Raw genomic sequence first — 72,089 nt, forward strand, 5'->3', positions numbered from 1 at the left:
CTTTTTCGGCTACCAAATATAAATAGTTTCTCGTACGGTCTAAAAGTAAAAAAAGCCATATTTCCTTCCTTCCTTAAATAGTATCTAAAAAATCTCCTAAATTTTTCAAAATAATTTTTCTAATTTTTTTTATATGTATATCCCAATATATAAAACACAGTAATAATTATATTAGTTGTATATCGCATTATATAACATAATAATAATGTCTTCAAATTTTTATTTTCATTCTTTGTGTAACACATTTCAGATTGTAAACCCAAGTTTCAAGACAAACCCACCTGTATATCCCCCCACTGTATCTCATGGATATCTACATGTACATTAGTGATATCTCATGTGTATCATGTGTTTATGTATATTCACAAAAATTTGTGTTGTATACACATTATATAATGTAATAGACACAGAGTGTATCTGTGTATATCCATGATAATTTGTGTTATATACACGACATACAAAGTGATATACACAGACGTCCACAAAAACCTGTGTGTGATATACACTGATGTACACGATATACAACGTGATACACACATGTTGCAGTTGAATTTTTAGGTCTGATTTTTTACATGTAACTAGTCTAAATCACTTCTAATCTCGCTCAAATTTTGTATATAGCCTCGTCTAAGTATTTTCAGCCAATTTCAACCACACCCACTCGTTCAATCCAACAAAAAGAAAAAGAGAAGAAAAACAAAGTTGAAATCTAGTTTTTCCTATTTTCTTTCTTAGTTTTTGCTTCTGATTTTCTCTTATGTGATAGCAACCTTACCTATTCATCCCACTGATATTTTTGCATAATTTACAATAATTTCCGCTAAACCATGAGAGAGAAAGAGGAGAGATAGAAGAAATATAAAGAAAGAACGGGATAGGGAAAAGAAAAAAATACGTAGGTTATAGAGAGTGAAATGGGGGGGGGGGTATAGAGAGAATAAATAGGAAGTATTTTTTTTTAAATTTGGCTGTGCAATGCCAATTTTTTTGGACTGCTTTTGCCAAAATAATTTATGGGCAATAATTTGTCAATTCCTCTTGTATGTTGTTACCTAGTGTCAATTTTCCAAAGGTAAGAGTCCAAGATAAAATAAATAAAGTAGCCTGGTCATATATATATATATATATATATATGTGTGTGTGTGTGTGTGTGTGTGTGTGTGTGTGTGTGTGTGACCAGGATGCGAAGGTAGCTAGGGGTCTCGATCATATGACCAGGCTGCGAAAGAGGTGTTAGGGGTCTCAATAGGGGCCTCTGGCTGCCACAAAGGAGACTGGTGGTGGAATGAAGTGGTCTAAGGTAAGGTGGAAGAGAAGAAGGCGACGTACCTAAAGTTAGTGGGGAGCAAAGGTGAGGAGGAGAGGCGAGTTAGCATGGAGAGGTATAAGGTAGATAGAAAGGAAGCTAAGCTGGCGGTCATGGAAGCTAAAACTGCGGCTTATGGTCGTATGTATGAGGAACTAGGGGAGAAAGGCGGGGAGAAGAAGTTGTTCCGGCTGGCCAAGTTGAGAGAGAGGAAGGCTCATGATTTATACCAAGTGAGATGCATCAAGGACGACGATGGTACAATATTGATGGAAGATTCCCAGATTAAGAGGAGATGACAAACTTATTTTCATAAACTTCTGAATGAAGAAGGAGATCGGGATATTATTCTAGGTGAATTGGAGCATTCCGAGAGTCATCGTGATTTTGGGTACTGCAGGTGCATCAGGTTGAGGAGGTGGTGAGAGCTATGGGTAAGATGAGTAGGGGTAGAGCGACCGGGCCTGACGAGATATCAGTGGAATTTTGAAACTGTGTGGGGAGAGCAAGTTTGGAGTGGTTGACTGGGTTGTTCAACGTTATTTTTAAGGCAAAAAGGATGCCAGATGAGTGGAGGTGGAGTATGATGGTTCCACTGTATAAGAACAAAGGTGATATCCAGAGTTGTAACAATTATAGGGGTATCAAATTACTTGGTCACACCATGAAAGTGTGGGAGATGGTGGTTTTGTGAGTATGTCAGTGTTTGTATCCGACAACCAGTTCGGGTTCAAGCCGGGTCGTTCTACTACATAAGTTATACACCTTGTTAGGCGGTTGGTGGAACAGTACAAAGATAGGAAGAAGTACTTGCACATGGTGTTTATTGACTTAGAGAAAGCATATGACAAGGTTCCCACGGAAGTTTTTTGAAGATGCTTGGAGGTAAAAGGTGTGTCGGTTCCCTACATTATGGCGATTAAAGACATGTATGATGGGGCTAAGACTCGGGTAAGGATAGTAAGAGGCGACTCTGAGCATTTTTCGGTTGTTATGGGATTACACCAAAACTCTGCGCTCAGTCCGTTCTTATTCTCCCTGGTGATGGACGCGCTAACACACCATATTCAAGGGGAGGTGCCATGGTGCATGTTATTCGCCGATGACATAGTTCTGATTGATGAGTCGCGTACCAGTGTTAACGAGAGGCTGGAGGTTTGGAGACATGCTCTTGAGTCTAAGGCTTTCAAGCTGAGCAGTACGAACACAAAATACCTGGAGTGTAAGTTCAGCGCTGAGCCGGGGGAAGTGGGCGTGGATGTGAGGCTTGACTCACAGGTCATCCCAAGTAGATGCAACTTCAAGTACCTTGGGTAGGTTATCCAGGGGGGAGGGGAAGATCGACGAGGATGTCATACACCGTATTGGGGTAGGATGGATGAAGTTGAGATTAGCATCTGGAGTCCTGTGTGACAAGCGAGTGCCACCGATACTCAAAGGTAAGCTTTATAAAGCGGTAGTTAGACCGACCATGATGTACGAGGTTGAGTGTTGGCCTGTTAAGAACTCACATATCCAGAAGATGAAAGTAACTGAAATGAGGATGTTGACGTGGATGTGCGGGAACACTAAGATGGACAAGATTAGGAATGATGATATTCGGGAGAAGGTGCGCGTGGCTCCCATTGATGACAAGATGCGGGAAGCGAGGCTCAGATGGTTCGGTCATATACAGAGGAGAAGCCCATATGCTCCGGTAATGAGGTGTGAGCGGCTAGTTGTGGAGGGCATGAGAAGAGGTAGAGGGCAACCTAAGAAGTATTGGGGAGATGTGATCAGGCAGGACACGGTGAGGCTTCAGATTTTCGAGGACATGACACTTGATAGGAAGATGTGGAGGTCGAGTATTAGGATTGTAGGTTAGGAAGTAGTTGAGTCTTGCATTAGTTCGTTCCGTTGCTAGAGTAATCTTGTAGGGTTTTGTCTAGGTAACGGGTGGCAATGCCATGTCTTTCTATTTCTTTTTTCGTGCCGGACCTATTTACTAGTTATCGCTTTTGTTTTGCAGCTTTCTTCTGGATATTTATGTTGTTCCTTTTATTTTTTATGTTTTCTTATGATTTCTGTGATAATACTTATATTGTCTCCTTTTGTCTATTTGTCTTCTTGAGCTGAGGATTTTTCGGAAACAGCCTCTCTACCCCTTCGGGTAGGGGTAAGGTCTGCGTACATACTATCCTCCCTAGACCCCACTAGCGGAATTTCACTGGGTTGTTGTTGTTGTATATATTAAAAAATATTTTTCGGCTATTATTTTGAGAGCGACTATGTAATATTATTTACCCATCAATGTTTTCAATTTGTTCAGGCCCAGAAAATTGTAAGCTCTTGGGCTCAGTTGACTTTTTTGTTGTTTGATGAAATTATATGAGAAAAGTATATTTTTAGCCGTTTTAAAAAATAATAGCTGACAAAATGTATATTTTTGCATATATATGTAGTATATACAAAAAATATATACATTTTGTATAAGTTTTTGCTAGTGAATGCAATTAATTTCGACCGACCGACCAATTTTATATTTTGCCCAATTTAATGAGTAGCACACGTGAATTTGAATATTCAATAGACCCTCTCACAGAATGCAAAGATCTTGTCTTGGTCATATACGCTTATAAGTAGCTTGATGAGTTACTGAGTGAAAATAAAATGTCATTTTGCCTCTAAACTACCGGAATTTGTTGTAAGTTGTAACCATGTTAAGAATATTGATATTTCTATATTATACTTTGAAAATGAGATTCTTGTAATTGTAAATTTGGAGAATAAATGGATAAAACTATATCATAAGTTAATTAGATCGGACAAAAATGGAGATACATTCAAGAGAGAAATTGATTAGTTTGTGTATGACAAAAAAAAAAGATTAGTTTGTGTATAAGTCAATGGAATATGTAACCTTTTATTTTTCCGCTCAGCGTTTAGTGGCCACTTTTAAATTCGTTCGCGCCGGGAAATCTAGTGACTTTAACCATCACCTAGCATATTTTCTTTTGCTATAACTTAGTTATCTTACTAGCTTTCCTCCAATCCCCGCTTCTTCCTTTTTTTTTAAAGAACTTTTGTTCTGAATAAATAGCTTGGAATAAGTTACATCGTGCTGGATTCTCAACATGCCGCTTCATATGGTGTACCAAATTTTCGTGCCTCACGCAAGGCAGAGTAAGGATGTCAACTTATGGATTCAGGATTTTGAAACTATGACTTCAAGCAGGGGTGTACATGGACCGGATTGGTTCGGTTTTTATCAAAATCAAATCAAACCAATTATATCAGTTTGGATTGATTTGGTTTTGTCGGATTTTTGGGCTTTTTTGTTACATAAATATTATTCCAATCTTACTTTGTTAAAATTATAGATAAAACTTTGATAAGTGAATATATGTTTAGTAAATATGGAAAAAAAATGACAAACATATGATCTATTAAATATTCTAATGGGAGAATTTTTTTAGTAACACATGATAGTTATTTTCTTACTTGTCTAACAATAATTTTTCGTTAATTTACGCTTTCAAGGTTAATACATGAGAGGATTCCAAATATTTCTACATTTTCTAAAAAAAATTCACTATAAAGTCTTAAAAATATAAATAAATTTTATATATTTATATGTCGGTTTGGTTCGGATTCTTTTACTCAATACCAAACCAAGTCAAACCAAACCTAGTTGGGTTTTTAAATCGGTTTGGTGCGGTTTTCCGATTCAGTTTGAACACCCATAACTTTAAGTGTTAGTGATTGGTTCTAGATTAAATTTTTATATATATTTCATAAATTCAAAATACCAAATAGGCAAATACACTATTTGAGCAAAAATTACTGGATAATTATTTATACAATCATGTGACTCTTGAATAATTATTTAAATGCCTAAACTTGTCACCCCATAAATATATTATTTGTACAATAATACAGTTGCAATATATCTTGTACAGTTGTTATGACTAATAGCCTGTTTGGCCAAGTCGGAAAAATCAGCTTATTTTGAGAAGTGCTTTTGAAAAAGTATTTTTGGAGATAATTAGTTTGTGTTTGGCTAATCAGTCTGAAAAACACTTTTGAGAAATAATTTGTGTTTGGCCAAGCTTTTTAGAAAGTGCTTTTAAGTGTCAAATTACGAATAAGGACATGGATAGATTTACTTAATAATTAATATTATAAGTAAATAAATAATATCAAAATTTTGTTATTACATGCAATAATTAAAAAAAATTCATTTTATTTAAGTAAAATATGAAAATAAAATTAAAAAGTACTTAATTCTTTTAATATAAGTTAAATATATTAAAATTCCTTCAACAAATATAAAAGCATTCACCCCTAAAGACACTATATATTAGAAAGTTTCCTAAAAATAAGAAGAAATATTTATAAATTAATATCCTAAGTATTAGGTTTAAGGGTTATTTTGGTATATACTATATTTTGTTAAGGGTATTTTAGGTAAGAAGAAAAGTCAAAACTGCTTCTGCTTCTTCTTTTGGAAAGAAACTACTTTTTTCTGCTTCTCTAAAACTGTTTCTGCTTCTTCCCAAAATCATTTTTTTCCCAAATAAGCTTGGTCAAACACCTCAAATTAGAAAAAAAAAGTGCTTTTGGGAAAAAAAAAATACTTTTTTTGTCTTGAGAAGCTTGGCCAAACAGGCTCTAATTTAAAGTAGTACCAAAATAATACAGACAAGACACATTTGGTGAACCTTTAGCAACTACAGTTCCTCAACATCCTAGTACCATACCTAGGCAGATCCTTGATCAAACCACGTAGTTGAACAACTTTGGAACAAATAAGCCATTACTTTGTACTTTGTGTGTAGTCCCTAATTAATGAGCTCATTGAATAAAAAAACTAATACGTCCTTAGAAGCAGCTAATTTTTTTTTACACATACAAAACACAAATTAAGCTAATCTTAATCCTTTCTAATCAACTAGGCGACCCAATCAACAACATGACAAACGAAGGCCAAATATTAAGTGTTGATAATTAGCAAAGTATTTGCACCTAATAATGTATCATTTTATTAAACCATCAGTTTAAATTAATCTACAAAATGAGGTAACTGCTTAAGTAAACTTTATGCAATAACTTAAAATTAGAGTAAATAACATGTTTACACTGACAATACATAAAACTAAATATATATATATATATATATATATTCGGACAAAAGAAGCATCCCATTTGTTCTTTTGTTTTTGAAGTTAATTAATGATGTTGTATAAACCATCTCGTTTTAATAAATCAGAGGCATAATAGGAGTCAAAAAATCAAGATTCTTGGTCAACCAATTTGCGTCTAAATTTATGATAGTGTGGTCCAAATTAATGCTACAATATGTTGACCCCGAAAAAACAAAAAAACAACCGTTTTATGGCCCCCATATGCGCAAGAACTCTGGATTTTAATTCCTTGCTTGAAAATATGTTCTTGTTTTATTGGGCCACTTTATTCCAGCTAATACGACATGATTTGCTAGTAATTCCAAAATTTCTGACCTCTAAATTAAGGTGCTTTTGTAATAAGGAATATTAAAATGGGGTTACGAATTATATCAAACGTGTGTTACGTTCTTCATTTTTCGTTTGCTTTCACGTTTAATATCTTTCTCTGACCAGGACCATTATCAATATGTGAATATTCAATGGAAGATGAGAGTTTTAATCCGAAATGTCAACTTAATTACTTAGGAAAACATTATGATTCTTGTAATTTCTAATTGTGTTTTGATGTGTAATTGATGGTTATTTTCTTTAAAAAATAAATTAATTTTCCATTAAAAATGAGTGATACTTCTTAAATTAGAAAATCAAGATAAATAATTGTAATGAACATTTTGAAGCTTCCACAAATGTGTTGCCAAACACAAATATTTTAGTTAATTTGCAATTGTTGAAGCTTCCACAATTGAGTAACAAAAATCAAAGGTGGATCTAAATTTTAAATTAGTAAAATTTAAATATTATTGTATGAATATATTTGCGTGAGAACTTAATATAAAATTTAAATTTTTTTGATACTATATATGTGAGTATAATTAAAAAAATATTGGATACAATGCAGTAAGGTGCATCGGTCCTTGACAAAGAGAGATTAATAACAAGTATATCTATCCAAAAAGCTCGATTTAATTTGTATAATGTTTCTTATTTAAAAAGAAAAAAAATGAAGGTTCATGTCGCATATAAGATTAATCAATGGCGGACCAACCAATCAGAGAAATTAATAATGGATTGCTTCATTCTTTGGAGTACCAATTAATAATTTAACTTGTGCAACATAAAAAATTACATAATTTGGCAAAATTATCATCACCTTACCCTACCCCACCGCTTTAACCCCCAAAAGGGAGGGACGGGGGTGGGGTGGGGTGATTGCGATTCTTTCCGGCTCGTCTACTCTTTCTCATACGGTGCTTTGCTTGCGATTTGCTTATCTCATTCTCTTCTATTCGCAAGCCATCCCCTAATATACAAAACAAATCCCTCTATTTATATAACAACAAAAAAAATCAGACATTTCTTAGAGAAAGTACTACTTTATTTTTTATAAAAAAACTGTAAAAATACGTGTAAATCACATATCGAAACACACACTACAAATTTTGTATCAGAGAAGAAACTTCTGATCTTGTTCCCCCTCTCTTTCTCTCTCTCCTATTGCCTTCATTTTCAGGTGTGTGGTACCTCTTGTTTGCTTGTTTTTTTTTTTTTTTTTGTGAAAAATTGGATTAGGTATTTGAGTCTTAATGTTTTGTTTTTTTTTGCTGGTAATTTGCAGGATGGGTGAATATCTTTTGTTCATATTTCGGTATTTATGTATTGGAAGTTTTGTATTTTGAGATGTGAAAATTAGGGCTAGAAATTATTGGTTTGTGTTGTTTTTGTGGGTTATTATTGTGAATATTTTGGAATGGGTAATAAGTTGGGAAGGAGGAGGCAAGTGGTGGATGAGAAGTACACTAGGCCTCAGGGGTTGTACCAACTTAAGGATGTGGATATTAAGAAGCTTCGTAAACTCATTCTTGATTCCAAGCTCGCACCTTGCTATCCTGGTGATGATGATTGTCCCAACTCTGACCTCGAGGAATGCCCCATTTGCTTCTTGGTTTGTTTTTCTTTTCTTTCCATTATTCACCTTGAAAATTTGTTGGCATATGTTTGTCTAGAACGCGATTTATGTAGTGGTTCTCAACTTGTTTAGGATTGGGATGCAGTTTTAGTTCTTGTAGTTGCACGGCCTAGTGGTAAATGAAGAGCCATGAGGTCTCAGGTTCAAAATACTAGGCATAAATACTAGGCATTTTCTTCCTATCTGCCTAAGCCTTGATGGGCAGAGTTACCCGGTACCTGTGCTAGTAGGAGTAGGTACTTGGTAGAATAGTCGAGGTGCTCAAGCTGGCCCCAACATCACCAATAACAACAACTACGCCTCAGTCCCAAACAAGTTGGGGTCGGCGATATAAATCCTCATTCCTTTCATTTAGCTCAACTCATATCATCATAATTACCAAAATAAAATGAAGTTCAAGTAAAAAAGATAAATAAAAAGTGTAGTAGTTTTTGTTGTTTTTTATTGTGACTCCTCAGTTATGTTGGACTAGCATGGAATTTATGTCTAGCGATATTTGCTATGATTAATACCTTTGTTCATTTTGAACTTTGCAGTATTATCCTAGTTTAAACCGTTCAAGATGTTGCATGAAAGGCATTTGTACAGGTATTTATTGTCCTTGTGTTTGTAATTGCCTGTGCTTATTATGGCTCTACTTTTGATGTAATAATATGTACCATTTTTGGAAGTGGATTTGTGACTTGTTTCCTTGCAACAGAGTGTTTTTTGCAGATGAAGACCCCCAATTCAACCCGTCCAACACAGTATCCTTGATTTCTAAGATTACCGGTTGCTTATTGCTAAATGCATTTTGCATATCTCCTCTCCCTCCTTCCAGATTCTCATTCTACACTGACCTCCTTAACGTTATAAGATGCCCATTTTGTAAAACATCAAATTACGCGGTGGAATATCGTGGGGTTAAGACGAAGGAAGAAAAGGGGATAGAGCAGATTGTAAGATCCTATCTACTGTTGTATTTCTTTGGGTGATTGCATGGATATTATTACATATTGATAAAGGAGTCTCTTACTGAACTTAGGCTATTTTTATCCTTTTCTATCCCTCTCATGTCATTATTTTAGGAGGAACAACGGGTTATAGAAGCCAAAATAAGGATGAGACAGCAGGAGATGCAGGATGAAGAAGAGAAAACACAGAAACGAAGAGAGCTTAGTTCTTCCAGTAGTATTGCTGGACCAAGTGAGATAGAGTATTGCTCTACAGCAGGTATTTATTTTAAGCTCTGATGTTAGTCTTTTTGGCTTCACTATTTTCTGATTATAATCCAGGCTTATATTTCCTTCTTGTCTGCAGCACCATCTTTTGCTTCTGCTGTGGAAGGTGGAGAAGTCATTACTTCTCAAGAGACATGTGCAGCTTCAACAATTAGACAGCCTCAACGCATGAGGCAGAATAGGTACGAACTGTTTTTTGGTGCTAATTGGTTCAAATCATCTTTCCTAATTTACGATAAATTTACTGAAGAATTTACTCATTTAGGTCATGTTGATGGACTAGATAGTTTGATACTAGCCACTAAATCATCTTAAAAGTATTGAAAAAGGTAACCCGAATGGTGGAAGTAGAGTGAATAAATTAGTTAGGGATCTGGATCTGCATGCTGTTTTGAACGAAATATTACTGCTTACTTCTTTAGATTGATCAAGTTATGTTGAATGTTACTTAATCCAATATATTTTTCAAGCAGGTCCTTAGATTTACCTGATAGTGCCTAAGATTTAAGCTTATTAGTTATGACTTTGTGGAATAATTTTAAGGTTTTTGTGTAACGGGATCCATATTTATGCTTGTGGATGCAACTTCTGCGGGGGACCAGGGAGAAAGCAGTGTTTAGATCCTTTTCCAGGGCATTTTGTTATTCCACATGATAATAGTTTATTATGCAATATTGTTGATTGTAATATTAGATGTGATTGTGATGCCTAACCGCAGACAGTTCAGATATCTAGGCTCATTGTTCTTGGAGAATGGTACAATGGTTTAACATGTGCATATAAATTAAAATAGGATGGATGAAATGGAGGACTGCGACAGTAGTGTTTGTGCGATAGGAAAGTAAATATCCAAGTGAAAGGAAAGTCTTATACAATGTTCATGATATCAACAATATTATATGGGAATGAATGTTGGGTTGCTAAGGACCAGCTTATTGGAAAGATAAGTGCAATTGTTGGGACTAGCTTACATACACCTCCGCCAATTTGACCAATTTACCAAGCAGTCTGTCCAGCCTCCAAGGACATGTTACCAAGTTAATCTTTTCCATTATGGATGGAGTAAGCGGGCGCAAACCAAGTGTTGTAGTTGGACTTCGAATCTATGTTCTTTAGGTTGTAACTTCGATGCCTCACCCACGAGGCCATTCCCTTGGGGACTTATAGAAATATTGATATTAGGATGGATGTGGAATATACACACACAAGATTAGAAATTTTTATATCTAACAGAATGTGCAAGTATGGGAGACAACTGTTTTGTATATTTTTATATCAAGCTTTAAAGCTCACTGTGATAACTTCTAAACAACCCCTAAAATTCCAGAACCTGAACAGCTGTTTTGTACAATATGGGAGACAACAGGATATATTTCAACGCAGGATTCAAATCTTTTGACATCACCAGATGGAACTCCAACAAAGACATTTGGTTTGAATGGGTGGAGAGAAGCCGCAACATGATGAGAAGATCATCCATGGGTAGAAAGGCAATGGAATGGATATGCTTTACACTTAAATTGGTCCAGCCTCCAAGGACATGTTACCAAGTTAATCTTTTCCATTATGGATGGAGTAAGCGGGCGCAAACCAAGTGTTGTAGTTGGACTTCGAATCTATGTTCTTTAGGTTGTAACTTCGATGCCTCACCCACGAGGCCATTCCCTGGGGGACTTATAGAAATATTGATATTAGGATGGATGTGGAATATACACACACAAGATTAGAAATTTTTATATCTAACAGAATGTGCAAGTAGTACAAAAGGAATGAAATGAGAGAAGATCGTCTAAAATTGTTTGGTCATGTCCTATGAAGTGAAAAAATGCAATCTTTAACATATAAAAACATACACTAATACATTAATGGGATTAGTCAAGATCAGATCTGTTTATCAAAGTGCTTCTCTGATTGTTCAGACATCTTTTTTCGACCAAGGAACAAAACTAGATCATTTTGTTCCATTTTTAGTAAAATAGTGAAGGGTGGAAGTCGTATATATTGTTCAGGTCGATTAGAAGGTGTAGAAGTAGCGGCCTTACACCAAAGATTTGTTTAAGCAATCTATTTGGAAGCCCGTTCGGATTTTTAACCATCTTTGAGAATAAAATGACTCACTAGGATTCTATTTCCTTGCTTACTTGTAAATGAACAGGCCCCGAGGTGCGATAAAGATGTTAGAGAGGGAGGTAGACCTAAATCATACAACTAAAAAATCTTCCTAAAATATCTAATATCTCCTCGAATTTTTGCAGACTTAGCTAAGAATATAACTTGATGGAAATCAAGGATCCATATAAGTAATAGTCATTCTGTTATTCTACTTGTCAAGCTTTCTGAGAGCTCCTTGTACTGTTAGCTCCCATTCTGTTGACAAGCTTTAAAGCTCACTGTGATAACTTCTAAACAACCCCTAAAATTCCAGAACCTGAACAGTTGTTTTGTACAATATGGGAGACAACAAGATATATTTCAACGCAGGATTCAAATCTTTTGACATCACCAGATGGAACTCCAACAAAGACATTTGGTTTGAATGGGTGGAGAGAAGCCGCAACATGATGAGAAGATCATCCATGGGTAGAAAGGCAATGGAATGGATATGCTTTACACTTAAAGAAGCGTCGACAGATCAAAATAATCTAGTGAAGAGATGGAAGTACAAGGAGCAATTGACAGAACATTTCTGCACTAGGAAATTTAACACCCATGGAAGATATATGAGTATTCTGTCACTGAAGGGAGAAGGGAGGTCAGTGATTATAATCCCAGAGTTAACTTTGAATTCTGGTTGGAAAGACATAGCAGCTAAGATAGAGAGATTCATATATCAGACCATCAAGTTGAATCCCATAGTACCACCTAGAAACACTGTGGACAATTTCCCTTATGCCCAAGCAGTTAAGGAGAGTAAATGGCAATCCAATACGCTTCGAGAGGCAAGGGTCAGCACGAGCAATGGCGGTATCTCTGTTCTGGACCCTATTGGAGGAGAGGACACAGGCTTACTAAAAAGATGCATTATCGGGTCTTTTGGGGAAGAAATCAATGAGAGACCCACTTTAGCAGACATAAGGCGATGGGCTAGTGCGTCATGGAACAAAGCATACGGAGTAAACATTTATGAAATGACAGGAAACATGTTTCTTTTTGAATTTCCAAACAGATTCATGGCAGAGCAGGTTGTGCAAGGAGAATGGAGATGGAAAAAATTCAAGCTTCATCTGGATTGGTGGAATCATACTGCCGGTTGCATTCCAAACTCACAAATTGAGGAAACATGCTGGATTAGAGCCATGGGGATTCCTGTACATCTATGGTCACAAAAGATCTTCAAAGAAATAGGAGATCTCTGTGGGGGTTGGCTAGCTACAGAAGAAGAAACTGATCTCAAAAACCATCTCAAGTGGGCAAGAATCAAAATTGCTGGTGATGGCAGGAAGACTCCCAATGAGGTGGGGATTGTAAGAGACGGTACCAAATTTTTCATCCCAATCTGGGCTGAAAGAAAGACACGGTATGAGTTAAACAATGGTAAAGGAAAGGCAAGTGGTCAATTTACACAAGGTTCAACTTCGATGAATCAAAACAGTAGAGTGTCAAAAGTCAAGCTGAAATCCGATGACCCCGATATGGCTGCACAAGTCATTTTTAATGACCTCTCGTGTAAGTTCTCTGATACTGGGCTGAAGCCTTATATCGAGGAAATGAGAGGACCTTCTCACTCGGGAGCAAAAGAGTCATCTCCAGGGGAGCAAAACTTTAATGTGAATCGTGAAAGTATGCAAAAGGAAACAATTTCCAGTTGCAGTCAGCCAGAAGGTGGAGTAGATTTAGCAAAGACTGAAACAGAAGGAAGGGGAGCAAAGCATAAACTTAAAGATGGGGAATGATCACGTGGGATGTACTTTGGAACATCTAAAGCAATGTAGCCCTATTCAAGAGTGGGAAATTGAGGAGGTGAATCCTTTAGCAGTTCAGCAACACAATCCTTTATTGGATAAAGACATGGATACAACAATATGGGTCCATCAAAATATGATCAAATTGGGGAAAATGTTTGGAGTAGATTTCCAAGGACATGAAGAAGAAGCACTGGAATTGTTAATGCAAATTGACAGCTGCAGACAGGTTAGAAGGGTGGAGTCAGAGTTGGAGGTGAAGAAACAAAGATTCAAAGGATCACTGGAATTAAAGGGTTTGACTTCTTTCGATGTCAAATTCAAGAGTGACGGGAAAAGGAGTAGGGGAAGAGATCTATCAATTATTTCTATATGAGGATCAAAGTAATTTCCTGGAATGTAAGGGGTCTAAATGATAAGAAGAAAAGGAGATAATAAAAAGTCAAGTGCAGAATTGGAGGGCAGACATTATTTGCATGCAAGAAACAAAAGTCGAGGGGGATATCGAGGAAATAGTCAGGCAAATATGGGGTGGTAGATGGGTTAGGTATGCAAGTTTAGAAGCTAGCGGCACGAGAGGGGGGATTTTGATGTTATGGGATTGCAGAGTATGGAAAGGGGAGGTGTTACAGATTGGTGCATACACTTTGACATGCAAGTTTGACGCTCTTCTACAGAATTTTCAATGTCACATAACAGGAGTGTATGCTCCAAATTGTAGAATAGAAAGGAAAAAAGTATGGAGTGAAATTGGTGCAGTGAGGGGATTGATGGAAGGTCCTTGGGCGGTTTGTGGCGATTTTAACGTTACAAGGTACTCTTCTGAAAAACGGGAATGCTCAAGGAGGTCCAGAGCGATGGTAGAGTTTTCGGATTTTATAGAAGATATGGAGCTGATAGATCTTCGACTTGAAGGAGGAAACTATACTTGGTTCAAAGGGGACAATCATACAGCGGCTTCAAGAATTGATAGATTTCTCATTTCAGAAGAATGGGATGTAAGACTCAGAAACATCAAGCAAACTATCCTACAAAGGCTGATTTCGGACCATTCACCTGTGGCTCTAGACTGCTGTGTGTGGGAACAAGCTAAATCATACTTCAAGTTTGAAAATTGGTGGCTGAATGTGGAAGGTTTTGAGGACAGAATTAGAGAGTGGTGGGGATCTTTTGAATTCTCAGGAAGACCTGATTACATTTTAGCTTGCAAGTTAAAAGCTCTCAAGGGCAAGCTAAAAGGATGGAGCAGAAGTTACGAAGGCAATCTGGGACTGCAGAAATCAAAATTACTAAGTCAACTAGCAGATTTTGAGACAACGCAACAACTAAGAGCGTTGACAGAGGAGGAATCAGTCAGGAAAGCAGCTACTCTAATGGAGATTGAGGTGCAACTCAAGAATGAAGAAATTGCATGGAGACAAAAATCAAGAGCTTTGTGGCTCAAAGAAGGGGATATGAATACAAAATTTTTCCATCGGACTGCAAATGCACGCAAGAGAAACAACAACATTGACCAAATAATGATTCGACATGAAGTAATCGAGGATCCAGAAAGAATAAAGAACGAGATTATTGAATTCTACAAGGAGCTATAACAGTGGAGACCAACAGTCAATTTCGAAAATACTACAAGCATTTCTGAATCGGAAAGGGAGTCTTTACAGAGTAACTTTGAGGAACAAGAAGTGCTGAGCAGCCTGAAGATGTGTGCAAGTGACAAGGCTCCAGGTCCAGATGGATACACAATGAGTTTTTTCAGAAAGTGTTGGGACATTTTGAAGGAAGATATCATGGCGGCTTTTAACAACTTCCATTCACAGGAGATGTTTGAGAAAAGCTTCAATGCAACATATATAGCATTGATTCCAAAGAAGACAGGTGCGAAAGAATTGAGAGATTTCAGACCGATCAGTCTGATAGGGAGCTTCTACAAACTGCTCTCAAAAGTCTTAACTGAAAGACTTAAGAGGGTGGTTGGGAAACTTGTTGATGCTCAACAAATGGCGTTCATCAAAGGAAGACAAATAATTGATGCAGTGATGATTGCCAATGAAGCTGTGGATTCAAGAATAAAAAAGAAAGAACCTGGAATCTTATGCAAATTGGATATCGAGAAGGCCTATGATCATGTGAACTGGAGCTTCCTACTAAGAATGTTAGAACAAATGGGTTTTGGGCAAAAATGGATTAGATGGATGAAATTTTGCATATCTACTGTGAAATTCTCCATTCTTATAAATGGAAGTCCTAAAGGTTATTTTCACTCACACAGAGGTCTCAGACAAGGTGATCCTCTATCTCCCTTTTTATTCATCATAGCCATGGAAGGATTGAACAACATGATCAAAACGGCTAAAGTCAGTGGTTGGGTTAAAGGTTTTGAGGTAAACAGGAGTGGGGCTAACAATCTAGAGATCACACATCTCCAATATGCTGATGATACTCTCGTCTTCTGTGATGCTGAAAAAGACCAACTTAGATTCTTAAGGATCATTTTGGTTTTATTTAAAGGTGTATCAGGATTACACATTAACTGGAGAAAGAGCAACATTTTCCCCATTAATGAAGTTAACAACATGGGGCAACTGACTCAGATATTGGGAGGAGAAGTTGGGTCCCTACCAACTGTTTACCTTGGGATGCCTCTTGGTGCAAGATCCAAATCAAAAGAAATCTGGAATTCAGTCATAGAAAAGTGTGAGAAGAAGTTGTCAAGATGGAAATCGCAGTATCTATCATTGGGGGGTAGGCTAGTTCTAATCAACTCAGTATTAGACTCTCTACCTACTTACATGATGTCTTTGTTCCCAATTCCATCAGGCATTTTACAGAGATTGGACAAACTCCGAAGAACATTCCTCTGGCAAGGCAATAAGGAGAAAAAGGTCTTCCATTTGGTCAATTGGAAGACAACAACAATGGATAAAAAACAAGGTGGATTAGGGATAAGGAATTTGAAGAATCAAAGCAAGGCTCTTAGAATTAAATGGTTATGGAAGTACTCTAAAGAACCCCAATCTTTATGGGTCAAAGTGATCAAAGCCAAGTATGGTGAAGAAAACAACTGGGTGTCAAAAAAAGTCAGTACATCATATGGAGTAAGTGTGTGGAAATCAATCAGAGAACTTTGGCCAATAATGAAGAATCACTCCTCCATAAGAGTGAACAACGGAAGGAACACATCATTTTGGAATGATAACTGGCTAGGAATGGGAAGCTTAAAGGAAAGATACCCAGATATGTTCGGTTTAGCACAAAACCAGCATAAGACAGTCGCTGATATGAGGAGTTGTCAAGGATGGGAAATAGCTCTAAGAAGACAGCTGAATGACTGGGAGATAACAAGATTAACTGACCTCTACAAAGAGCTGGAAGCATTTACAGGACTACAGGAAGGTTTGGATTCAATATGGTGGAAGAGGTACAACAAAGGGATTTACCGAGTGAAGGATGCATATAAGATTTTGAATCATGATAATCAACAGGTAGACACATGGCCTTGGAAACATATATGGAAAACAAAGATTCCATACAAGGTAGCCTGCTTTACTTGGCTACTAGCAAAGGAGGCGGTTTTAACCCAGGATAATCTCATAAAAAGGGGAATTTCTCTGTGTTCAAGATGTTTTTTGTGTGGGGAAAATGCAGAAACTGTCAACCATCTGTTTCTACACTGCAAGATTACAGACCAACTATGGAAAATCTTTATTAGTCTTAGGGGTATCTCATGGTCAATGCCATTCAGGATTAAAGATGTCATCTATAGCTGGGAAGAAGCTGGAGCTGAAGCAACTAGTAGAGATAGATGGAGGACTGTTCCGGCATGTATTTGGTGGACAGTCTGGAGGGAAAGGAATACTAGATGTTTTGAAGATAGAAGCAACTCAATGCAGAAGATCAAACTCAATTGTATTCTTCTATTTTGTTTTTGGTGCAAACAGATGTACACAGAAGATACATTGACAATCAAAGACATTCTAGGATCATGCTAGGTCTCAAATTAGAATATCTATAAATTCTCTCTATGTAAATTTGGTTTTCAGTGCAACCTATGTACTGATTGTTATAATATATACAATAGTTACCAATTCAAAAAAAAATAGTCATCACGCCAATATTTGGTTTGATACATCGACTTGCAGGTTTTCCTTTAACTCACTAGGAGTTTGGAGTTTGTGGTGGTTTTAAGGGGTTATCATGAAAAGGGTTGATGAAGGAACATATCTTTTACTGTCAAAAAAGTATCGTTGAACTTATATTATTTATTTGTGTAATATCTTTCTCAAATTATATGAGGGTTGAAGTTAGCCAATTTTCAGAGAGACTAGAAATTAATTAATATTCCTTACAATAAAGTAGATGGATTCAACAACAACAACAACCCAGTGTAATCCCACAAGTGGGGTCTGAGGAGGGTAATATGTACGCAGACCTTACCTCTACCCGAGGGGCCTCTACCCGAGGGGCAGAGAGGCTGTTTCCAGGAGACCCTCGGCTCAAAGAGGCAATAAAGTAGATGGATTCAGAAGTTGAAAATGCTATGTCATGCAAATTTGTTGTATCGCAGTGATGCAAGACAAATGACAGCACAAACTAGGTATCTTAATAATATTTTTTCTGAAAATGAAATTTAAAGTATAAATGAGTGAAAGATTCTGGAAATGCAAGACGTTGGAGGAAAATGATTGAAAAATTAGTGATAGGTAAAGTACAAAGGTATTCTTCTTTAATGAAATACTTTTAGAAATATAACATATGTAGCCTTACTAAAAGAATTATGACATGTAGTACTATAAAAAAAAAATTTATGGCAAAGAGAACTATATAATACAGGTCAAATTGAAACAAAAAGCTCCTCCAAGATACTTAATCTAGTATGTAGTAGCTTTTTGAGGACTCTAGGCTTTTGAAGTGATCTATTTGTTAGTTCCAGCTTGTTTATTTTTTTGTTTTTAAATCAGTTTTCCTACAACCTTCAAGCACGAAGTGGAATTTTAGTACAAGGCAAAGAGAGGGTTAAAGATTATCAACAACAACAACAACAACGACCCAATAAAATCCGACAAAGTGAGGTCTGGGGATTAAAGATTATCATCCAACTTATTTGTTCGATACTGCTAATAGTTAAAAGGTTAAGTGATTGTAAGAAATGTGAATGAATGGCAGCCTTGTGGAGCAGTTGATAGTACATTGAGAATAGTCAACATGTAACAAACACAAGTGTCAAAATATTTGGATGGGGTTGGGTTGGGTAGGTGGCGTGGGGAGTGATTGTTATTTTGAAATCAAATGCGTTGTGTTTCTGAGGATGAAGTTGATGGAAAAGTTGCTTGGGCTTGTTGAACCTAATTCAACGGTATGAGATTAGTAGAAAGTTAATGGGCCAGTCAGAATTAGTAGGTTGCTCCAAAGAAGCAAATATCAGAGTTGGAGTCTCGGAGACGGCGGGAAAGTGGCTCTCACACTCGCTACGTTTGACCACGTGTTGGGAATTAGGAATCTCGCCAGAGCATGCAACCTCAATTTTTGATGACGCTTGTTGGGTTCAGCTTGCGGAAGGTGATGCGTCTTATGGTGGTGGTGTTGGTTTCTTCACAACATTGACGAAAACTTGAAAATTGAAGATAGCACGGACAACCTTTATGGTTCCCCCAAAATGCGCGATGACTATTTTCTCTTCCTTCTAAAACTGAAGATTGAGCGGATAAACCTTATGCTTCCCCGAGAATGCGCGATGACTACCATCTCTTTTGAATGTTGCCTGTAATTGTACCGCGAGAACTTTCACTTTCACACGCTAGCTCTGATACCATGTTAAGAAAATGCACATGGAATTTGGGCCTAGCTCAGCGGTCTCAACCCCAAAAGCTAGCTTATGTGATGAGATTGCCACGACCACATAAGGAGACAATCGCCCATTTCCTCAACCAAATGCAAATGTGGATTGTATTAAACAATTTTTAAGTAGTTAGTGGAGATGAAAGATGAGATTTTGTCCCATTAGTTGAAGCTTCCAGCTATAGTGTCCCATATTTTTTAAACTTGTCGTTGGTAAACCGGTCCATGATTGTCTCGTCGATGTCAGGGAACTAAAGTTATAGCTTAGTTTTGTTGCTTTTATGTCGAACTTTTTGTGAGTAATGTTATCCACGTTTGTCAAAGAAAAATGAAAAACAATAAAAAGGACAGCCCATTAGTTGAAGCTCCCAGCTATAGCATACCACATTTTTTAAACTTCAAGAGAGCTAAAGGTATAGCTTGGTTTTGTTGCTTTTATGTCAAACTTTTTGTGAGTAAGGTTATCCACGTTTGTCAAAGAAAAATAAAAAACAATAAAAAGAGCAGCCCGGTGCACTAAGCTGGAAGGGCCGAGCCACATTGGATCTATTGAAGCAATAGATAGAAGAAAGAAATTCATATTCTGTTTGCAATAATTTCTGATTGAATTTTAGTGCTTGATGTTGCCACAAACACTTAGCTTATCTACATATATGGTCTTACCTGGTTTCCTGTATATGTGACACAGGGAGGATGACTTTGACTTGGATCTTGAGGATATAATGGTTATGGAAGCCATATGGTTATCCATACAGGTAAATTATCCATTCACTATCCTTTTTCTTCTTTCTTGGTCATTTTCTTTTCTTGTTGCGGGGAGGCAGCATTAGGTGAAAAGTTAAGAGTTTCCTATCCTTTGTCCGACGTACCCCTTTTCTTTAATTGAAGTGTCTGATTTCTGTTTTCTGAGCAAAGTGTCATCTTTCTCTCAGCTCGAGTTTGATGGAAACAGGCATTTTCTTGTTTTCTATTGGGGTAAATCTTGCTAATTTTGAATTCTGGTATTCATCTTTTCACATTTTGAAAATCTTATGGCAGAAAATATTTAACTTTGTGGCATGGGATATCATTTATTTTCTTTCGCTGTGTCACCTATTGCCACTTTTAACATCTGATCATCTTTGGGATGATAATTTTGGTCGTGCTTTTTGCGCTATTCAACTATATTTAATGGCATAGCACTTAATTTTCCACACGAAACTGATGACATGATAGGAGAATGGCAGAAATCGAACTATGGACTACAGTGATGTTGGTCCATCAGAACAATATACAGCGGATCATCGAGGTGTCCCAGCAGTCAACACCCCTGCCGCTTCAGGATCATCTTCCTCTCCTTCTGGTGGTCTTGCTTGTGCAATTGCAGCCCTTGCTGAGCGCCAGCAAATGGGTGGAGAGTCCAGTAACTATGATCGGAGCATGTCATCGTATAGTGAGCATCTTGCTTGTGATAGGTTTTCCAATAGGGAGGAGATAGAGAATGATGATTACTCTCATGCTGAGAGCACCATGCATGCGTCACCTGAAAGGCAGCTGGAAATAACGAGGGACGATGGTGAATGGGCTGATCACGGGTCCATGGTTGCCGAAGTTGGAACTAGTTATGCAGTCTCTGACGAAATGGAAGATGATGCTTCATTCCCTGTGCAACCCACCACCGGTTCAATAGTTCCTGAGAATTTTGAAGAGCAGATGATGTTAGCCATGGCTGTTTCACTGGCTGAGGCAAGCTCGCGGTCTAGTCCACCTGGAGTGTCATGGCACTAGTAGTGCTTGTGATGTGGGGTTGAGTGGATTCCCCTCATATTGCCTCGCCACTCATCAGAAAGAAAATGAAACAAAAAAAGACAAGAAAAAGAAAATGCAACCAGTATTTTAATCTTCTTGTCCTCTACCTGTCCACCTCTCTGTTTTCCTACTTTTCCTCCCTTTTGTAGTCTGGTATACTGCTGTACGAAAACAGAGAAATTGATTCTAGTGAATGAATGTTGTTTGAGCCTGCACATAACAGGTTTATAAGTTCAGCTCATTTTCAAATTGTAAATAGTTGTCGAGTTACTTCAAGATGTATTTCAAGAAGTGGTTCTATTGTGAAAAAAGGTGGAAGCAGATCGCTCCTTGTGGCACTAGAATTGTAAGGCACTGGTTTTGGGTTCATGAAATTGGATGTCCCAAGCGAAGCAGTTTTTCGTGTAGATAACCTTTTTGTATCTCAAGGAATTGTAAGAAGTACCGAGTACGCGTCAAAAGGAAAAGAAAATGTGTGGGGGAGGGAGAGGAGGAGGGCCCGGGGCGGCTCAATAGGTTTGGTGGTCTAAAGCCACACTTTAACGGGAGGCATTATTTAAAAGAATAATAATTCCTATATATTTTTATTTGAAATAGATTTTTCTAGCTTTTTGAGAATATATTTTTTAATAATTTTTGCATAAACCACTTATTCTTTCATGTGACACTATTGATCTTATTAGGTAATAGAACTTGATTCAAGAAATTAATAACTTTATATTAATTTTTTTTTATGTTTCAATATACTAATTGCAATGATGAGAACCTGAGAAAAAACAAAAAACAAATAAAAAATGGAGTTTAAAAGTGTATTACTCATTTTCTAATGATAAACATAATTTTTTTTTAATATATAAAACATTTAACTTTTCGACTTTGAAATACTCAATATTTTCTTACAAGATTTGGGGCCTCACCAGAATAGTTGTGGTGGGACGGATGAGATCTTTCTTTTTTAATTAGAGGTATTCAGTTCGAGTATTTGGAATGAAAAAAATTTCCTTCTAAAAAGCGATTTCCACTTTAATGAATTTTACATGATACAACTTCGAATTAATCAATGCCCCAAATTAAATAGAGAATTTTTCATAAAGCACCATCTTTTAGGTCTAATTAGCTTTTATAGATACCTTTTGCTATTTTACGTGTTATAGATACATTTTATGTTTTTATACAATGTATTTTATGTATTTAAACTATTGTATTCATTAATACAATAGAAAAAATAGGCGTTAAAAAAGGAATTCCAGCTAAGGTTGATATGTGTTTAACTGTATTCACGCGGTATTATCGTGAATACAGTAACGTATCTGCGTAAAATCTGGAAAGTTAAACTAGTTAAAAACGGAAAGGAAATCAAATCACATGATATTCTCCTAATTTAACTCAACGAACAAAAAATAGTACCCATTAATCTGTATTCTGCCATACACAATTCAAAAAAAGTAGCGAAAAGCAGAGCAACATCTGTTTGAAGTTCTTCCATTCACTTCCCCTCTTCTCTGTTCGCAGATATTATTTCAACCACGGAAAATTAGATGGATACAAATTATATACAAAATACGGTATAGTTCCTTTATACATATGGCAAGTTTAACAGTGTTGTTGCGTCATTCTAGCAAGTGGAACGATGAGGGCAATTACATCAATTTTTCAATTGAGGGAATACTGATAAAGGAGTCTGCGTCCTTTAATGATTTGGTTGCTTCAATTTCTAATCAACTGGGCAAAGATTTGAGCTCAAAGTCCATTAAAATTCAATACAAAGTAGAAGAAAATTGCACGCCAATGGAAATACACAATGATATGGGTTACAGAGTGTATGTAGAATTGAAAAAAGAGAACAGAGAATTTGGGATGTATCCTTTGTGCATAACAACTATTGAAAAAGAACTTGTCTCCGGAGGTAGTTTAAATCAAGGCGACATTGTGCAAATAGACGAAGCAGTTCAAAGGTACGATTCCGATACAGATGATACACTGGCTCTAGATTTTGTCAATTCAGGAGAAGCAATTGGAGTGTTCGAACTCCACAAGGATTTGATAATTTCAAAAACTAATCAAAGGGAGGTTATGGTTGGACAAGTGTATAAGAATAAGGCTACATTGAAAGAGGTGATGGAGAATTATGCTATATCTCAAAGGTTTCAATTCCGGGTTGATAGGTCTAATGCTGTCAGGTTTGCATGTATTTAATTTTTTTTTTGTATTTTCTATTATTGGTTCGAGCTGTAAGTTTAACGTTGTTGTATTTATGCGTATTTGTGGATTTCATCTTGATTAGCACTGATATAGTTAACATATGTTTGTTTATGGTCCTTAAATACATGTATTCATATGTATTTTACTGGAATAATTACATTACAGTATCTCTAATTATTTTCTTATTTTGTGTACTGTGGTTTTAAGTGTATGCATATACCCACAATTATATTCAGTTGTATTCATTGTATTTAAATGCATATAACTATAATTGAATTCAGTAGTATAAAAATTTATATATATAGATGTCAGAATGTATTCATGTCAGATTGTATTCGTGTGTATATGAGTGCATTTTTTTGTAAACACTTATGCTAATCATATGTACAATGATTAATTCTTTGCAGCTATGCATTATTATGTATTTCAGAAGATTGTGAATGGAGGTTTAAGGCTTCAAGCATTAACAAATCAGAACTATTCAAAGTGAGAGAATACATGTATTCATATGAATACATGTATTCATATGTACTTTACTGGTATAATTACATTACAGTATCTCTAATTATTTTCTTATTTTGTGTACTGTGGTTTTAAGTGTATGCATATACCCACAATTATATTCAGTTGTATTCATTGTATTTAAATGCATATAACTATAATTGAATTCAGTAGTATAAAAATTTATATATATAGATGTCAGAATGTATTCATGTCAGATTGTATTCGTGTGTATATGAGTGCATTTTTTTGTAAACACTTATGCTAATCATATGTACAATGATTAATTCTTTGCAGCTATGCATTATTATGTATTTCAGAAGATTGTGAATGGAGTTTTAAGGCTTCAAGCATTAACAAATCAGAACTATTCAAAGTGAGAGAATTCATTGATAACCATACATGTCCGCTGAGGGACAAGGTGTATGAGCAACGGCAGGCAAGTAGCAACCTTATAGGTGGTATGATAAGGCCTAAGCTTACTAATCATAAGAGGAAATACACCCCAAAGGATATTATTGATGATGTGAAATCAGATTTAAGTGTAGATGTTAGCTACATGTTGGCGTGTAGGGCTAAAGAAAAGGCAATGAATTTTTTGAGAGGTGAACCGACTGATTCATACAAAAAATTACCAGGATACTTATATACAATGGATATGACATATCCAGGTTCCCACATCAGAGTGGTAAAATCGCCAAAAAATGAATTCATGTACGTGTATATATCTTTGTATGCCTTTATAAAGGGGTTTGACCATTGTAGACCCATTGTTATTGTGGATGGAAGTCACCTAAAATCTTATTACAACGGGACTTTCGTTTCGGCAAGCACTTTGGATGGTGCAGGTGAGTATTTGAATTATAATACAATCTGTTAATATTTTAAAGAATGAAATACATGTTTTAAAAATATATATTCAATTATATTTACAGGTCATATAAGCCACTAACATATGGTGTTATTAATTCAGAGAACGATGCTGCTAGGACGTGGTTCTTTGAGCAATTCAAGATAGCATACAGTGACAGGGAAAACATGTGCATCGTTTCAGATAGAAATGGGAGTATCATTAAATCTGTATCAAGAGTGTATCCAGATGTACCACATTTTGCTTGTATATGGCATCTATGGAACAACGTATATAAGAAATTCAAAAAGAGCCATGCCAAGTTGAGCGAGATATACTTCTCGATGGCAAAAGCAGACACGCAAGCTGAATTTGACAATCTGATGGAGAAGGTAGATATTAGGGTGAAAGAATACTTAGAGTTAGCTGGATACAAAAAGTGGGCTAGGTTGTATGCACCTGTTAATAGGGGATGGACAATGACGTCAAATATTGCTAAGTCAATCAATGCCGCACTAGTTTCAGCAAGGGAATTGCCAATATACGAATCCCTCGAAGAAATTAGGAAGATGTTTGGACGTTGGAATTGTAGTAACTGCAAAGAAGCTACACAGACATATACGACGCTTGCTAAAAAATACCAGGAGATGCTGACTTTGAATGAAGCAATGTCTACATGTATGACTGTAAGTTTTATTTTAATGTCATTGTATTATATAGCTTAATTGTTTTCTGAAATAACTGACATGAACACAACTGAATACAAACATTTTTTATAATACAACTGTCATGAATATATATGAATACAACTAAATTCAAACACATACAAGACATATTTTATCGAAGATCTGATATGAATACAACTGAATCTAACTAAAAACATGCTGCAAAAACTATTCGAATACATCAGAATACAACTAACAAATCTGTATTATATATAATTTTAATATGTATTGTCATGCCGTATCCTTCTAATGTTTTTGTTACACTTCAGTTGCCTAAAGTACAACAGATTTTTTATAAGATAAGACGTAATTACACTTGATAGTCTGCCGGTCTAAATATATGATGTATTCATCTGTATGCAAATATTTCAGTTGTATGTAACTGAGTAATTCAGCATTATACATATGGTAATTCAGTTATATGTGCTCAAAACTTATATTTCTATTTTTAAATATAGGTGGTACCATCAACTGAATACTTACATACGGTTAACGATGGAGGGAGGAATTACACAATCTGCTTGTTAGAGAGAAAATGTGTTTGTAGGAGGTTCCAAGTTGATGAATTACTATGCCCACATGCTTTGGCTGTATTGAAGAGCAAGTTTCTAATGCTAGAAGAATATTGCTCTAATTATTACAAACCAAATATTGTTATAATGACATACGATGTGCCTCTGTACCCGCTACCGGACAGAAATGACTGGAATATACCAGCACATGTTGCAGAGGAGGTTGTATTACCACCCAAATGGAAAAGACCTCCTAGAAGGCCAAAGAAGAAGCGCGATAAACCTTTAAGTGAATTGCTGCAGCCGAAAAATCAACATTCATGTAGCATATATGGGCAGGGAGGACATAACAAGCGAACGTGTAGAAATTCTCCACGTAACAAATAGTTAACACTCTGACATGTATTGGTGCTTCAACGATTTGTCAATACTTATGATGACATTGTCAAGTAATAAATTCTCATTGTCAAGTAATAATTTTTTAAATGACTTTCGTGAATAGATTCTGTATACATTTAGTTGCCTTAATGTGTTGGATACAATCGAATATAACCTTGTCCACATATACTTTGACAATTTGTTATAGATAGTGCCTGAGTTATATACATAACTAGTCAGAATTCATCGGAATACATCTATATACTCAGTTGTAATATAACAATTTCAATAAGTCTGAATTTGTATTCTCTAACTAGATAATAACCTGTTTAATACATCTGAATTTATATTCTTTAACATGTATTAACTGAATTTTAAAGATACATATTAAAGAATATAGCCGAATACAGAGAAATACATATGAATAATACAATTGAGTACAACTGAATACAGAAAATACAACTGAATACAGCTGAATAATATAGCTGAATAGAACTGACTACAGCTGAATAATACAATTGAATACAACTGACTAGAGCGGAATACAGCTGAATATGTATAACATGTTTAATACAACTAAATTTGTATTCTTTAATATGTATTAACTGAACTTGAAAGATACATATAATTGAATGCTGCTGAATACAGTTGTATTCATCTGAATACATCTGAATTTGTATTCTTTAATATGTATTAGCTGAACTTGAAAGATACATATAAATGAATCCTGCTGAATCCAGCTGAATACAGCTGCATAATACAGTTGAATACAACTGAATACACCTGAATTCAGAAAAATATATCTGAATTCTTTAATATAACCTACTATCAGTATACATAAAGTTTCTGACTTTGATATTAACCTGTTAAATACCTAAAACCTGTTCAAGCAAAGTTACTGAATATTAATACACACTTGAATCCTGTAAGATACATATGAATATAAACTGAAGAATAAGCATGAATACTTATGAATAAACCAGTGAAACAACGATTGAAAAGTTGCAATTGTCATACACGAACACTGTTGATAAAGTGATTAGTTTTTCTAACTAAATACCATCTTCACCAAAAAAAATACTCAAAACAGTATTCACCTAAAAACTACATTCCAAAACTACATTAACCTAAAGCTACTCTATCACTATCTGCATCTTTGAATCTGACTCCGTGATTTGCCTAGAAATCTTTGAGGGTGCTTCATTCTCGCTTATGACATCAGCGTCTATCTTCCGCATAGCATAATCCCAGAGGAGAGCACCATATCTTTGATGGAGTAGATTGGAATCAAATGTTGTTTGTGAAATCTCACCAAGAGTGCTCAGAAACTCTGTGTATGCCGCAACATGCACCCCACAATCCCTAAAAAATAATTGATTGAAACAATTAAAAATAATTCATAAAATTAGATTTGTATATAACATACAAGAATAATGATTGAATACTTACATGCTCTCAGCTTTCTGTTGAGACAGATCTGATATGAAAAAAACTTCAAAGGGATCATTATGTGACTTGTCAGTGTATGCTGAGTAAGTAGACAAATCTATGCCTTGACTATCTCTGTAAAAGCCACTGATTGATAGATACAGAGGTACAAGCTTAGCTAGCTTATCAATCTCAGAAGCTACATAGGCATCATGACCTGCAGATCTGTACAAGTCATACACTTTGATACTTCTCTCCTTGAATGAGACAACAACCAATACCCAGTGTAGTTTGTCCTTTAAGTTGATTGGTATCAAGACATTATCCACAGTATGCCAAGGTACATTAGCTAGCAATCTGTAGCCCCTTATGCACTCACATAACACATCCTCTTTTTATTTGGCTACATTAGCATTACTATCTGTATCAGCATACCTGTCGAAGATTTCAGTGATTCTTGTCTTGAATATACAATCAACAGTTGTATACTTGAAGTTGCTTGTTTGATTGTACTTTCCCTTCTTTCTCAGATAGTAGAATATGACGTCAATATGCTATACACAAATTTAATTACATGGTGTCAGTCCAATTAATAAACTAAGAAAAAAAATATGACAAGTGAAATCTCAGCTAAATACATCACACGGATTAAAGAATAATACATCTAAATAGAGAAAAATACATCTGAATACGTTGTATTACAGCAGATATTTAAGAAAAAATACCAATTGATGTTATCATATAGAGTGTTTGAAAACAGTAAAAATTCAGCAGCTATTATAGCATGTATTACAACAGAAACTGTTAAAATACAGCATTTGCATACTGTTAAAATACTACAGCAGATATTACAAATATTACAACTACCCATTGATGTTAAAATACATCTGAATACAATCAAATGCATGTTGTTATTCAAAGAAAATGATTCAGTTAAATACAACATATAATAAATTTAAAAATACATCAGAATATATTAAAATAAAGCAGTTCTTCAGGAGTAATGATGCCATTGCATTCATCATACAAATTTAGTTTAAAACATGATACATTTTCAGCTAATAAAACTTGTTACAATACACTTGAATATAATTAAATACAACAGATTTAATTGTTGTATAATTGAGAACTATAGAACTAGACAAACCAATAATAAATAAATAAATTATAGCGGAGTTGCAAGGGGAAAAACTTGTCATCCCATAGCTTCCCTCAAATGATATAAGGTAAAAACCAATTTTTTGAATTAACTTGATCAACTCCAAAATCCAATGGTATATGAAGTGTTGACTTGTTCTTCTTGTAATGGTTTTCCAAATTACTTCTATTAGTATGATATAAAAAAACATTATATACATTTTTTAAAATATATAAACATAATACACATATCGGGGGAAAACTCACCTCTGATCATGTCTTGCGAGAAGACCATCACGAACCCATTTGTCATATTCCTGAATGATTAATGTAGGATGTGGCCCCGTTATTGAATCATCCTCAAAGGGGTGTCTTTTTCAAAAATGGGGGTCAACTTTACTGAGGTACCTGTTGTTCATTGAATTCGTGAATAGAGAATTTTAATTTTAAAGACCATGAGGAAATAGATCTTTAGTTTATAAAAACACTAACCTGCGGAGTCGAAGTTAGACTCATAAGGCGAAGAATACCATCTACTTGGTCGCCGATTCCTATGAGATGGTACTGGGGTTGATTCAGCTTTTTTTGCACTATTGTATATCACAATTCTAGTTTCTGGAATTTGACTGGGAAGAAACTTGTCGTCCAGCTCAAATTGAGATACATAGAATTCTGTAGATACACCCTCTTGACTTGTAGGTGGTATGTTGCACGACACCTCTGATGTAGTATTCCCCTCACCTCTTGACTCCACACATTGAGCATTAAGTACTGGTTTCTGTTAGTCGTATGTATCATTGTTAGTGTAGTAACTTAGTGTAAGAATACAGTTAAATAAATATAAATACAATTGAATACAACTGAATAATATAGTTGAATACAACTGACTACAGCTGAATAATACAGTTGAATACAAATGACTACAGCTCAATACAGCTGATGTTGAGAACAGATCGATGAATTCTGACTAGTTATGTATATAACCTATTTAATTCATCTGAATTTGTATTCTTTAATATGTATTAATTGAACTTGAAAGATACATATAAATGAATGCTGCTGAATACAGCTGAATACAACTGAATAATATAGTTGAATACAACTGAATACACCTGAATCCAGAAAAATACATATAAATACATATAAATACGACTGATTTGTTAGACTCATAACAAATCAGAATACATTAAAATATGGCTGAATATATTTAAATACAACAGTTAATTCCAATTACATATTAAGGTTAACATACATCTGAATACATTTAAATACATGTGTTGGTCGAATACATTTATCATTTTAGTGAGGCAGTTAAATGCTTGCCGAATACATATAACTTTTAAAATACAATATTTAAGTATAACAACAAACAGGAGATATAAACATATGATAAAGATGTTAAAAATGTTAAACCTCAACATTATCTCCGACAGTTGTGTCAATACCATCATCACGTCTCCCTATGGGTTCCTTTCTCTGGTGTGAACTTTCATTTTGCTGATTTTGTTGAAGATGGTCAGAAAGCATCTTGAAGTTATCATTGATCAATGTTCTCAGAGACTTGAAATCTCCCATGACCTTAATAAGACAGAAATAATTAGAAGATTGCGCCAAACATATATGAATGTTAAGCACTAAATTGTAATGTTTAATATATGGTTAAATACTCACGTATTCTTTGAATGAATTTAGGTCTTTCCTCAAAGAAGATACTTCGTCATTTTTGGAATATGGCAGCTGATTGTGATGCAAAACATTCTATCCAAATTCAGATTCACAAACAGGAGGAATCTTGGATTGATACTCTGTTTTATTCGGATGCCTTTCGTATTCCTTGCGTTTTTTATGGGGCGGTGATGAAGATGGACCAACACTTGCAACATGTTTCTTCTTACATTGAAGATCAGGTGTAGGAGAAAAGTCATCCGAATCCTCTCCCGACTTGTTTGAATGAGCAGGAGTAGGTCTGTTCTCAACATCAGCGCCTACAGGAGGAATCTAAATAACAACAAACTCTATATAGGTTGGATGGATGTCCTTGTAAACAATCTAAAAAACAAAATACAATCAAAGTCTTACTACAAACATACACATGTAGATTGGAATCAAACTGAAATTTGTATTGAAATTAAGGCAGCACTAATGATTGGGAAATTATATGCAATTGTATGAAGAATTAATAATGAAGGCTACAACAACTGTATATTGTTGTATGCATATGAATGCAAATGTATGCAGTAGCTGTATTTAAATGTATGCAGTATCTGTATGCATTTGTATACAAGTGTATGCAGCATATTTATGCCTCTAAATGCAATTGTACACTGCTGTATGTATCTGAATGCAAATGTATGTAGTATCCTGTATGCAAATGTATGTTGCATCTGTATGCATTTGTATGCAATTGTATGCAGCATACATGTGAGAATATGACAGTAGGTATTACAGCAAAAACTACAGTAGGTATTGCAGCAGGTATTACAACATCAAAAATGTATCTGTATGCAACTGTATACTTCTGTATGCAAATGTATGCAAAATTAATTATTAATAAAATCTAAACTAGCCATGATATTACAACATCAAAAATGTATCTGTATGCAACTGTATACTTCTCTATGCAAATGTATGCAGAACTAATTATTAATAAAATCTAAACTAGCCATGATACAAATTGTATATTACCATGTTTCCGTTGTCATTGAACATGCCGTTCATCAGATAAGCAAAGTTTGGCTGATTTCTGGTGGTTCTTCAATTGAGTATTCTGGGGACCACGTCATCAACTCGGAGTGCAATTTTGGGATCAACATCTGAACAACACTCATAAAACCATACTTGTATAGCTAGGGGCATCCCAGTTATCCTGTAATACTTCTTCTGAGCATCCATCTTCTTGCTAATCAATTTTGTCAGCGTTTTAAATGCTTTTAAACCCCAATGATATTCAGAATAGCGCCCACTCTCTACCAAGTCAAAATGTAGCCTTGGTATAGTTGTACTGTTCTTCTCGGATGAAAAATGAAGGTGTGTATGAAATACAACAAAGATATCTTCAACGCATCACCATCATTGTCGGGACCCCAGTTCTTGTCAGCAAAGCATTTCATCAAATGTTTCTTCTTGACAAGATTAGTACCTCCAAAGTAAGTCTCAATAAGACGGTTAGGAACCTTTTCACTAAACTCAAAATCAGCATCATTACCAACACATTTGAGGCCAGTCACAAGCGCAAACTCCCTTAATGTGAAATGTAATGAAGTACCATTGACGTGTATTGCAAATACATTGTTAGGAGTTCCTTCTAACTGGATAGCCATGAAGCATCTGAAGAGTTGATGTTGGACTTCACAACACTTCATTTTTGTACTGTTCTGGAGTAAGATTCTCTTTTAGCTCAAAGTCTATGTTAGTGTTAGTATATACACTGATATACGGTGCAAATATTGGCTGGTGTTTCACAAAAAACTTAATTCCCTACATTTAACATGAATAAATACATATAAATACAACTGAATACAACACATATTTCATAGTAAATCTGACATGAATACATATGAATACAACTTCAAACACTTAAAAGTATAAAAATAACTGAATATGGCGCATATTTCATAGTAAATCTGACATTAATACATACGAATACAACTAAATACACTGACAAGGCTAAATACATATAACAATAACTGCATACAACACACATGACATAAATATATCTAACATGAATACATATGAATATAACTAAATACAGACTGGAAAATTAAACATTTGAAAAAACAAATAAATACATTGAAATTAGAATAAAAAACAGTGATGGGAACCTTGAAAATCCTTAAAAATACAACTATAAAAATACATCAGAACACATATACATACGTATAAATACAACTGAATACATCAATAATACAGATGAATACATCAGAAAATTACCTTTTCTTCGACTTTATCATAGCTTTTACTTGCTTCAACCTCCTTCCCCTTGACAGATGAAGCTTCAGAGATATGGATTTTCCTCTTTTTCAGAATGGGAAGTCTTGTCTCCTTCATTGATTTCTCGACTTGGGTTTCTTTGAGATTTTCATGTCGAGCTTTTGTTCTCTTCTCCAAAGCCATATTTTTGGCTAAACCTGCTGTAAGCACGTGATTTTTGACCCTCCCCGAGAATTTTCACATTTTTAGCGTGAATATGTGAAATTGGGTCTAGTATAGCTATTTTAACTATTTTTACTTTATTTCGTTGCAAAAAGAAAAATTACAAAAAAAAGTATATATATAAATTTTAGTTTATGTATCCCTCATAAACTTGAAAAATCAAAAATTGCACTTTATTTTGGTACTTTATATAAATTCGAAAATTAACAAAAAAAAATATATAATTCTATTAATGTTTTGAAGTCATTTTAATACAAAAAATATTATTTTATATTTTTGTCTTTATTAAAAACGAAAATTACAAAAAAATATAGTTTTATTAATATTTTATAGTTATTTTAACTTTGAAAAATACAAAAAAATATTACTTCATATTTTATCTTAATATTTACGAAAAATACAAAAAAATGGTTTTATTAATATTTTGTAGCTATTTTAAAACCTTAAAAATATTTAAAAAAAAGATATAGTTTTGTTAAATACTAGTCTTATTTTCGGTAGTTATTTTGCTTACATAGGACTAGTTAAGCAACGTGTTCCTATTTCTCGGGTCCGGGCAAAAGAATAATATTCGGGTTCAAACTACCCGATTTTAGGCCTAATTTTCGGACCTAGCCCATAATAACCGTGTCCAGGACACGTGGGGAACCCCACCACGCGTGGGGGACATATGCCTTGAACCCCACCACGCGTGGGCTCATTTTTCTGGGCAAAACCTAGTGCAAAACACGGACAAAAGCATAAAAGGACAGGGGGGAATTAAAAAAGGGAGGACTTTTGGAAAAGTTGAAAAAACGGGACTTTTGAGATTTGGAAAACATATACTACTGTTCCTCTTTCTTCTTAAGAGAAAAAAGGGGAACGAACAGAAGGACGGGGGGAATATTTTTGAAAGAGGGTACTGTTTCATCTTCTTCTTCACATGAAGAAGAAACAGGAACCCTACTGAACTAAGCTCCCTCATCCCTTCCGGTCACCTCCACGCCCAAAACCTCCATCGTCGACCCTACGTCCACCAAGCCTCCGACCGCCCGTCACCTTCCCCGGCACCCCCACAGCCCACAACCACCAGTTCCCCTCCCTCGTCACCTACTGTTCCTCCGTCTTCCTCCTGGAGAAAAACCCGGAAAAACCCTACTGCCCCCCTCCCCAGCGTCGAGAACCCACGAGGACACTCCTCCACCTCCGTCAACAACCAAACAGACCTCCATAGCTGCTCCTCTCATCACCTCCAACGACCCCTTTGTTGCAGCTTCTCGCAGTAGTTGCTGCGTCGAAAAATACAGCAGCTGTTGCTGCGTCGCTGCGTTGCTGAGTAGCTCAGCCGTTGCTTCAGTCCGGTGAGGTTGTTTTGTTCGTCGAGGTCCGGTACGTCGAGGCGCTGTCCGAGGTTCCGTCGTTGTTCTTCGTTCAGAAAGGTCCGGCTTAAATTCTGTCGGAATCGTGTTTGTCGCTCTGAGTTGGTCGAGGTGCTAAGGTTAGTAAACCTCGATGTATTAGATAAATAAACTTACGTTGAATGATTGAGATGCAATATAAAAATTGGTATGGAAACTTTCTGCCTATGTTTCATTGTCCGCATTTTGGTTCATTCTCATGTTATGTTATTCTTATTTATTTGATGTCGTTTAATTAAGTTTGACTAGTTGTTCTATGACACAAGTTTGACGTTAATTTGTTCGTCCTTTACTTCGCTTAGTTCATTCAAAAAATTTTATTATTAGTACATGTTATTACTAATCCCGAAATACTCATTCGCTAAAACTCTTTTATTAAACTTCTAACAAGTTATGAGATTTTAGTTGTAAAGAAGCTATAAGGTTTAGTATGGTTAAAAGCGTAAAAATGGCATCCCTTTAAAAAAAAAAAAAATAAATAAAAAATAGAAAATAATAATAATAAAAAAAATGAGACGAGCCTCGCCAAATAAAAGGGACAAATTGCGGGGCCCTCACAAAGTATATGTATTAAATACTTAAATACAAAGTATTTGAGCCTAATGTGCTAAATGCTGCTTTTACTGCTTCGATATTACGTGAACTGTATATAAACTGTGCCAAAACCCCTATACTTTCTGAGTCTTCTAAATCATGAAGAAGGGCATACTTCGTATGACTTCTTTTCTGTATAGTGTCAAATCCCAATTTAGAACGAGGTTCTGATAAGTTGCTAAGCCGGTGAAGCTTCTGTATTCCCGGTACGCTGCCCCCCTCGGCTCGAGCTGTCCGCTCGGGTAAGCCAGGTCTAGAACAAACACCCAGGTTCTGAACCTAGTATAACAAAGCCACATGCCGGATCCCTAGTAGGAACGTTTATTTGCATCATGTGCATTTGACTTAGGGGACTCAACACAGGGGTTGGGTCCGTCTAGGACAAGCAACCTGAAAATAATAGACCATCTTATGACATCCTATGTGCTACATGTTATATTCAGTCAAGGGCGAATGGGTCATTTGGTCATTTCCAGCATGATGTTATTTTAATCAAAGCATGGGGAACATTTGTGGAATCCAAGAAGCCTTGGAATTCCCTATGTCCCCCACGCTTGCTTTTTGGGAAAACACATGGGGAACATTTGTGGAATCCAAGAAGTCTTGGAATTCCCATATGTCCCCCACGCTTCATATGTTGGGAAAAGCGCATGAGGAGCATTTGCGGAATCCAAGAAGTCTTGGAAATCGTTATGTCTCCCATGCCACATTTTTGAAAGAAATAATAAATAAAAAAAAAACAATTACAAATAAAACAAAGCATGAAAATTCAAAAAGATTTTGTATGTTTTCGTTATTTTCCACAGATTAAAAATAAATCGTGAAAAAGAGGAGAAAATAACAGCATAGAAGTCCGAGTAGAGTCGAAACTCTGCCGAAATTTTAAAAATGAAAAAATGTCTTGTTAGTTTGTTATATTAAAAGCAAAGGAAAAATAAAATAAAAAAATCACCATTGTTCTGTCTGTTTTTAAAAAATATTAAAGAAAATAGTTTGTTTTGCCATTAAATGAAAATGAAAAAGAGTTTGTTTTTTTTTTAAAAAAAATGTTTTATTTTATTTTATTTTGTTTGTCTATGAAAATGCCAGAAATAAAAATAAAAAGAGTTTTTATTTGTTCCAAAAATAAGTATATATATAATCCAAAAAAAAAATTTCAAAAGAAAGTTCAAAATTCAAAAAAGATAAAATAGATAAATAAAAATCCGAAAATATTTTGATTCTTCTTTAGAAAATTTAGAAAAAAAAACATTTTAGAAGCATTTCTTTTATTAAAGGTAAAATTCCAAAAAATATTTTCTTCTTCTTCTTTAGAATAAAAAAAAAGCAAATGAAATTCAAAAATATATCTTAGAAGTGTTTCTTTTAAAAAGAAAATCAATCAAAAATAAATACTTCCTTTTTTCTTTTAAAGTAGTTCTTTCAAATTCAAAAAAGGTTAGTTCATCTACTTATCCTTATTTGACCGAACTACGCGAGTTTGATTCTCACCGGATGTGAGATACGTAGGCAACCCTCATCGGGTCCAACCCCACCTTCTCAAAAAAGAAGGAATGTTTTACGTTTTTCGTTAATTTGTTTGTTTGTTATGAGTGAAAATAATAGTCTATTTGATTGTTGTGAAAATAATAAAAACAAAATATATAGAAAATGGAAAAGGGTCTTCTCAAAAATAGTTTATTTGCCCGAACTACGCGGGTTTGATTCTCACCGGATGTGAGATACGTAGGCAACCCTCATCGGGTCCAACCCCACCTTTTGCTGAAATAGCCAAAAATCAAAAAATTTAATCTTGTCATAAGTCGGGTGATGTCCAACCCCACCTTTTGCTGAAATAGCCAAAAATCAAAAATTTTAATCTTGTCATAAGTCGGGTGATGTCCAACCCACCTTTTTGCTAAAAGCCAAAAAAAACAAATAAATAATAAAAATAAAAAAAAACATGTCAAAATTTCAATTTTGTCATAAAGAAGTCAGGTGACGCTGTTTTATCAAGACATAGCTGAATGTTCCCGAAAGGGACGCCGGAAGGCTGACTTTGCATAAACATCCACCTTTGGGTCACTTTTTAAGACTTGGTCCAGTTGACCCCCACAGCCTAAAAATCTTCGTCTCCGAGACGTTGAAAGGCCGTGTTTGCAATATTGATTTTTATAATTTGAAAAAAAAAAACGATGAAAAAAAAGTTATAAATAAGTCAGGTGATGCTGTTTTGTCATAAATAGCCGAATGTTCCCGAAAGGGACGCCGGAAGGCCGACTTGGCACAAACAGCCACCTTTGGGTCATTTTGAGATATGGACCCACACAGCCTTAAAAAAGCTTCGTCCCCGAGACGCTGAAGGGCCGTGTTTTGCAACACCAAGTTTTATTATAATTTGAAAAAGAGTCGACGGTCAGGTGAATACCGTCTTTTGTCACAATAAGCCGAGCCAGCTTCGGCCGCGTCTTAAACCGTTCTTGCCGAAATAGCCTTAGAATAATCTTTCAGTTGTCGAAGGGTTATTTTCGTAAAAGAATGGACAAGTTTGTAAAGTGTCGAAATAATCCTCCTCGGCCTCAAAATTCATGTGAGAGTTGGAAAGGGCCACGTTTGCAAAAAACAACCATTTGGTTAAAATTAGCAAATGGAAGAAGGAAGTTGGCCATTTGTTTTGAAGTTTGTAAACCTTTTGATTAAAATAGGTGGGTTGTTTGATTTTCAAGTTTGTAGGTCATCTTTAAACCTTTGAAACCCAGTTTGTTTTAATATGAAAGTGAAAAGAAAAAATGTTCATTATTGTTTATCTTTTATTGGTCCGAACTACGCAAGGTCTGATTCATGCGGGGTCATGATACGTAGGCAATCTCCATAAGATTCGACCACAACAAAAAAAAGAAAAATGAAAAAGAGCAAAATGAAAAAAAAAAGAGAAAGAAAAGAAAAAAAGGGGAAAAAACAATGAAAAAAAAGAAAAGAGAAAGAATAGAAAAAAAAACATCGAAAAAAAAGAAAAGAAAAAAGATGTTGTCAATAATGAGGACCGACTTTACTGAGTCCATTCTAACCTGTTTGTTTTGCAAATAAGTTAAGGTGGTTGGTTTGTGGTAAGCCGGACAATGACACCCGGAATCCTTTACTTGCACCTCATGATGCACACTCTGCGGGGATCAGGCCTGATGATAGAAGCATTCCAGTCCTATTGGGAACTTGTTGACTAAGGGTAATGATATTGAAGTTGGCAATGGTCTTGACAATACTAATGCAAAGCTCAGTGGCTAAGATGCCAAGTTTGATAAAGTGGGAGGACGCTCCGTTCCTTGGTTAGCAAGAGAGAAGCTTGTAGTGGCTTATTTTGTTGTCATTTCTGTTGTCCGGATTATTAAGGTTGTAATTTGGATTTTGTCCTGTGTCAAACCTTCTTATCTTTCCATTTTGTCATAACAGTTTGTTTAAATTTTGTCCTGTTTGTGTTAGGATTTTATTCTGGTTGTTTTGTTTGTTTTATTATTCAAACCATTTCGCCGGTAGTCTAATACAAAGTCGGTCTTTTGTTAGTTCCAGTCGTCTTTTGTTTAGTTCTTTTATCATGTGGTTCAATGCCGATTCTAGGGACATGACATGCGCACACACTTTGGGCCTAGTCTTTAAAGTTAATCATAAAACCCTGGAAAGGCGATCAGACCATTTAAAGAAAATAAGGACGGTTTGAGATTATTCAGAGCTCGAGTCATGTGGAACTGGGGCAAGTTAAACACAAAGAAAACCGTTAAAGAAAGATTCGCCTAAATTGGCATGAGGGTCGTTCATAATAATGAGAATGAGAGTGTCGCCCAACGGTGCTTTAGAAGTGACAAATGAACAAACAGTTGCCGAGTCAAGCACCATCAGAAGAGACTATAAATTTAAATTGTGTTGTTTGCACTTGGCATGTTTGAAGACTGGAATGACGAAGGCATTTTGTTCTGCTACCTAAACACTTTATCCTTCGTTACCCCTTTTGAGCCTTACTAACTTTTCTTTCATACCCCTCGTTCGGAATCAGTAGCAACGACTAGAAGATACGAACATGAAAAATAGGAGAATAGCAAAACGACAAAAGAAAAATGAAAAAAAAAGAGAAAAGAAAAGAAAATTGATAACAAAGAAAAAAAAATCAAATGAAAAAGAGGAATTGGGAACTACGTTTGACCTGATTCCTCAAAGAGGATACGTAGGCGCTTCACGGCTCGGTCATAGTTTTGAAAAATGAAAAAATCAAAAAATATCCCCAAGCAAGAAAACTGGGGCAGAGGTTGCGTTCGTTGTAAATAAATCTGGTTCCGAAAGTTGTAATTAATAACCCAGAATCGATGCACTTTTGAGCCTTTAATACCCTTTCTTTCTAGCCCTATCCAAAACCCACATTACGGTCCAAAGAAAGACCTTCCGATCAGTCTTCAAAAGATGTCAAGTCAGACTAATGAAGAGTCTTGCCGGCAAACATAACATTCTGTTCCACAACAGAAGGGACTCTAATCTCCAACAGAAAGAGTCATACCGGCGACACTCCAAATCCCCAGCTGGAAAGTGATACAAATGAGAGAGTCTTATCGGTGAAAACCTTCACAGGCACCATAAGGCGATGAAAGCTGAGAGAAGAACCCAAAAATGAGAGAGACTTGATAGTGAAAACCCTTCGGGCACTACAAGTCGAATAAGATTGAGAATCAGAGGGGGAATCGCCAATTGAAGATCTTAAAAGATGATTGACGGTAGAGGATAGGCCACATACGCATGTCATGGCCATTAGAGTCGGTGTCTGCATTTGATAGGGTTTTTATTTATAGTTTCTTTTGTTAAAAAGTCATGTTTATCTTTTTCCTTTCATAGAAAAATCCCCAATAGAGTCTGTCTGGTCAGAACAAGTACGAAATGACTTCAAATAGGCCATCAGCTTTCCAAAATGAGATCTGACTAGTAAAGCAGTGAAGAGGGATACCGTTGCCTTTATCAAAAGTTATAAACCCCAGCAAAAGGCCCATGAACAGAGCAAGGAGAGCAGTGAGCATGATTTGGCAAAATCCATACTAGACTAAAAGGTCGGGGAAATGCCAGTTTCCAAGCTATGCCACAAAAGAAGAGGGATATCCCCAGGAGGAAGGGATTATCCCCAGCACATAATATCATCCCCAACAAGTTGTGCAACGCAAAGCAAGGAAGGAAAAAGGAAAATCCATCCCGTTGGGAGTATCACAACCAACCACCATGTTTTAAACTAACAAATTTTGTTTGATTTGAAACAGGTAAAGGAAATGGCATTGAGGCAGAAACGCATGCCACAAGGGATATTATCAAACTGGGGCAGAAAATTTTCCTTCCATTTAGAAAATTTTCTGGAAATCAGGTACCCCCAGCTGATAACATTTTACCCCCCAACAGGTGAGTAAATCAACGGAGGTATTCTTTGAAGGGAGAAGCTATGCAAAAAGAAAACAAAAATAAAAAGGGAATAAAAAAAAAGAATAATAATAAAAATGGGGAAGGTAGAAAAGGAAAATGCATCCCAATCCCCAACAAGTATTCAAGGTAAAATATTTTCAAGTCTTAAAGATATTTCGGGTTCATCCGCCCTCAAATAGGATATTTTGGGTTCATCCGCCCTAGAATAGGATCTGTCGGGTTCATCCGCCCTTAAATAGGATCTGTCGGGTTCATCCGCCCTTAAATAGGATATGTCGGGTTCATCCGCCCTCAAATAGGATATGCTGGGTTAATCCGCCCTCAAATAGGATCTGTCGGGTTCATCCGCCCTCAAATAGGATATGTCGGGTTCATCCGCCCTCAAATAGGATATGTTGGGTTCATCCGCCCTCAAATAGGATATTTTGGGTTCATCCGCCCTCAAATAGGATATGCTGGGTTAATCCGCCCTCAAATAGGATATGTTGGGTTCATCCGCCCTCAAATAGGATATGTCGGGTTCATCCGCCCTCAAATAGGATATGTTGGGTTCATCCGCCCTCAAATAAGATATTTTGGGTTCATCCGCCCTCAAATAGGATATGTCGGGTTCATCCGCCCTCAAATAGGATATGTTGGGTTCATCCGCCCTCAAACAGGATATGTTGGGTTCATCCGCCCTCAAATAGGATATGTTGGGTTAATCCGCCCTCAAATAGGATCTGTTGGGTTCATCCGCCCTCAAATAGGATATGTCGGGTTCATCCGCCCTCAAATAGGATATGTTGGGTTCATCCGCCCTCAAATAGGATATGTTGGGTTCATCCGCCCTCAAATAGGATATGTTGGGTTAATCCGCCCTCAAATAGGATCTGTCGGGTTCATCCGCCCTCAAATAGGATATGTCGGGTTCATCCGCCCTCAAATAGGATATTTTGGGTTCATCCGCCCTCGAATAGGATATTTTGGGTTCATCCGCCCTCGAATAGGATCTGTCGGGTTCATCCGCCCTCAAATAGGATATGTCGGGTTCATCCGCCCTCAAATAGGATATGTTGGGTTCATCCGCCCTCAAATAGGATATTTTGGGTTCATCCGCCCTCAAATAGGATATGTCGGGTTCATCCGCCCTCAAATAGGATATGTTGGGTTCATCCGCCCTCAAACAGGATATGTTGGGTTCATCCGCCCTCAAATAGGATCTGTTGGGTTAATCCGCCCTCGAATAGGATCTGTCGGGTTCATCCGCCCTCGAATAGGATCTGTTGGGGTCATCCGCCCTCAAATAGGATATGTCGGGTTCATCCGCCCTCAAATAGGATCTTTTTTTCAAAGTTATTGTTGAAGACAGGCGCCCACCTGAATAACGAGAGGAATACATTTTTGTCTTTTCATTTATGTTCTAGGTCACCCACCAGTATAATGCGGGAATACATTTTTGTCTTTTCATTTCTGTTCTGGGTCACCCACCAGTATAATGCGGGAATACATTTCTGTCTTTTCATTTCTGTTCTAGTTCACCCACCAGTATAATACAGGCATATCATTTTTCATATCTTTACAAACAGGCGCCCACCTGTATAACGAGAGGAATACATTTCATTCTTTTTATTTTAAGTGTTGAAATTGGGAGCCCGCCCAGATAACATAGGCATACATTCAGTTTTTACTTTCAAGTGTTGAAGTTGGGAGCCCGCCCAGATAACAGAGGCATACATTCAGTCTTTTTATTTCAATTGTTGAAGTTGGAAGCCCGCCCAGATAACAGAGGCATACATTTCCTTTCTAAGTCAAGTTTTACCAATAGAAGACGCACTTCCTAGATCCACTGCACCAGTAGGAGACGCACTTCCTAAGAAAGTTTCACCAGTAGGAGACGCACTTCCTAAGCAAGTTTTATCAGTAGGAGACGCACTTCCTAAGATAAGTTTCACCAGTAGGAGACGCACTTCCTAAAGTTCAGTTTCACCAGTATGAGACGCACTTCCTAAGCAAGTTTTATCAGTAGGAGACGCACTTCCTAAGATAAGTTTCACCAGTAGGAGACACACTTCCTAAGTTTCAGTTTCACCAATAGGAGACGCACTTCCTAAGATATGTTTCACCATAGGAGATGCACTTCCTAAAGTTCAGTTTTACCATAGGAGACGCACTTCCTAAGTTCAGTTCTACCGATAGGAGACGCACTTCCTAAGTTTAGTTTCACCAGTAGGAGACGCACTTCCTAAGATAAGTTACACCAATAGGAGACGCACTTCCTAAAAATATTTCACCAGTAGGAGACGCACTTCCTAAGCAAGTTTCACCAGTAGGAGACGCACTTCCTAAGCAAGTTTTATCAGTAGGAGACGCACTTCCTAAGATAAGTTTCACCAGTAGGAGACGCACTTCCTAAGTTCAGTTTCACCAATAGGAGACGCACTTCCTAAAAATATTTCACCAGTAGGAGACGCACTTCCTAAGCAAGTTTCACCAGTAGGAGACGCACTTCCTAAGCAAGTTTTATCAGTAGGAGACGCACTTCCTAAAGTTCAGTTTCACCATAGGAGACGCACTTCCTAAGTTCATTTCACCCATAGGAGACGCACTTCCTAAGTCAGTTTCACAGTAGGAGACGCACTTCCTAAAGTTCAGTTTCACCATAGGAGACGCACTTCCTAAGTTCATTTCACCCATAGGAGACGCACTTCCTATAGTTCAGTTTCACCATAGGAGACGCACTTCCTAAAGCAAGTTTCACCAATAGGAGACGCACTTCCTAAGTTCATTTCACCCATAGGAGACGCACTTCCTAAGATATGTTTCACCATAGGAGACGCACTTCCTAAAGTTCAGTTTCACCATAGGAGACGCACTTCCTAAAAAGTTTCACCAGTAGGAGACGCACTTCCTAAAGTTTAGTTTTACCCCTAGGAGACGCACTTCCTAAGTTTAATTCCATGCACAGGAAACGCACTTCCTGAATTAAGTTTTCATTATTAGGAGACACACTTCCTAGTCTGGTTCACTCAGGTTATACTTTTGCTTTAGGGGACGCACTCCCGAGTTTGGCTTTTTAGATTATATTTTATTTCAGGAGACGCACTTCCGGAATTGAGATTTCACCCCTAGGAGATGCACTTCCTAGTTTGATTCATTTTAAGTTCGACCATAGGAGACACAATTCCTAGTCCAGTTTTTTGAAGTTTACCCGTAGGAGACGCACTTCCTAATCGAGATTTTATTCATAGGAGACGCACTTCCTAGTTTCTAGTCACTGAAGTTTTCACCCTTAGGAGACGCACTTCCTAGTTTAGCTCATTCCGATTCAACCATAGAAGACACACTTTCTAGTTTGAGTCGTTGAGGTTTTTATTTTAGCAGACACATTTGCTAGCAAGAGTTTTGGTTTTACTCAGAGGAGATGCACATCCTAGCCTAGTCTTTAGTTTACTCTCATCATTGCATCAATAGTGTAAGTGAGTTACAATTTTGCTAACGACTCACAAATCTTCCCAGTACAAACTGGGTTAGGAAATTTTGTTTGTTTTGTTTGTTTTGATTGTCAGGGACCCGCCTGTAGAACGGAGGTTGTTGCGTGTCGAAGATAGAAGAAGTCAGGAGTCCGCCTGTAGAACGGAGAAACATTTTTCAAGATCAAGCAGTGACCCACTAAAAAAAAAATGTGGTCACCAAAAAAAACATTTTTCCACAGTCTGGGATGATCAACAGAAGCTGGTCACCAAAAAACAAAAAAAAAACAAAAAAGAAAAAAGAAAAAAAAGATAAAGAACCCAAATTACGGAAGTGGAGAACAAATGTGGTCTGCTCAAGAACTAGCACCTACAACTAGCAAGTATCAAGGTTCAGATCCAAAGTCTGTATGAAGCACCATTCAAGACTCAAGACCAAGTTTCAGAAGACTTAAGAGATAGGAATCCTTGTAACTAGTAGCTGATAGGCTTAGTTAGTCTTTTTCAGTTTTCATTTTTGTTGTAATGACAGGACCGCGGACCGGAACCTCGACGGAACGGCACCTCGATCGGCTCTCCACCTCGGTACACTTCACTATCTCTCTCATTCCCGAACTACACGTGGCCTGATTCCTGTATAACCAAGGATATGTAGGCAGCTCAGATACCAGGGCTCGGTCACATTCCCTCCCTTTCCTTAAGTGTAGTCCGTCCAAGTAATGGTCGGGTCAAAAACACGTCTAGTCGTTCTTTGTCGGAAAACTCTTCGTGTTTCCAGTCAAAGAGGGGCAGCTGTAAGCACGTGATTTTTGACCCTCCCCGAGAATTTTCACATTTTTAGCGTGAATATGTGAAATTGGGTCTAGTATAGCTATTTTAACTATTTTTACTTTATTTCGTTGCAAAAAGAAAAATTACAAAAAAAAGTATATATATAAATTTTAGTTTATGTATCCCTCATAAACTTGAAAAATCAAAAATTGCACTTTATTTTGGTACTTTATATAAATTCGAAAATTAACAAAAAAAAATATATAATTCTATTAATGTTTTGAAGTCATTTTAATACAAAAAATATTATTTCATATTTTTGTCTTTATTAAAAACGAAAATTACAAAAAAAATATAGTTTTATTAATATTTTATAGTTATTTTAACTTTGAAAAATACAAAAAAATATTACTTCATATTTTATCTTAATATTTACGAAAAATACAAAAAAATGGTTTTATTAATATTTTGTAGCTATTTTAAAACCTTAAAAATATTTAAAAAAAAGATATAGTTTTGTTAAATACTAGTCTTATTTTCGGTAGTTATTTTGCTTACATAGGACTAGTTAAGCAACGTGTTCCTATTTCTCGGGTCCGGGCAAAAGAATAATATTCGGGTTCAAACTACCCGATTTTAGGCCTAATTTTCGGACCTAGCCCATAATAACCGTGTCCAGGACACGTGGGGAACCCCACCACGCGTGGGGGACATATGCCTTGAACCCCACCACGCGTGGGCTCATTTTTCTGGGCAAAACCTAGTGCAAAACACGGACAAAAGCATAAAAGGACAGGGGGGAATTAAAAAAGGGAGGACTTTTGGAAAAGTTGAAAAAACAGGACTTTTGAGATTTGGAAAACATATACTACTGTTCCTCTTTCTTCTTAAGAGAAAAAAAGGGAATGAACAGAAGGACGGGGGGAATATTTTTGAAAGAGGGTACTGTTTCATCTTCTTCTTCACATGAAGAAGAAACAGGAACCCTACTGAACTAAGCTCCCTCATCCCTTCCGGTCACCTCCACGCCCAAAACCTCCATCGTCGACCCTACGTCCACCAAGCCTCCGACCGCCCGTCACCTTCCCCGGCACCCCCACTGCCATAACCACCAGTTCCCCTCCCTCGTCACCTACTGTTCCTCCATCTTCCTCCTGGAGAAAAACCCGGAAAAACCCTACTGCCCCCCCCCCCAGCGTCGAGAACCCACGAGGACACTCCTCCACCTCCGTCAACAACCAAACAGACCTCCATAGCTGCTCCTCTCATCACCTCCAACGACCCCTTTGTTGCAGCTTCTCGCAGCAGTTGCTGCGTCGAAAAATACAGCAGCCGTTGCTGCGTTGCTGAGTAGCTCAGCCGTTGCTTCAGTCCGGTGAGGTTGTTTTGTTCGTCGAGGTCCGGTACGTCGAGGCGCTGTCCGAGGTTCCGTCGTCGTTCTTTGTTCAGAAAGGTCCGGCTTAAATTCCGTCGGAATCGTGTTTGTCGCTCTGAGTTGGTCGAGGTGCTAAGGTTAGTAAACCTCGATGTATTAGATAAATAAACTTACGTTGAATGATTGAGATGCAATATAAAAATTGGTATGGAAACTTTCTGCCTATGTTTCATTGTCCGCATTTTGGTTCATTCTCATGTTATGTTATTCTTATTTATTTGATGTCGTTTAATTAAGTTTGACTAGTTGTTCTATGACACAAGTTTGACGTTAATTTGTTCGTCCTTTACTTCGCTTAGTTCATTCAAAATTTTTTATTATTAGTACATGTTATTACTAATCCCGAAATACTCATTCGCTAAAACTCTTTTATTAAACTTCTAACAAGTTATGAGATTTTAGTTGTAAAGAAGCTATAAGGTTTAGTATGGTTAAAAGCGTAAAAATGACATCCCTTTAAAAATATAAAAAATAAATAAATAAATAATAAATAAATAATAATAATAAAAAAAAATGAGACGAGCCTCGCCAAATAAAAGGGACAAATTGCGGGGCCCTCACAAAGTATATGTATTAAATACTTAGATTCCGGGATGGGTCGTTTAGCAAATTTCACGGCCCTACCCCAAAAATAATAATGCGCTAGTTGCTTTAGGCGCGCCTTTAATAATGTTATCTCCCTAAACTCGGGTGCACATTTATGTGACCCAAATCCAAATCTCAACGGAGTCGAAATATGTCTCTAGTCACGGGCGCATTGATTGTGGCGTGGCCCGAGATGCATTTCCATGACGTTGCAAATTCTTTAAAAAATAAGAATGAGATGAGCCTCGCCGAATAAAAATACAAATTGCGGGGCCCTCAGTAAATACTTGTTTAAAATTACTTAGAATTCAGGAGGGTCGTTTAGCGAATTTCGCGGCCTCCGCAAAATAATAACGCGATAGTCTCTTTAGGCGCGTGTTTAATAATTTACTTTCTTAAGCTTGGGTGTGCATTTCATGCGACCCAAATCCAAATCTCAAAACATCAAATAAAATGCGTTCCGGATTGTGGGTGCATTTCATGTGACGCAGTCCAAAGACGTGTTTTAAGCGATGTTCACATTCTCCTAAAAACAATAATAGTAAAGCGGTTAAAAGATAAATTTGCACATAAGTTCATAGTGTATTAAAAATCAGATAAATAAGCCAAATATAACAGTTGAGCGACCGTGCTAGAACCACGGAACTCGGGAATGCCTAACACCTTCTCCCGGGTTAACAGAATTCCTTATCTAGATTTCTGGTACGCAGACTGTAATATAGAGTCATTATTTTCCTCGATTCGGGATTAAAATTGGTGACTTGGGACACCCTAAATCTCCCAAGTGGCGACTCTGAAATAAACAAATAAATCCCGTTTCGATTGTCCTTAAATTGGAAAAAACTCCCCCTGCGCCCCGCGGGCGCGGAAAAAGGAGGTGTGACACCTGCATCCAATTCCCCTTGAGTGATTTGCAAGGAGAAAGAGGGACCATCGAAATTGAGAATTTTAGTGGGTACACCTCTAGTAATTAACTTGCGGGGTGTATTCTCAGACATTGTGTGAATACGACTTGGGTACTGTTGATTAGATACAATTTGGTAAGTAGAGATGTTGAGAATAAGCAAAAATGGCAAAAAAAAAAGAAGTTTACCACACTACTTATAGAAATAAGTCAGTACAATGTCAATGAAAGTAGGGTTTACCCGAGATTGAAGAAGGAGGAAACAATGTTGTGGGTGAGGAGGATTCTGAATTTTAACGCGATTACAGGGGATTTGGAATGAAAAATAGATTATATCAATTTAGAGAGAGAGGGTAAACTTGTATTGATAAGTTGTATGGAAAACAGTATCTATGAGAGAGAAAATCTGAGAATGGAGAGAGGGAAATAAAACATAGCATGTATAATGACTTAAGTCTAGGAGATATCAAAATTAGAAATTTTGCTATAAATCATATAACATATCTATAGGATGTAATTTATTTAAATGGTATTTATTTTAAATAAATAGGGGGTTAACCTATTCTATAGGAAGTAAATTATCCAATTAAATACCACACATCAAATAGGAATTGAAAAAAAAAATTGGGACCCCCGAAATTCTGAGGCCTAAAGCCCCCGATTTGGTGGCTTCACCTTCTGGCCGCCTCTGGGGAGAGGTTGTTGCATAATTTTATTTCATCGTCTTTCTAAGAAAAATAAATAAATAAATCCAACATGTGTATTTGCTATTTCCTTTTCTTCGTTCTTTCTTTCTTTGAGTTAACAAATTATAAATATGTTACTACTACTTCTTTTTTATTTAGGATCTACGATAAATCTTATTTTTCTTTTTAGATATAATTGAGAACTTAGAGTATTTTGTACAAAGGCTGTAGTCAGATAGACTCCCAAGTGGGAGTATGTGTGATTTTTAACATTTCCTTCTGTTATGGTTATCTGTAACATACAGTTACATAATAATTGTCATATCAGGAATATAATAGTTGGCATTATATCAAATCGATTGGAGGAAATATTATATAAATAAATATGGACTTAAAGTTTCCCTTATCTCTGGTTCTCTATTTCTTTTTATTGTTATTTGTTTTAGCCGATAAACTGCCCGATAATCGCTAAATCGATATCAATCTGCCCAATGTCTTATTTGTTGTGATAACTAGGGATTCTAGTCCATTTTATACTCCTTTTTACTTGAGTTTTGGATTAAAAATGTATACAAATAATCCCAAAGGCTTACATGTTGTACTTGTTTGCAGGATTTGGTCAAAAAAGTGACAAGTAGTCAAAAACCAGCTCAAAAAAGAGTGAAACATGCACAAGTACCAAGAACAAGTCAAAGCACAACTGCAACAGACCCACCGCGGCCGCAATCTATTTAGTGCGGGCCGCAGTGAGGAGATTCAGAGAGGTGCAAATTTTGGAAGTTCAAGCACTGCGGCCACAACCCATTTTGTGTGGACCACAGTACCCTCTTCGCGATCGCAATCCATTTTGTTCGGTCCGCAGAGAGAGGATTCAGAGAGTTGGTAGTTTGGACGATTGAAGCCAGCGCGGTCCGCGGAGAATTTTATGCGAACCGCAGTAAAGTCACTGCGGCCTGCGGTGGCCAGATTCAGAGAATGACAAGTCAAGCCAAAAAGCCTCATTACGGTCCGTGGTGCAATTTTATGCGGATCGCAGTACCTCCGTCAGAGGTATTTTGGTCCAGAAAATTTGGCATAGTATAAATACTTTCTTTTCACATTTTTATGGTATCTTTTGTAATCTATTAGATCCCAAAGCACGTGAACGACTGTTTTATTCCATTTTGAGTAATTTGTAGCTAGATTAACACTGAATCTTCAATATCTTAGTTTGTAATCATACTTTATGGAATACTTCATCTAATTCTCTGTCTTCTTCCATTATTATGGGTAACTAGTCCCATTAGCTAGGGTTGTGGCTCAACCCTAGTGTGGGTATTTGATGGGTCTTTTGTTTTAAGACTTAGATGTTTATGGGTGTTTGGTATTTGGATTGATTTGTGTTTTCCATGTTGAATTAGTGGTTGATAACACTAATTTGTGCCTATTTGACTTGGGTTCTTCTTGAGAAAGAGAACTTGAGTCTAGGAAAATCAGTCCAATAAGGAATTAGGGTGTAATCAAGAGATTGATAGCCCTAAATAAAGGGTTAAACCTAAAGATAGTAATCCCCGACTTTAGCCTATATTGCTTGCACAATTTTGACACCCAATTGGTCTTGAGAAAGTTAATTAGGGCAAAGTCACTCAAGCTACCGAGAGGTATAGAGTGAGTAGTTCCGTGCATTGACTATATCGTAATCCTCAGCATAACAACTTTGCCTTAGGCTTTAGATCCCGTCAAGTATTCACCTAGGAGAAAGTCACTTCCGTAGTGCCTCGTTAACCATTTAGTAAACCCAACAAGCATTCTCTCTTAGTTTAATTTAGCATCTTATTAGCATAAAATTAGAAGCAGCAAACGAACAATTATGATTGGAAGTGTAATTAAGAGCACTACGCACTACTAGTTTAGATAGGAACCCAATTCCCAATTCTAGCTCCCTGTGGATTCAATCCCAACCATCTCGGGTAAAAGCTGCTTCGACCACTCTTGCCACTTTGTAGTGGTGTTGGGTTGGCACCGATCACATTTTGGCGTCATTGCCGAGGAGCTAACGATTTTGGCTATCTATCTAAATAGTTTTGTGTATTATTTTTCTTTCCTTCTGTGTTACTAATTTGTGAGTGTCACTCATTCAGGTACAAAATGGATGCAAACAACGCACCTCTTGGAGTTCTTCCGCTGGGAGAGGAGGTAGATGACAATATTGATGATGAGGTTCCTATAGTACCTCAAGGACAAAGGAGAGGCCGCCAGGCCAATGATAATGTTCCAGACCCTCCCCCGCCACCTCCAAGAGTGGCTCCTCGAGTGCTTCCCAAATAAGGATATGCCAGAGCAATTGTCCCACCCCGGATCCGAGCGGGCAATTTTTAAATAACAAATGTTATACTGACATTGTTGGAGCAACGAGGGTATTTCAAGGGTGCTCCCCATCAGAATGCTTACAAACATCTTAAGGGTTTCGTGGATACCTGTTGGGGGAGCAAGCAAACAAATATGTTAGAGGATGCACTTTGATTGAGACTTTTCCCTTTTTCACTTAGAGGGAATGCATTGGATTGGCTTGAGAGGCTTCCCAACCATTCCATCACTACTTGGGATGAGTTGGCGGATAAATTCATTGCAAAGTTTTTCTCGCCGGGGCACATGGCAACTTTGAGGGATGAAATCTTAGCTTTCAAGCAGGAGCCCAATGAACCACTACATGAGATATGGGAGAGATACCGGACCATGGTAAAGGAATGTCCCAATAATGATATGACTGAGGCAATGATACAATAGAATTTCTACTGGGGCATTAACACAACAAATCAGTGTATACTGAACCAACTCGCCGGGGGCAATTTCATGAACACACCGTATGACGAGGCTATTGCAATACTGGATGAGATGGATGACACATCTTTCGCTTGGCAAAGTAGAGCAAATGTGCCTCAGGGTGACCCCACGATCATTCACCTGCACAAAGAACTTCATGATCATGGGCAAGCTATAGCAGAATTTACAACCACAATGAACCAGCTAGCAAAGGCACAATTACAGCAGTTTCAAACTCCACGACAAGTGAATGATTTGGAGGGTGTAAACATGTTAGTGAACAAAAGAAGACAGAACCAAAGGAATCCGGATTAATATGACCAAGATGGTGGTGGGTTCCAAGATGATGTTTATGATGAGCAGAATGAAGAGGTGCAATATGTGAACAACTATAAAGGCCAAAGGGCCAATTCTTCCAACCAACAACAATGGAGACCCCAAGGCAATTGGGGCAATCAACAACAACAAGGGAAAAGTAATTGGGGGAACAACAACCAAAATTCTAATTGGGACAATCAGAACAATAATCAGAATAATCAGGGTAATTGGAGTGGCAACAACAACTGGGGTGGAAACAACAATCAGGGTGGTTGGAACAATGGCAACCAGGGTAATCAGGGGCAAGACTTTCATCGTCCCCCAATGCATCAACAACCGAACAATCCACCCCCATTTCCATCCCAAGGTCCTAGTTCTTCCAACAATGAAATGGGGAGATATGAAATGATGTTTGAACATATGATGAAAAAAATGCGGACTCTGATGCTCAGTTGGCTTCCCATAATACTTCAATCGAAATATTGGAGGTTCAATTAGGCCAAATCTCACAGTACTTGAATACTCGCCCTAAGGGGGCTATACCAAGTGATACGATAGTAAACCCGAAGAGTGGGAACAATTCCGGACATGTAATGGCGGTAACTACAAGAAGTGGACGAGGCGGTGATGTGAGTGCCTACAAACAAAAAGAAATTTTGAGTGATGAAGTTGAGTTGCAAGAGGATGAGATCCCTTTGGTGGTTGAAAATGTGATTGATGAGAACGTGAATGAGGAAGTGAGGATTGATATCCAAGATACCGAGGTGGAAACTCAGAATGACGTGAACTCGTCTAGAGAATGCATAATAGACATGCCGAAAACGGTTGTGCCTAAAGCCAAGGCTCGTTTGCCAAGGCCACCTCCACCTTATCCTAAAAGGCTCGTGAAACAGAAAAATGAGAATAAGTTTAAGAAGTTTATTGACAAGATGAAGAGCGTATCTATCAATGTGCCTTTGGTGGAGGCTCTAGAGCAAATACCGGGTTATGCTAAATTCATGAAGGACTTGGTAACAAAGAAAAGATCCATGGCCTGTGAGACTATCAAGATGACCCACCAAGTTAGTGCAATGGTGCACTCATTGGCTCCGAAGCTAGAAGATTCCGGTGCTTTCACCATTCCTTCCACCATTGGGAGTGCAGATTTTGCAAAAGCTCTATGTGATTTGGGGGAAAGTATCAACTTGATGCCTTACTCAGTTTTCAAGACTTTGGGTATTGGGCAAACGAGGCCGACTTCCATGAGATCGTAAATGGCGGATAGAACTATAAAGAGACAATTGGGCATAATTGATGATATACTTGTCCAGGTGGACAAATTTATTTTGCCGGCTGATTTTGTGATCTTGGATTGTGAGGTAGATTATGAGGTTCTGATTATATCGGGAAGACCTTTCCTTGCTACTGGGAAGGCCTTAGTTAATGTGAAAGCAGGGGAACTCACCTTCAGGGTGGGTGATGAGAAAGTGGTCTTTCATGTGTGCAAGTTAATGAAGCAGCCCAACAGTTCTGAAGTGTGCTCTTTTGTGGACCTTGTCACGACAGTGATAGTTGATGATACTAGTGCAATGATCAATGTGGAGGACCCTCTAGAGGCAGTATTGTTGAATCTTAATGTAAATGAGGATGAAGACCGAGTAGAGTGTGTCAATGCTTTACATGCAATGGGCTCTTACTCTTATGAGCCTAGAAAACTCTCTTTGGATCTTGAGAATAGGAAGACCCCACCAACAAAGCCTTCAATCGAGGAACCTCCGATGTTGGAGTTGAAGTCGTTGCCTCCACACCTCAGGTATGAATTCTTAGGCCCTAGTTCAACTTTTCCAGTTATTCTTTCCTCTTGTCTTACTAACATGCAGGTTGATGCCACATTGGCGGTGCTCCAAAAGCGGAAGAAGGCAATTGGATGGACCTTAGTTGATATTCGAGGGATAAGCCCCGCCTTTTGTATGCACAAGATTATTCTGGAAGATGATGCAAAGCCCTCCTTGGAACATCAAAGGAGTTTTAACGAGGCAATGCAAGAATTTGTGAAAAAGGAGGTGATCAAGTGGTTGGATACTGAGGTTGTGTGACCCATCTATGATAGCTCTTGGACATTGCCGGTGCAATGTGTGCCGGAGAAGGGTGGCATGACCGTGATTACCAATGCACAAAATGAGTTGATTCCTACCAGGACTGTCACCGGGTGGAGGGTGTGCATGGACTACCGCAAGTTGAATAAAGTGATCTGCAAGGATCACTTTCCATTGCCTTTTCTTGATCAGATGTTAGACAGACTTGCTGGGCGTGCCTTCTACTATTTCATGGATAGGTATTCTGGGTACAACCAAATTTTGATTGCTCCGGAAGATTAGGAGAAGACCACATTCACTTGTCCATATGGTACCTTTGCCTTTTCTAGGATGCTTTTTGGGTTGTATAATGCACCGGCTATATTTCAGCGGTGTATGATGGCCATTTTTACCGATATGGTGAAAGATATTTTGGAGGTGTTCATGGACAACTTCAGTGTTGTGGGTGACTCGTTTGATGAATGTTTGAAAAATCTTAATAGAGTATTGACCCGTTGTGAAGAAACCAATCTTGTGCTTAATTGGGAGAAATGCCACTTCATGGTTGAGGAGGGCATAGTTGTTAGGCATAAAATTTTAAAGCATGGTATAGAGGTGGACAAAACAAAAATTGATGTGATTTCAAGGCTCCCTCCCCCTACTTCAGTCAAGGGAGTTAGAAGTTTTCTCGGGCATGCGGGGTTTTACCGAGGATTTATCAAAGACTTTTCGAAGGTAGTGAATCCCTTATGCAAGTTATTGGAAAAAAATGCCAAGTTCGTGTTCAGTGAGGGATGTATGTAAGCTTTTGAACTTCTCAAGCACAAGTTGACCACCACTCCTATTATTATCGCACCCAATTGGAGCTTACCTTTTGAGCTCATGTGTGACGCAAGTGATGTTGCGGTTGGGGCGATTTTGGGTCAAAGAGTGAATAAAATGTTTCATCCTGTGTATTATGCGAGCACGACAATGAATGATGCTCAAGTGAACTACACGGTGACTGGAAAAGAGCTTTTGGCTATTGTGTTCGCAATGGAGAAATTTCGGTCGTATCTTATGGGTGCCAAAGTCATAATTCATAACGACTATGCCGCACTCCGGTACTTGATGATGAAGAAGTATTCCAAAGCTAGGCTGATGCGATGGGTCTTGTTACTTCAAGAGTTTGATTTGGATATTGTGGACCGGAAGGGTAGTAAAAACTAAGTGGAGGACCACTTGTCCCGCTTGGAGGAGGAAGGGAGGCCTCGTGATGGCCTAGAGATCAATGATTCATTTCCCGATAAGCAACTCCTTTCTATGTCAGTGAATGGTATGCCATGGTTTGTGGACGTTGCTAATTTCCTTGTGACTGGTATAATCCCGTGTGAGCTCTCTTCTAACCAAAGAAAGAAGCTCAAACAGGACAGTTTGGACTTCTATTGGGATGAGCCACACTTGTTCAAGATCTGCACGGATGGTGTGATCTGAAGGTGTGTTCCGGAGGAGGAGCAATTGAGCATCTTAGAGGCTTGTCATTCCTCTCCCTATGGTGGTCATCAAGGTGGGGCAAGGACCACTTCGAAGGTTCTTAGTTGTGGGTTTACTGGCCAACTTTGTACAAAGATGCAAGTGAAATTGTGAAGAGATGCGACGAATGTCAAAGAGCGGGTGGAATTTCGAAGAAAGATGAGATGCCTCTCAATACCATTCTTGAAGTTAATATTTTTGATGCACGGGGCATTGATTTATTGGGCCCATTTGTTAGTTCGTGTGGGAACACATACATTTTAGTGGCAGTTGACTATGTTTCAAAGTGGGTAGAAGCCGTGGCTTTGCCCAACAATGAGGCCCGGAGTGATGTTGCATTTTTAAAGAAGAGCATTTTTACTAGGTTTGGCACTCTCTGAGCAATCATAAGTGATAGGGAGTCTCATTTTTGTAATCGAGCTTTTGACACTTTGCTTGATCATCCTCAGGCGAGTGGCCAAGTTGAAGTCTTAAACAGAGAAATCAAGAGTATATTGTCAAAGACGGTCAATGCAAATAGGACCGATTGGTCAAAGAAATTGGATGATGCTCTATGGGCTTAGGACTGCTTACAAGACTCTAATTGGTATGTCTCCGTACCGGTTGGTGTTTGGGAAAACTTGCCATCTATCGGTTGAGTTAGAGCACAAGGCCATGTTGGCTTTGAGGAAGCTGAATCTTGAATGGGATGTGGCAGCAAATCTTCGTGTTGAGCAACTTAGTGAGCTTGATGAATTCCGATTCCATGCCTACTCTAGTTCCTCCTTGTACAAGGACAAGATGAAGTACCTTCATGATAAGTATGCTCGTGGCAAGGATTTCAAAGTGGGTGATTTGGTTATCTTGTTCAATTCTCGGTTATATCTATTTCTGGGAAAGCTTACGTCGAAATGGAGTGGACCTTTTGAACTGGTGTTTGTGACTCCTTTTGGTGCACTTGACTTGAAAAACAAAAATGGAGAGGTCTTCAGAGTTAATGAGCACAGAGTCAAGCACTACCTTGGGAAGATTGATGACAACCACGTGGTGACATTGCTCCATCTAAAGTGATTTGATGGTAACCTGCGTCGTGTCGCGATGTTAAGTCAGGCGCTTCTTGGGAGGCAACCCATATGTCTTTCTTTTTGTTTTTCTTTGATATTCTTTTTAGTATAGGATTTGCTTTTGGTCTAACTGGTTGTAAGATGTGTGTAGGATTGTTTTGATGCAGTGCAAAACTAAACTAGAAAAAAATGATGCATCCTCTGAAGTTTGGACTGCTGCCGCAATGGCCTTGTTGCAGGGGCAAAATTCATTGCGGTCTGCACTGTTGATTGGTGAAAAGTGGAGGTTCTCTGAAGATTGTTACCGCGGCTGCAATGCATTTTATGCGGTCCGCGGTGCCCAACGGGGCCGTAGAGCATTTCTTGCAGACCGTGGTGCCATCCTTGCTAGTGATTCATGTATTTGAGTACCACGGACCGTGGTGCATTTTATGCGGTCCGCGGTGGGTAGGTAACATGGGCCCCAGGTCCTTTTTCTATAAATAGGACTTTAGGCCTTCTTTTACACTTTTCGATCCTTTGCTTTCCAAACAGAAAAAAATTACTGTTCATCAAGCCCTAATTGTGCAAATTCAATCATGAATCCTCATTCATCTTACTGCATCTCATAACTGGTATTTTTAATCTTTCCCTAATTTTTAACTTTGTTTTATTTTCTTTTAATTAGTTAGTTGTACTTCTTTTTCTTCCCCTTTTCTTTCAATTTGTAGCGTAGGGTGCTTAATGATGTTTAGATTAGGGTTAGTTAGTGAAGAATCATGATTGCACACCTAGTGGGTTAATGATATGTGAATTTAGGCTAACAATGCACCAAAAATTGAAACCCTAGATTGGTATTACTACTTATGACTTATCGCGGTTCGGCTGCGGTGTCTCTCTGTGGTCCACAATGCCACTTTGTGCGGACCGCGGTGGTAAAACTTCAGAGAGTTGAATGTTAAGGACCATGACCGCAGTGGATTTTCTATGGTCCGCGATGCCTTACCGCGACCGCACTACAATTCTTGCGGTCAGAGTGACCTTTATTAGAGAGTGGGTATTCTGACCCCACCTCAATGCGGGACCGCGATGCCATTTTGTGCGGTCCATGGTGGCCTATTTGCGGCCGCATTGCATTTTTTATGGACCACGGTCTGCAGTTCTGCTTTTAATTGTCAACTGTCTGCAATTATAATCTTCACTGACTCGTCTGATACTGTGATACTAACAAGTTTACCTGAATTCCACTTGCAGATAATAGTTAAATCACGAGGTGGTGGTGGAAAACAAAAGGGAAAAGGAGAGTCTTCTCGGGATAGGGGACAAGGTATGATCAGATTTACCCTCCAAGTCCGACAGGCAATCAAGGACACCAGGAAGTCAATAAAGGCTGCGGATAGAGCTGCTTCCCATTTGGGAAGTGAGTATTTGCCCTCCCGAGAGGCATCCGACTCCGAGTCAGTGCCGGAGCATGTCCTTGACTGGCTGGAGATGCGGAGATTGAGAGATACACCTCCGGGCACTCCTACTGCTCAAGCTTCAGTTACAGTTTCTTCTGAGTCATCTAAGGGCTCAGCTGAGGGCAGTGACACTGCAACATCCACTTCCCATACTGGTTCATCACTTGGAGAGGATCCTGTCGACGATGAGGTTCCAGATGAAGAGGGAGGGGGTATGGAGAGAACTAGAAACCCCAAGGTGTGGAAAAGGAGATTCGTCAGTGAGATTGCTTACCACAAATTTCGAGAGTGGTGGACCGAGAGGAAGTTGATAATTGAATGGAGATTCATTGACAAGGATCTTCTGCCTCACAATCCTAATGTGCAGAGGCAATTCAGAGAGAGACCGGGATGGATTACTTTACAGGCAATGTTGAGGAGGCAAATGAACACCTAGTCAAGGAGTTCTACGCTAATGTTGTCAACATCAAAAAGGGCACGAAAGTGACTAAGGTGCGAAACTTGACAGTGAAGTTTGATGGCAAGACCATCAATGACTACCTAGGCTTTCCGGAGGAGGATGAAACACTATATTTAGAAAAGGTAGCATTGGGTGAGGATGCCCGTCCATGGGTAGCAGAGTACTTGGCAATCCCAGGTACCACCCAGCATGGTTGACAGCTGGAGTTCAAATTCTAAGGAGAACCCTGAACTTCAAGGCAAAAGGGTGGAAGACCTTTGTTTGCAGTAGACTAGACCCCACCACTCATGAGAACTCCCTTCCTATCTCCCGGGAAATTTTGGTAGCTTCAATCATGGCGGGGTACCCAATCAACATCAGGAATGTTATGTCCAGGATAATCACAAGGGTGGTAAATGAAATTGATCATACCCCTTCCCACATTTCCTAACAATGTACTTTGTGGATCAAAATGTGGAGAAAAGGAAATTTTATGTGAAAGTGAAACCCAGGGCACCTTTTTCCCAGTACAGCCTCAAGGGTGATGACAACCCCAAAGATCCTAAAGGCAAATACACTGCTTTTATTGGCAAGTCTGAAGAGCCAGCAGTAGTAGTAGCTTCTACTCAGCCTCCCTCAGCTACACCAGACATTGCCCCAGGACCCTCTACTTCCACAATTCCAGATATTCCCTTATCTACAACCTACACTTTGACTGCCCACCATTTGAGCCAAACCCTTGCCAGTATTAACAACTGGATGCAGACAACTACTTCTAAGTTGTCTGTGCTTTCGAGCTCGGTGGCAGCCCTGTCCGTACCCCCACAACCACAGGTCCTAGCCTCATTGGAGGAGACTCTCAAAGAGCTTCTGGACAACTATAAGAAGCTCCTGGAGAACCAGAAGTTAATATTGGATGCTGTGGTGCTCATGGGAAAGCATTGAAGGAGCTCACAACGGAAATAAAGAAGCTGAGAAAGACTCGAGCATCAAAAGAGTTAGTGATGGAGGTGAGGGTAGAAGTGAGAAGATGAAGGCTGCTGATCACTTGTCATTGGAGATGTTATTGCATGACCCGATTCCAGCAGCCCAACCTGAGCTGGAACAGGAGATAGAGAGGCCATCAAAGAGGAAGAGGGTGATTCCCCGAGCTGATGATGTTGTGATAGGGTTGGAGGACCCGCAGGGAGGTTCCTCTAGCCAGCCTCAGGACCCAGTGTAGGCCCAGGTCCCAGTGCAGACACAGGTTACAGGGATCCAGTCACAGGTTCCCGAGCAGTCTGAGGACCCAGGGACCCAGGCTCATGATCCTATGCAGATGTAGGGCCAATAGGGAGTTTCTCTTTACTCTCTATCTTTTATTGATCTTATTTTGGTTAGTTAGCATTGAGGACAATGATAACTTTCATTTGAGGGGGTAGCCCTATTTGGATGATATGGTGCTGTAAATATGACACTATTTTCTTTTTATTATGCTTTGATTTTCACTTTTGGTATGTACATAATTTTACCATTTTATTTCACTTTTCGTACTTTACTACTTTGGTCTGTATATAAAGTTACTTTCTGATGTATATATTCATTCCCCCTTATGTATTTTCGACTAAATCCCCTCTTGTACATATTCATTCTACTTTCCGCATTTTTTCTTACATAGCTTCTTATTTTATTTTGATAGCTTCTTATTTTGAGTTTTGCGTTCAATAAGCCTTTGGTTTTCTTAATGCCACGGTTCTTTCCAAAGGTGGAATTTGTGTGAACCGGGTGGCTCTTCCCGATGATGGATGGCATGACAACCTTCTTAAGAGTTTAAGTATGTTTTCTTTTTGTTTTTGTGTAAATAGTAGTTAGTGAGTAATGGTGCCTCAAGCAAAGCTTCACTTGGGCCTAGTACATTTGTCTTTGATCTTATGGTCAAAAATTAAATTATTGTGTATAGGATGGTGAAAGTTGTGACCTTGAGACTCTTGTGTTGGCCGATAATCATCAAATGGTTTTTCGGGACCATTCGTGTTGCTCAAATCTCAACTAAGGTTGTTGTGGGCCCTCGACTCTGTCTTTTTAGCAATCCTATCGCTTGTGTGGTGAGAATTTGAATTGCAAGTCCAAGTCCCATGCCATTAGTCTAGAACTTGCGCTGAATGTTTGTCTAGGCAAAATCCTAAGTGTAGTTTGACTTGATATGTGATTATAGGCTCTCCTTAATCGAATGATATCTTGAAAACTTCCATAGCTTACCAATGATAATATCCCTAGTCAACCCTTTTGAGCCATAGCCCTTTTTCTTTCAAATTCCATGATACAGGACTTTACCCGTTCTAAAAAGACCCTCTCTCAGCACCCTATCTTTCCTTAGCACAAGGCAAAAGCATAAGTTTGGGGGGAGAGACGGGGAATGCAACAAAGTGGTAAAAGGTACAAAATGAAGAAAAGGCAAGGCAATAAAAAAGAAAGAAAATCAAAAAGCCAAAAAGAATGAACTATGTAGAAGAAATGCAGGGATTTAATAAAAGAAAAGAGATGAAAGGTGTGGAAAGTTTAGAAAGGAGAAAAAGGTTTGAAAAGAACAAAAAAGAGTAACAATGTGTCTCTCTAACCCCTAAGAAAGAAGTAAATGACTCAAATAGTCAAGAGAATGCGTGCCAAAATGAAGAAATGAAATGCTTAAGGGATGATGGAACCTACTTAGATCAAATATTTCCTACCCTAAACCAAAAGCCTTCACTATATCTCCACAAAAGCCCTGTATGATCTTTTGTTGAATGAAGCTTACATTAGTGGTGACTCACATAAGGGGCAAGCTTATGGTACTTAGAGCCGGACTTGTGACCTTTCTTTGAGAGAAATGAGTGTATTTTCCACAATGCTCATTTTGAGTGCTACAACCTAAAAGTGAGGTTTGCTTAAGGAAAGTTGAGGATGTATGATTTTGGGTTCCACAATGACCAAAGTAGTAGAAAGAGTTTCCTTGATGAGTTGAGTCAATTCTTGATGCTCTTGTGTCGCACTAGAACCATGGTGCTTAAAAGGTTGAATGTTTTAATGATTCATTTGATTTGAGGGAAATTGTTAGTCCCAATTGATGCTAGATAATGTCACTTTAGGTCAGCTGAATTTTCTTGGTTTTACTCTTAAGGAGGTGAGACTTATTTTGTTTGCTTGAGGACAAGCAAAAGCTTAAGTTTGGGGGAGTTGATAACTAGGGATTCTAATCTATTTTACACTACTTTTTACTTGAGTTTTGGATTAAAAATGTATACAAATAGTCCCAAAGGCTTACATGTTGTACTTGTTTGCAGGGTTTGGTCAAAAAAGTGACAGGTAGTCAAAACCCAGCTCAAAAACAAGTGAAATATGCACAAGTACCAAGAACAAGTCAAAGCACAGCTGCAACAGACCCACCGCGACCGCAATCCATTTAGTGCGGACCACGGTGAGGAGATTCAGAGAGGTGTAGATTTTGGAAGCTCAAGCACTGCAACCGCAACCCATTTTGTGCGGATCGCAGTACCCTCTTCGTGAACACAATCCATTTTATGTGGTCCATTGAGAGGGGATTCAGGGAGTTGGTAGTTTGGATGATTGAAGTCAGCGTGGTCCATGAGGCATTCTATGAGGACCGCAATGAAGCTACCGCGGCCGTGGTGCATTTTATGCGGCCCGCGGTGGACAGAGTCAGAGAATGACAAGTCAAGCCAAAAAGCCTCATTGCGGTCTGCGGTGCATTTTATGAGGACCGCAATACCTCCGTCAGGGGTATTTTTGTCCAGAAAATTCGGCCTAGTATATATACTTTCTTTTCACATTTTTAGGATATCTTTTGTAATATGTTAGATCCCAGAGCACGTGAACGACTGTTTTATTCCATTTTGAGTTATTTGTAGCTAGATTAATACTGAATCTTCAAGTTTGTACTCATAATTTATGGGTTATTCTTCATCTAATTCTCTGTCTTCTTCCATTATTATGAGTAGCTAGAACCATTAGCTAGGGTTGTGGCTCAACCCTAGTATGGGTATTTGATGGGTCTTTTGTTTTAAGGCTTAGATGTTTATGGGTGTTTGGTATTTGGACTGATTTGTGTTTTTCATGTTGAATTAGTGGTTGCAAACACTAATTTGTGCCTATTTGACTTGGGTTCTTCTTGAGAAAGAGAGCTTGAGTCTAGTAAAATCAGTCCAACAAGGAATTGGGGTGTAATCAAGAGATTGATAGCCCCAATTAAAGGGTTAAACCTAGAGATGGTAATACCCGACTTGAGCCTATATTGCTTGCACAAGTTTGACACCCAATTGGTCTTGAGAAAGTCAATTAGGGTAAAGTCACTCAAGTTACCGAGAGGTATATAGTGAGTAGTTCCGTGCATTGGCTATATCGTAATCCCCAGCATAACAACTTTGCATTAGGCTTTAGATCCAGTCAAGTATTCAGCTAGGAGAAAGTCACTTCCCTAGTACCTCGTTAACCATTTAGTAAACCCAACAAGCATTCACTCTTAGTTTAATTTAGCATCTTATTAGCATAAAATTAGAAGTAACAAACAAACAATTATTATTGGAAGTGTAATTAAGAGCACTACGCACTACTAGTTTAGATAGGAATCCAATTCCCAATTCTAGCTCCCTGTGGATTCGATCCTTTTCGACCGCTCTTGCCACTTTGTAGTGGTGTAGGGTTGGCACCGATCAGTTGGCTAGCAGATTGCTACATTTATAAATTGATAATTGACAAGTCGAACCGTTAATCGTAAATATCCGTCTGGTACGCCCCGATAAGCACCTCTATGACATCGATATTTGATTGTGAAATATTTGAGTAAGTACTAAAAAAAGTCCTTCGTATGCCTTTTCTTCCAAGGTTAAGCTAAACCTGTTGAGAGCAATCATCTACAAGCGAACAAGAACTTTATAGCTGAGTTATTTGTTTGACCAAAAAATATGAACCTTTGGTTAAACCAATTTATTAGATAGATAAGGAGTTAATCCTAGTTAAAGATAATAACTTCAGATCTAAAATCGGCCTACGTGGATGATGTAGAATAGCGTCGGAACATATTTAATGTAACGTGTATTAAATGTTCAAGGTCAATAATTGGACGAAAATAACAAGTATTAAATAACAATAAATGGCACTAAATGTAAATATGGAGAATGATTCACTCAATATTAAATGAGATTGGATGATTCTTCTTTCTGACAATGATGAATGACAAATAACTTATGAGAATATTGGAGACTTTCTCGGATCTAATGTGAAAAGTATAGAATAATCAACAAAACAAATCTCTTTACAAAGGTGGTGCTTATCCAGAGAGTCTGCTCTTCATGAAAGTTCTTATTAGAATCAATAATACCTTCCTTTTACCTTATCTCTCTTTCTATTTATATGGGACATACTCCCATCAACCCTAAAAGTACAAGTACAGAGAATATTCAATGGAATATACTCCTAAAGATCCTATTATAAAACTAGCCGTTACTGTTGCTCTCAATATTTGACCTCGGCCATGATCGACTGTTCGGCGGTGAGTTCCATTAGGCATTAATCGACCTCGGCAGAATTACTTCTAATAATACCCCTTTTTGTCGAATTCCCTTAGTCAGATTTGACCCATACAGTTAGTCCCTTCGCTTATCGAGGTCGTCTCTCGGACAACCTGGATGACGGACTTCACTAGTCGTAGTTGAGAGATTTAGGTGGGCAGGTCGAATAATAACGCCCATGGCAAGTTGATAGCATGGAGCTTTGTAAGCCATAACTTACCGTGATGTTGGTTCAGAATGACGTCATGACATCATGCGTCATTATTACGTATTTTCCCGATGCATTACGTCGTTTCCCGCACCTCTGTCGTTTCAGTATTAGTGCAACGACGATTTGTATTCTCGATTAAGGTGCCTATATTTCTTATAAATAGGGATAGAAAACCCTTTATTTGGTCCTTTGTGTTTTCAAGCTTTTGAATATCCATATTTTTCTATCTTTTTCCCCGGTGTTCTTGTTTTAGTCATTTCCACCTTTTCATCCATGTCTTTCGTGATTTCAGCAGCTTCTGCTATTCACATTTCCTCTGTGTTTGCAATTTCCTCACATATAAACAACCAAAGATGGTTGATACATCATCTAACCTTGGAGGGGGGGCATCTGACCCGATTCCTTGGCAGTAAGCATTCCCTTCATGACGACGAGGCTGCCATTGTTGTAGAGGATGCTAGCTTCCCTACCGTAGATGAAATAATTCCTCGCAAAGAAAAAGCTAGCTTGGACTTCTCGAAGCGGCCTGAGAATGATCTTGAGGCCGTGGAGATTGAAATGGACGTGGCTGCCCTTGCTGAATTTAGGGCCAAGTTCAAGATTTCGGCTCACATCGACCTAGTCCCGGCCGGTCGGAATGTGGTATAGATTCACCGCCCTAGATATTGCACATTCTACGCGTATCTATTCTATGTGGGCTATTCTTTTCCCATTCCTTTATTGGAGGAGGATTTCTGCCACTATACGGCGTTTGCCCAGCCCAACTTTCCTCTTAAATCTATAAACTCATCTTATGCTAACAAACTATGCGGAATTGGCCGACCACGGAATCTCTATTCGCCACCTGATGCTTCTCTTCACGCCAGTTTCCATAGGGGGAGGATGTTACACCTTCGTCACCGTGGAAGTAAATGTCTCGTAGTGAAGATGGGCGATAAATCCAATCGTTGATTCTGGTTGAACTACTTCTACATCAAGACCAAGGATGTAGTAACAAATTCTAATGGATTTTCGGAGGCGTGGAATTATGTCCGTAAGTACTTCCACTGAGTTTTAATTCGCTTGTTTCAGCAATAGCGTAATCGTTCTATTTTTTTTCCTTATTTAGCCGAGGTCGAGCCCCCTCCATTGGTTGCAAACATTCATGACTGGGTTAGCTAGGTCTTGCCTCATACGGAGGGGATCCATGAATGGCCGGCCTTTCACAAGAAGTTTAGGCCCAAGCCCCCGACGACTAGTGAGTTTTTAGTTTTTATCGTATCGTGGAGAGTTGACCTAACCTTGTTATCGTATCGTGGTGAGTTTTTAATGTGACATGTGTCTTTTGGCCATTTGGGCGGTACAATTTAAATTGAGCAGAGTAGATGACTCTTGAGAGAATTCTAATGGATTCAAAAATGTATATGTAGCAATTGAAAATTGTTTGAATTTGTATACCGCTATAATCAATTATTTACATTGAGATGGTATCGAAACTTGCGGTACTTCTATATGACTACAGATTCTATATTCCAGTACAAGGGAGGTAAAAGAATGATTTTAAATTCACATAAGGTACTATCAGGATGGGAGTTTCGGTTATGGTACTTACGGGGATACGTAAGAAGAATACAATGGCTTATGGACTTATGGCTGTGTGGTTTTATGCTGGGATATCTGGTAGTGAGCTTTCGATAACATTACTGGTGTATGTCAAGGAAGAGTGTCAACCTGAGGGTAATTCGGAGAGAAAAAAAAGGTGATATAGCTTGGTAGTAAGCAAGATCCAAAAGATAATGGATATGATCAGTTCTTGGTTTACTTATTATGTGATGATTCTCTACAGAGGTTTTGGTGGAAACATTCATGGGTTTGGCAACCTACGTGGCTTGGTCGAGTTAGAGGAATCCATATTTAATATTTTGATTATGTGCAGATAAATTTTAAGGTGTCCTTAATGGTTTCTACCATGGTTTGAGCCGGGCATTTTCTACCGGTGTGAGGAACATGTTGTGTATTATGACTTGCCCTGGGTGGGAGCCATTGGACGGTTTCTAACTAACCGGTAGGTAATTTGCTGGTAACTCAAAATTGATAATGAGATTCCTGTGCTTGTCACATGATGGCGTAATAGACATGGTGTGTTGTGCGGGATTAAGAGTTTCATGTACAGGGTGGAAGTTCATTCTTGAATGGACTATCACAAATTTTGGACATCATGGCCCATTTCAGATATTTAGATGAATGTTATTAACTGCCCAGTAATTCCTGAGAATGATGTGCATCTCAGAAGGTTTATTGTGTTTTTACTTATGGATGCTCATTGGTATTGCGGTACTCACCTGATTGATAGACTGTTGATATTCGAATTATTATTATGTGGTACAGAAAAATTATGAAAGTGTTCCTAGTGGGATGATCGTGCATGAGGAATGTTTTAGTCATTCGAGTGCTGGAGTTGTGATCAGTTACGGTGATTTATGTGATCTATGAATTTGGAGACTGGGAGTTCCCAGAAGTATAATATTTCGGGATTCGTGGCATGTTTGATGTGAGCATTTTATTTGAACTCAGTGGAGGCAAAAGTTTCTCTAATTGAATGTGATAACTATGTGTTGTGAGTGTGTATATATGTGAGGTTTGAACCCATGTGCGAGCACTTGAGAAATTATTTGTGCTCGGGAAATGCCTAGGTTATGATAAGTCTGGAACCGACAGTTGAGCTTTATGCTATGATGTTTTTCAAATATGTAACAATGTGTGAGCTATTTGAGCTATGATTAAGGCTACATAGGAGTTAAAATCCTTGAATGAACTTGATAAACGTCTCAGCGATGAAAGATTTTTTTATTTGAGCTACAATAACATGCCTACACTTTGGCATGTCAATTATGCCAGTCCAGGAATGTGAGAATCTTATCTTACTCAGCATAAAAATATATACCTGTTTGAATGCTCCCATATAAATATTTGAACTGGAGGTCTGAGACTATACCGGGCAGATTATATTATTGGCACGTGAGTTGTCCGTGCATATTTTATTGTTTGCACGTGAGTTGTCCGTGCATATATATGTATTGATGTGATTGGCACGTGAGTTGTCCGTGCGGGTGCTATTGTTAGCACGTGAGTTATGTGGAAATTGCGATTCTTCGATCAATTATATGATTAATGATTTTCTTCCTATTTATGCTATGATATTTCCATATCAGGGAAATTTGAGAAACTTGGACGCATGCACATATAGATGGCCTACTCACAGAATTTGATGAGTTTGATTTAAATAATGTTCTATGCCGAAAAGGCAGGATTACATCGGAATAGCTGGAATAGTTGTGTTTGGTGATATAAGGTCATTAGACCTAGAATGAGTACTATGGAATGTGATTACGGTAGATTTGGGAGAATAATATCGGGAGTGTACGAAGATTTTGGAACGAGACTTTATGGAAATAGAGTTTCATACTAGTACTTTATTGGTTTTGAGCAGTTACTGTGATCGGAAATGGTTTTGTGAGTATGCGAGTTGCGTAGTATATTGTGTAATTATATATGGGGTCATGGTTAAAGCTTAATACAACTTGCTCTAATTCATACAGTGTGTTGACGTGAAATTCAGGTCTTGAAAGGGAATTTTTGGATGTTGGAAGTTTGATTCCAAGGTTTATGGGCTAAGTCCAAATTAGTAATTTCTAGTATGTGGTGTCATCAGGCCTATATGGTATAGGATGACGTGGGATTACCCTCGGTTATGCATGTGTGATAGGTGAATTAGTGATTTGAAGGTTCAAACATATGAAAGAAGTAGCATTACCCCGTGATCAAATATATGGGATATGAAATTTTATCATCATTTTTGTACCAGAACATCTTAAAGTAAGTGTTGGAGGTCGACAAAGGTTTAGTTCAGATGTTTGACGTAGAGATTTAGAGTTGAAGAAAGTGAATGGGTTATTCTCAATATTTTCTCCATGAGGACGTTATGTGAATTTCTAATACGGGTAAAGTATGTGTAGTTACATCGGGCCTTATGAAATCCCGAAGGGAATGTGCCAAATTATGAGTATGATGTCTCCCTATTATTTTTCTCCATGTATTTTGTGTTTTCATGTATCTGTGTCTAAGAAGGTAGCTGAAAATCCTTGTGTATCATTCCGTTGGGAAACTACTAAAGGTAAAGTTAATGGGTAATTGGCTTATGAGGGGAATCTATTTGTCATACTAGTTAGATAAGTCTGGGAGTTGAGATCGCTTCTGTAAGTGTATTATGACGAAATCTATGAGTCGAGGAGCCCACCTCGAAGGTCGAAAACATTAAGGAAGAAAAATGTTCTTACTTGGTTGAATAGACCAATAATGGTGGATCGAAAGGTATTTTCCATGTGTTACGATTCAAATAGGTGCAACTCATGTCCATGTATCAATTTTGATAATATAATGCATGTAATATTGAGATTAATGTTGTTGATATTCATTGTGATTCATTGTCGAGTTGTGTATGTGTTGTTAGGATGGTTTTGGTGATTCTCTGACAGGTGGATAGGCCCAATTACAAAGGAGACTTTGCCAAAACTTTTGGAAAATTTGGGAGCTAGAGGTGTACTAAAAAAAGGGGGGTTAAAGTATGTTATGTGTTTGGGAGAGGACTCTACTACTCATTCGAGGACGAATGATCTTAAGTGGCGGAGAATGTAACACCCCGGAAAATTTTTGAAGTACTTAAGCGCTATTAAGAAAGTTGACGTGCGCTAATTATATTATTATGTCTACGAACGAGGACTATTAATATGATGGATATCAATTGGATATGATAATAAGTGTACGAGGAATATTACAAGTGATTTGGGGTCTAAGGAGAGGCGTAAGTCCAAGCCAAGTTGAAAATTTCCATTATAGACGAAAGTTTCGAATGAGCACGCACAAGACCAAACTTTGGACAAGAATATATGAATAAATATAAGGAGTTATATGATGAAAAACCTATCAAATGAATGATTTTCGAATCTATTTTCTAACGCTTCAAACCGTTCGTCATTTGGACACTCCTACAAGAAGTTATGACCAAATTACCAAAGGCTGCCAGAAACTGTACTATCGCGCCGCGCTTGTAGCAAATTCCAGAATGATCCGAAATTTCATTTCCATGCACATTTTGCAAAGCCGCCCCGTGCCCCGTGGCGTCCCATGCGCCGCGGATGTACAAAAATGGGTTTTTAAGACCCGAACTCTATTTCATTTAACTCGTTTGGGTTTTTTTTTGGGATATTCTGGTACTTTTAGAGAGAGGGAAGAGAAATTCTAGAGAGAGGACGAAGCTCAAGTGCTTTGTTCATCAAAACTCTTGTCCAATCCTTGAAAACCAACAAGAAATTCCTCAAGTTCTTCATCAAAGAGGTAAGGTTTTATACCCTAGTCTTCAATTTCGTTTTTTGGTGATTGTTGAGTAAGAATTCATGTGAAAACTAGAGATAAGTCACTTGTGGTCATTGTTAGCCAATAATATGGGATTATCATCGAATATCCTGACTAGATTACTTGTTTTTGGGGTGAAATTCGAATGATTGGGCCTAGGGATTTGAAATTTTGATTTGAGGATTTAGGTCGAATTGATGTCGGAATTTGGTGAAATTTGTATGGTTGGACTCGTGGTTAGATGGGTGTTCATATTTTGTAACTTTTGTCGAGTTCCGAGGCATGGGCCCCGCTGATAATTTTTGGGTGTAATTTCGGATTTTGTTGGAAAGATGTAGAATTTTATATGGAATTAATTCATATAATTGTATTGACTGAATCAAATTATTATGGATAGATTTGAGACGTTTGGAAACCAATTTGAGGGGCAAAGGCGTCGCGAGCTAGAGATTTCGTCGGTTCGAGGTAAGTAATAATTGTAAATACTGTCCTGAGAGTTTGAAACCCCGGATTATACGTTGTTGTGTTACTTTGAGGTGACTTGCACGCTGGATGACGAGCGTGGGGTAGAGCACCGCTGGGGATTGTGACCTAGTCCATCCCGAACGAATATTTTAATGCGTATTTGATAGCTAATTGTTTGACATTATTATATTTTTGGGTTGTATGCCATGTTTGGGGCCTTGTGCCGACTTGTTGAGACCTTTAGGGGCATATTTACTATCTTTCCTCACTATATTTGTTTGAAAGCATATTCTCAGTCATGTTTTACCTGTTTACTGCTCAAATCTGGCCTTATCACTATATTCTTAAAATGTGGAAATTGTTTTCGGCTGAGTTCCTTGGTTTACTGAGATAGACCGAGGGTCTGATTGTGAGATTGATGATTGATATAGACTGAGAGTCTGATGGTGAGGTTATTGACTGAGAGAGGTCGAGGGCCTAGTTGTGAGGATTATATATCTATAGATCGGGATGCACGACGCAGCAATGTATATATATATGTATATGGATCGGGCTGCATGTCGCAGCGATACTTATATGGATCAGGCTGCGCGTCGTAGCAATATAGCGTTTGGGCTCTAGGAGCCCCTTCGGAGTCTGCACACCCCCAGTGAGCGCAGTCGACTATTTATATGGATCGGGTTGTGCGCCACAGCGATGCATGGATCCGGCTGCACGCCGCATCGGTTACTTTGATTTCAGTTATTGTAAGAGATATATGGATCGGGATGCACGCCGCAACGGTTATTATATGGTACCTATTGAGCGTGAGTACTGAATGCGAGTATTGATTGATAAGAGTTGAGTCACGAGGGGTGATAGATATATATATACATGCATATGAGTTATGCTTTGCCTGAGAGGCATGTTTATGAACTTATTGATTTCACTCCTCTTTAAAGTGAGTTTCTATCGAATATGTATTTAGTGACTATTTTCACTCATTTTTATATTGAGCCTTTGTCGAAATGTTGAACAAATGTTTTAAAACAACTTTTATTTAAACTGGGGCTTGTGAGACATTCAAAATTTTATCATTGATTTGGAATTGGTTATTTCCACTGAAAATTTCAAGTTATGAGGTGTTTATGATTGCAATATTGCCGGAGGGGCCGATTATAGTTTTCATATTTTTATTACAAATGATATTGAACCCCTACTGAAATTGCTGGGAGGTATTTTAAATCATTTGTACGAAAAAGCTGAATTTAAAATGAGACGATTGACTCGTATTATGATTTGAAAACCTGTTGTGCTTATTGAGCCTAATGTAAAAAGGTGTATTTATTGTTTCCTACTGCTCAGTCTTTATTTACTCTTATTACTTACTGGGTTGGAGTACTCACATTACTCCCTACACCTCGTGTGCAGATTCAGGGATTTCGGAACCCGGTAGCGGGTGTTGATTGCTCAGAGGCAGAGTTATCAAAGTTTAGCGAGGTGGCTGCATGGCGTTTGCAGCACTGCTTTCTTCCTCTCATTTTTATTATTGTATTTAGTACACTTTTGACTAGTTTTGTTGTATTCAGACCTTGGTAGATTCCCATGACTACTGATACCCCGATGTTGGGCTTGTATGTTATTTCCGCACTATTCATTCAGACTCATGTTATGAGATATTGTTTTATTAAAGGCTTACAAATAACTCTTAATGATTAAAGGGTTAATATGGGTGTTGTATCGGCTGGCCTTGTCTTCACGAGAGGCTCCATCACGACCGGGCCAATTGGGGTCATGACAGTCTCTTTTCTGGGGGAACTGCATTTCATGCGTGCAGGTTCAGACAGACAAACGGGTAGACCTCCTCAGTAGGTGTGGCCCGAGTTTAGCCTGATCGGTAAGCTCCACGTCCTTCAGAGTTACCGGGTCTAGAGTATTTTGTACATCTTATGTATATATGTATCTATGTTATAGGTAGGTCGGGGCCCTGTTTCGATCACAGTACATTCATCAGTAGAGGTTGTAGATATATCATGTCAGTTAGTGCAATATGGTGGGCTTGTAGGCCTTATATGTATATTTTGTTGGTTTGTCAGCTGTAGTAGTTATGACGACCTTATCAGCCTAGATTTATATTGATGTTTAGTCAATATTAGTTTCTGTTCAATTTTATATTTTGCTTCGCAATTAGTCTTGCAATGTGGCCCCATGGCCAAAGTATGACATTAGATGTTCAAAGTCCCTTAGTCGCAAGTTGGTGCACAAGGTTAGGTGAGGCACCAGGTGTCGGTCTCACCCCTCAGGTTCGGGGCGTGACAATCTTCGAGGCTAGTCGACATTCCCTCCATATCTACTCGTGAGAGAGATTAAGGGGCCATTGAGGGCGACTATGAGGCAGGATCCAATCTAGATCCTAACAAGGTTCGGATGCTGAGCGAGGGGTTCACTCGCGTCGAGGTTAGGTTGGACGGATCCTCGAGGACCATAGTGGTTCCTATGGATCAGGACTTAATGGTAAATATGGAAGATGTAGTCCCCTCCTTAGGTCCCCTTTGCTCCGATGGGAAGGACCCTTGGG

General features: G+C 38.0%; 3 protein-coding genes across 3 annotated transcripts; all 3 read left to right on the top strand.

Annotated features, from left to right (window-relative positions):
* Window positions 1-2,777: 2,777 nt before the first annotated feature.
* On the top strand, window positions 2,778-3,170 carry LOC138873150 (uncharacterized). The gene has a single exon (XM_070151590.1). The coding sequence runs from the start codon at window positions 2,778-2,780 to the stop codon at window positions 3,168-3,170; it is 393 nt and encodes a 130-aa protein (XP_070007691.1).
* Window positions 3,171-7,736: 4,566 nt separating this feature from the next.
* Window positions 7,737-21,441, top strand: LOC104223586 (E3 ubiquitin-protein ligase DA2L-like). Its single transcript, XM_070150488.1, has 9 exons — window positions 7,737-7,981; window positions 8,087-8,413; window positions 8,974-9,025; window positions 9,138-9,183; window positions 9,294-9,375; window positions 9,505-9,649; window positions 9,737-9,839; window positions 20,086-20,152; window positions 20,613-21,441. Exons 2-9 carry the CDS (start codon window positions 8,219-8,221, stop codon window positions 21,162-21,164), a joined length of 1,242 nt encoding a protein of 413 aa, XP_070006589.1. The 5' UTR covers window positions 7,737-7,981; window positions 8,087-8,218; the 3' UTR covers window positions 21,165-21,441.
* A 1,328-nt stretch (window positions 21,442-22,769) lies between these two features.
* On the top strand, window positions 22,770-26,362 carry LOC104219714 (uncharacterized). Its single transcript, XM_070151591.1, has 5 exons — window positions 22,770-23,365; window positions 23,795-23,926; window positions 24,186-24,736; window positions 24,862-25,424; window positions 25,922-26,362. Exons 1-5 carry the CDS (start codon window positions 22,770-22,772, stop codon window positions 26,360-26,362), a joined length of 2,283 nt encoding a protein of 760 aa, XP_070007692.1.
* Window positions 26,363-72,089: the final 45,727 nt, after the last annotated feature.

This window comes from Nicotiana sylvestris, chromosome 7, assembly GCF_000393655.2.
Source record: "Nicotiana sylvestris chromosome 7, ASM39365v2, whole genome shotgun sequence".
NCBI lineage: Eukaryota > Viridiplantae > Streptophyta > Magnoliopsida > Solanales > Solanaceae > Nicotiana > Nicotiana sylvestris.

What these genes read in the sequence shown, in the direction of transcription:
- LOC138873150 (XM_070151590.1), top strand. Translation starts at nt 2,778, where the DNA reads ATGATGTACGAGGTTGAGTGTTGGCCTGTTAAGAACTCACATATCCAG.
- LOC104223586 (XM_070150488.1), top strand. Translation starts at nt 8,219, where the DNA reads ATGGGTAATAAGTTGGGAAGGAGGAGGCAAGTGGTGGATGAGAAGTAC. An exon ending in AATGCCCCATTTGCTTCTTG is followed by an intron (nt 8,414 to 8,973) that starts GTTTGTTTTTCT and finishes TGAACTTTGCAG; the next exon opens with TATTATCCTAGTTTAAACCG. An exon ending in AATTCAACCCGTCCAACACA is followed by an intron (nt 9,184 to 9,293) that starts GTATCCTTGATT and finishes TAACGTTATAAG; the next exon opens with ATGCCCATTTTGTAAAACAT.
- LOC104219714 (XM_070151591.1), top strand. Translation starts at nt 22,770, where the DNA reads ATGGCAAGTTTAACAGTGTTGTTGCGTCATTCTAGCAAGTGGAACGAT. An exon ending in GATAGGTCTAATGCTGTCAG is followed by an intron (nt 23,366 to 23,794) that starts GTTTGCATGTAT and finishes AATTCTTTGCAG; the next exon opens with CTATGCATTATTATGTATTT. An exon ending in CAATGTCTACATGTATGACT is followed by an intron (nt 25,425 to 25,921) that starts GTAAGTTTTATT and finishes TTTTAAATATAG; the next exon opens with GTGGTACCATCAACTGAATA.